The sequence below is a fragment of the Felis catus genome, chromosome D4 (genome assembly GCF_018350175.1).
Source record: "Felis catus isolate Fca126 chromosome D4, F.catus_Fca126_mat1.0, whole genome shotgun sequence".
NCBI classification, from domain to species: domain Eukaryota; kingdom Metazoa; phylum Chordata; class Mammalia; order Carnivora; family Felidae; genus Felis; species Felis catus.
This window is the reverse complement of record NC_058380.1, coordinates 69,240,857-69,312,945: the sequence shown is the minus strand read 5'-3', so window position 1 is coordinate 69,312,945 and position 72,089 is coordinate 69,240,857.

Sequence of the window (72,089 nt, the reverse complement as noted above, 5' to 3'; positions counted from 1 at the left end):
TTACTTCACTCACTCTTCTGCCGCTCCCTGGGTGCAGGCGATTACAATCTGCCTGTTGCACAACTTCAGAACATCTCTGGGTGAATCGTCAGAGGATGAAAAAAAAATCCAGCAGACCAAGGATTCAGTCACTACTACATGAATCAAAAAGCATACTACCATAGGAGAGTTACTCTAATCTCATCTGCAAATTGCTTCTGTCATCATCCAGAGATTTAGTAGAGGCATTTACTACTGGAGGGAAATGCTTTCTCCAAGGTGGTTCTATCAGCAAATTCTTGGATTGTCCTTTGGAATAAAGGATGTCAATAAGCGAAAGAGCCCTTCTCACTTATTTAGAAGTAGTTCAGTTCACATCCTGTTGATGAGAAGTGTTGTTTGTATGGCTTGTTCAGAGATTACCCCATGCACTTATGGTTCAGGTTCTTCTTAAGAGCACCTCAGAGTGTCATTTTATTTTTTAGAGGGTCACTTTATTGAACTAAAATGAAACAGTTCAATTTCCCCATGGAAATGTGTTTGTAATAAATCACAAGTTGTATATAGGTAGGACTAGAGTTTACTTCAGTTGAAAAATTTAATTGCTTTTTTGCCTTCAAAAGGTCTCCTGTAAAACTCTTAGGCTGGAGAGGTAAAGGAAGTTGGTGTCTGGGTCTGGTGGGTATCCTCTCCTTCTGTTGTCATCTGTTTCATGAATTTACAACTCTTTAGGCATTGGCTAAGGTCTTGCCCTATGCCATACTCTGTGGTGGATGCCTGGGGTCCACAGTGATGAATATAGTCCATGTTTGCTTCTTGAGACCTAGGAAAAGATAATTTTACGTAATACACTGGGCTAAATGCAGAGTTTGATATACCCACAACACAAGGCACTTTAGGGAGGGACAGTTCCTAGCTTGGAGAATCTGGGTAAGCTTCTTAGAGGAGATGATGATACTTGAAATGAGTCTTAAGCAGAACTTCCCTTAGATTTACAGAAGGAAGATGCTTGCCCTGAGTTCCAAGCTCTGGAGGGCCTCATTCTGGCTCTTTTTCAGCTCTCCATGGATACACTGAACCCAATTTTTTTCTGCTCAAATAACTCAGAGCCTGCTTCCAGATCCTGTCTAGGCCTCTTTGCCAGGTCTGTCTTCCTTGGGCTCACTGCATCAAGAGGTAAACTCCTCAGGTTGAAGGGTGGTCAAAGAGTGGTTGTTTGGGGATGGTGTAGATGGTGTTTGGACAACCACTTGTGCTCACGGGAGGGCCCTCAAACTGCAAATAATAACTGATTCAGGGAAGGAGGTGGGCTGGGGGCTTGGTCAAGAGTCTATTTTCCCTCGGTCTCCCAGTTCTAGTGCTGATCTCTGAGTAGTCCTAGAAGTCTACACTTGAACCTGACCTTCCAGAATGTTGAGGGTATATATTTCAAGGTAGGAAGAAGAGCATATTTTATTTAACAGGGGGCTGGCTTGACTTGTAACTTTCTAGTAGTTGAGATACCTGCTATTTGGACCTCTGTTTGAATTCTTGACCTGGGACCTGCAAATGTTAGGTGCTGGTCTGATCTTCATTTGAGTGTGGTATCTCTAGGCTCTGCATTGATTTAGGTTCTTAGGGATGAATGAGACCCTAAGCCTCAAAGGGCTCTGTTTATTGGGGCCACAAGCAAATGTCCAATCACAGTAATACATGTACTGAAAATTATAATAACCAATGCTGAAAGCGAGGTTTGTACAGGGCATATAGAGAAAAGAGAGATCTGCTCTACTAGAGGGATGGGAAAGAGGAACATTTTGATCTGAGCCTTAAAAGATAAATATATGAGTCTGGTGTGAGAGTGAGAGAATAAATTTTTTTTTTAATATATGAAATTTATTGTCAAATTGGTTTCCATACAACACCCAGTGCTCATCCCAAAAGGTGCCCTCCTCAATACCCATCACCCACCCTCCCCTCCCTCCCACCCCCCATCATCCCTCAGTTTGTTCTCAGTTTTTAAGAGTCTCTTATGCTTTGGCTCTCTCCCACTCTAACCTCTTTTTTTTTTTTTCCTTCCCCTCCCCCATGGGTTTCTGTTAAGTTTCTCAGGATCCACATAAGAGTGAAACCATATGGTATCTGTCTTTCTCTGTATGGCTTATTTCACTTAGCATCACACTCTCCAGTTCCATCCACGTTGCTACAAAAGGCCATATTTCATTTTTTCTCATTGCCACATAGTATTCCATTGTGTATATAAACCACAATTTCTTTATCCATTCATCAGTTGATGGACATGTAGGCTCTTTCCATAATTTGGCTATTGTTGAGAGTGCTGCTATAAACATTGGGGTACAAGTGCCCCTATGCATCAGTACTCCTGTATCCCTTGGATAAATTCCTAGCAGTTCTATTGCTGGGTCATAGGGTAGGTCTATTTTTAATTTTCTGAGGAACCTCCACACTGCTTTCCAGAGCGGCTGCACCAATTTGCATTCCCACCAACAGTGCAAGAGGGTTCCCGTTGAGAGAAGAAATTTTGGATAGAAGAAACAGAGACCTAATATAGCATGATGCTTTAGGGAGAAATATATAGTTCAGCTCAGTGAGAGTATAGAGTATAAGCAGGAAGAGGAAGGCAAGGGCTGGATCATGAGAGGTCTTATAAGTTAGGCTAAGGAGGCTTTTATTCTATAGGCCATTCTATAGGCCATGGGGAGGCTTTTATTCTATAGGCCAAGAGTCCTATACAGGGAGTGTGGTGATGAAAATTTCCCTTTTAGAAAGACCCCTCCAGCAACTAAGTGGAAGCGGATTATAGGGTCCAAACTTGGGTGTTAGCCTCTCTGTGCAAAGATGCCCAAAGCCTGTTCTTTTTCTATGCACAGATTTCATCCATCAGACTTTGTTGGGCACCCGCACGGTGGTTCGTATCCCAGCTATTCATTAGAATCACTTGGGAGGATCATTAAAAAAAACACCAATTCCCAGCTGTGGTCTCCAGCCAGTTAAATTAAAATATTTGGAGCTTGGTTATCTATAATTTTGAGATGCATCTCAGGTGATTCTGATGCACCCTAAGGACTGATAACCACTGTGAACTATTTCTGTGTATCCACAGATTGGTGAACTAATTATATTTAGGAGGTAAGCACTAACCCCATCATTCTCCCAATATGCAAATTCTTTGTTCCTTATTTCTTGCACTTTGGTGATTGGAGGGATATTACAAATATCCCTGACTTTATTGGAGGAAAACCAACTTCTGGTTTGAGGACTACATGGGATACACTCCATCACAGCCCAGAAGCTCTTTTCTTAATGGTTACTTCCTGTCTCTTACTTGCAAATGTCTCCTTGGGCTGGAGAAGCTGGGAGTGAAAATTACCTACTTGGTATCCTTTCGGGATTTTGCAATTTAACTGTTTCATGCCCACACAGATAGGTTCCCTTTAAAATTGGTTGCCTCCTTTCTCAAAGGACTGCTTTGCCCTTTGGGCTTAATGGAATGTCTTTGCGTGCCAAAGCCCATGGAAACACTGTGGTGGCCAACTGTCTTCCACCTACCTGTGCAGGAGTGAGTAATGTGTGAGGTTGGTCACTAGGGAGTGTCCCAATCCCATCTGAACTAAGCTGGAACTTAAAGGAAGTTGAATGGTTTCCCACACACAACCAGGGTGTCATGGGCTTGACTGCTGTGTCAGATGCTCCCATGGGCACTGTGGTCCTCTATAGAATACACTTGTATCATAATTGCCCTTTGGTCCTAAGTTGTGGAGGAAGGCTCTCCTAGACAAACTTCCTACTCTCTCCCACACCTGAGTAGAAATAAGTACTGTGGAAGGGAAACAGAGGAGCCAGAGTTTGGAGAAGATGAAGGTAGGGACTGAGCTCACCATATCTAATACTTTTGTGTATTATTAGAAAGGTAAATGATTGGAAGACATATCCAGGGAACTGGGCCCCCTCAAAGGAACAGGCAGTCCCATTAGTGCACAACACCATCTACTTTCCCTTCCTATCCTAAAGGATATTGACCAGTGAAGGACCAGGTCAGCATTTCTCATGTAGCTGGAGTAACAGAGGCCTCTGCAAGATCAGAGTTCAACTAAAGGATTTAATTAAGTAACCTAGAAAATCTCTTCCTGTTTCAAGATTCTAGAGCTCTCTGAGTATGCATCAGGCTCCTACACCTCCCCTCCCACTTTTATTGAATGTCACTGTGCCCAAGGAGGCTATGACATGTGCTCTTGTCTATTAATGCCAGGAGTCTTCTCCTTGTGTCCTCTCTGCTCTGTTGAATCTACTTCTTCCAACATGGGGATAGGCTAATTCCTTTTTTATTTCAAACATGTTTATTTCAAAACATGTAATTTTATGATTATAAACTAGTGAATATTGAATATGGAAAACAGTGGTTAACAAGGAAAGTATGAAGAAGAAAGTAAAAATCATCTATTAAACCCATCAACAGATAATTCCATTATTTACACTTCCTTCCAGTCATTCTATGCATATTTAAATATATACTAAAAATAAATATTCACATGAAATTTAAATTTACTATAATGTCCTGTACCATATTTTCCCATGTCATCAGTTATTTTTTTTTTAATGTTTATTTATTCATTTTGAGAGAGAGAGTGTGCACATGCAGAGAGAGAGGGAAAGAGAGAATCCCAACCAGGCCCCACACTGTCAGCACAGAGCCCAACTCAGAACTATCCCAGGACCATGATATCATGAGCTGAGCTGAAATCAAGAGTCGGATGATTGAGCCACCAGGTGCCCCTCATCAGTTATTTTTGAAGTGATTAAAATATATTAATTCCATAATTAATGCATGTTAACCATAGAAAAATAGGGAAATATATAAGATCGTGGTCTCAATAGCCAGTGGTAATTGCTGTTAGCTTTTTGGGCTCTATCCTTATATATGTATACATACATACATATATATATTATATATATATATATATATATACACACTATATATATACACATACTATATATATACACACACATACTGTATACATACTATATATAATATATATATATAATATGGTAGTATATATATAGTAATAAAACCATAGTAATAATTGCATATAGGAGAAATTAAAGCACTACAGAAAGTTATGCAATGATGAGTCTCCCTTTCCATTCCTCTAAGCTAGGCTTCCACCTCTGTAATTAACCATTGTTTATAGATTTTGATATCCTTTGAAGATATATCTATATCATCTATATCTGTATCTCTATGTCTATCTCTATATGAAGATATATCTATGTATATATATGTATACATATGTATACATATAGACACATATATATACATGTATATACATATATCTATGTATAAAATCTATGTAGATGATATATAATCATAGTATGTCTGTAACTAAGTCCTTTTGTTTCTATAAATGAAAGCATATTCTTCAGGCTGTATTCTACCTTTTTTTTTTCCTAAATATCTCAGAAATCTTTCCCTATCAGCATATATAGATATACCCCTTTCTTTTTAGTGCTTGTATGGTATAGCTATATCATAGTTAGGTCACTTAATCAGTCTGCTGTGTTTGAAATATGGGTTGTTTCAAGTTTTAGTTTTTGCTATTATCACAATGCAACAATAGAAATCCTGTACACATATTTGTATATGGGATTACTTTGAAAATGATCTTTTCAGGGTTTTTTTTTTTTTTTTACATCAGTGATACATGACCATTTTTTCTTGTATAAATCTACTTCTATAATGTCTTTTAAGTGATTACATTGTATCCCATTACACAGACATACCATAATTTATTTAACCAATTCCCTGTTGTTGGACATTTAGATGTACCTCTTCCTCCATCCTTGCCTTTCTTCCCTGTCTTTCTTCCTTAATTTATTTACTTTCCTTCCTCCTTCCCTATGTCCTTGCCTTGCCTTTGCCTTTGCCTTTGCCTTTGCCTTGCCTTCCCACATTTATTTCCACAAGTTCAATTTCTGAAACTAGATTTTCCAGGTCAGACTATTTTTAATTAAAAAAAATAATCAATTGCATTTGAGAAAAATCATACTAACTTAAATGTCTGCCATTGGTATCTACGGATACCAATTTCTCTATATCCTCACAGATCCAGGTTTATTGCTCTTTATTTTTATCATTTATTTATCTACATATCTATTTTTTTTTGACAGAGAGAACATGTGCACCTGTGAGCGAGTTGGCGGGGGGGTGGGGGGCGGAGAGGGAGACACACAGACATAGAGAGAGAGAGGGAGAGAGGGAGGGAGGGAGAGGATCTTAAGCAGGCTTCATGCTCAGCACACAGCCTGATGTGGGGCTCGATCCCACAACTCTGCTGGGATCATGACTTGAGCCAAAATCAAGAGTTCGATGCTTAACCTACTAAGCCACCCATGTGCCCCTAATGCTCTTTAATATTTTCTAATTTATAGCTGATAAAGTGTTATATTGTATTTGTTTAATTAATAGTGATAAGCTTTTTTTGTGTATTTCTTGTTTTAGTCTTGTTTGCTCTTCTCTGCCCATCTTAAAACTTAGAAGGTTTATTTTCCTACTGATTTGTAAGATTTATATTGTGTGGATATTTATGATGTCATTTATATTGTGGGTATTTTATCTGAGGCATCAATTATCATTTAAGTTTGTAGAGGTTGGGATGCACCAGAAATTTAAAAATTTTAGATCAGTTTTATTCTTCAGGTTGTGTTTTAAGTGCTGTATTTAGGGGTATCCTCCCCTCTCTAAAATAACACACATTAATATAGGTTTTATTCACATTTAAATCTTTTATCTATCCAATAATTATTTGTGTACATTTTCCCAATGTATTTTCCAATTAATGCCATTAAATTTTTTCCACTTTTGATTTTAAAGGCTACTTGATAGTCATGATCTAAAATAAACTTGAATTTGGTTTTGAACTGTCTTTTTCTTTCTATTAACCTGCTTTTTTTTTTTTTTTTCTGCATCAGTACCATCCATTTGTTTTCTCGGCGGACAATTTAATGTCTCATTGGGCAAGTTCCCTTCTCAGTTCTTTTCTGTATGTGGACCTAAGAGGTGAAATTATAATCCATGAGTGGGAGCTGCAGGAAGATAGCTTAGGCTCATTATGAAAATAACTGAATTGTTGAAAGAGAGAGTCTAGTTGTAAAGGGGAAAATAGGAGGGGTGATTGTAAAAAATTTAAAGAGCCATGAAAGACACACTAGCACCAAACTGTGACTTCTTGAATAATTAAAAGCACTGAAAGGATTTGAAAAGGAGTAATATTCTCCCTCTGTAAGAAAATGGTATGCAATTTAAAGGTTCTGCAGGGAATTGTCTCACACTGCTGGTGCTACCTGCTCCTCACCTTGGTAGACTGTGTGCCTCATAGAGTTATTGTGAAGATTAATGAAGAGTAATTACTTATGTGACCTTCTGGCTCATTACTAGTGCTCAGTATATGGTAATTATTAAAAATGAATAAGCAAATTCAGAGGGAAACAATTTTCCTTCCCTGGTGATGTAACAAGAGCATAGTAGGGGAGTTCTTTCTCAGACTTGGACATGCCCAGAAATCACCTGGGGTTCTTGTTAAAGCAGGTTTTTTTTTAAATATTTTTAATGTTTATTAATTTTTGAGAGAGAGAGAGAGAGAGAGAGAGAGAGAGGGAGAGAGAGACGCAATGAGAGAGAGAGAGACAATGAGAGCAGAGAAGGGGCAGAGAGAGAGGGAGACATAGAATCTGAAGCGGACTCCAGGCTCTGAGCTGTCTGCACAGAGCCTGAGGTGGGGCTTGAACCCATGAACCGTGAGATCATGACCTGAGCCAAAGTTGGACACTTAACTGACTGAGCCACCCTGGTGCTCCATTAAAGCAGTTTTTGATACAGTAGATCTAGGGTGGGGCCTGGGGTTCTGCATTTCGAACAAGCTCCCAGGTGATGCTGCTGCTGCTGGTCTGCAGACCACATTTTTAGTTACATGATTGTGGGGGAAATTTAAGAGTTTTAGTGGAGGTTGGGCTAGATGATATGGTGTGGGACCCCTGTAGTCTCCAGAGTTTTGTTTTGTTTTGTTTTGTTTTTCCTTCAGTCTCCAGATCTTTTGAATCTGTGCCTGGACAGATTATTGACAATTCCACAAATTGGAAGCGTACCAGTTGGGGGGGTGGGTAGGGTTAGGGTGGGTGGTACATATTTTAAAAGTTACACTGGTACTTTTTTTTAAATTGGTTGTGCTTATGCTACAGAATTTAAAAGTCACATAAGGGTACTCAGTGAAAAATAAATTTTCCTCTCACTCTTGTGTCCTAAGCCACCCTGATCCTTTCTATAGAAATACTATTACCTGTTTTTATGTGTGTGTATATTTTATGCATGTACAAACATGTGTTTTATTATTTTATTATTTTGTATACCTTGCTTTTTTCACCTGAAAATATATCATATAAATGATTTATATTAGTACAACTAAAGCAACTGCATATAGATATATTATAATTTAATATAGTTATATATGGTATAATTATGCTATGCTATCGATTGGTAATCATTTCCAAAATTTTGCTAGCACAAGAAAAACATTGCTGTGGAATGCTTCATTTCAAACATGTAGGATAAATTTTTAGAAGCAGAATGGCGGGATCACAAGACATAGATTTAAAGTTCTGGCAGATAGTACCACATTATTCTCCATAGGTGTTGTGGCAGTCTGAAGTCCCACGAGCCACATATGGGATGCTGTTTTTTCCCCTGACACTGGTCCATATCCTATGTTACCAAACACTTTGATCTTAGCCAAAATGATAGGTGATAAATGATAGCTCATTGTGGTTTTAATTTGCATTTTGTATTATGAGTGATACTGAGATATCTTAGTCATCGTTTAGGAGGCAGGCACGTTTCCTCTCCAAGAACTATTTGTTCATCTTCTTTCTTATTGATTGGTAGTTCTTTATAAATTAAAGGAAATTAGTCATGTGCCTGTGATGTGAGTTGCAAGCCTCTTCCCCACATTGTTTTACTTTTGTCTTAAAATGTCAGACCATCATTTTTATGTAGTTACATTTATCAGTGTTTTTGTGTGTGTATTCTGTTATACGTAGAATCACCTGGTCCCCCACTTTGAAATATAAAGAAGAGTTCCCTTCTGTTTACTTCCAGTATTTTTTCATTTTTATTTTTCATGGTGAAATCTTTGGCATATCTAGAATTTATCTTCATGTAAGATGTGAGGTATAAATCCAACTTTTCTTTCTGAATGGCTACCCAGTTGACAAAACATCATTTATTAAATAATTCTCCTCCTACCCATTGACTTAAAATGTTACCTGTTCCTACATATATTCTAGCATATAATTGTGTCTATTTCTGGACTTGCTACTCTGTTCCATAGGTCTAGCTGTTCTTGAGCATCTCTAACAGTATTTTAACTTCTAATAGCTTTTGAAACATTAAATACCTGGTAGGGCTGGTCTCCACTGATTATTCTTCTCTCTTTTTTCCCTTCAGACATTTTTTTTTTTTTTTGGATTACTTTTGTTTATTTCATATCTGAACCTTAGAATGTGCTTCTCTATGCTTGCCTGAAGAAAGAAAACCCCATTGGTATTTTTATTGGAAGTGTGCTAAATTTATAGATTGATTTAAGGTAACTGATTTTTTAATGATATGGAGTGTTCTTATCAAAGAACACAGCATGCCCTCCATTTGTTTGCTTCCTTTTGTCTCCGAGTAGCATTTTAAAGTTTTCTTTATGTAGATCTTGCTTATTCCTAGGTGTTTTATCTTTTTTGTTACTATTGTAAATGAGATTTTCCCTTTTATTATACCTTCTAATTGACTAGTGTTTGCATATATTAAAGCTATTAGTTTCAGTATATTAATTTTGTATCTATCAACCTTAATGAATTCTCTCCTTGTTTTTAAACATTTGCCATTTGCTTTTCTTGAATTTTCTAAGGAAATAATATTTTCAGGTATTCATAGCTTTATATATCTTTTCCAGTTTTTATGTTTCTTACTTCTTTGTGTTATCTATTTTGTTGGTTAGTAGCTTCAGAATAAGTGTAAGTATTATTGGTGGCAAAGAACTTTGTTGTCTTCTGACTTTAATAAAATGCTTTTTCTAGTGTTTTCCTGATAAGCATGATGGGTTTTGGTTGAAATATATATTTTCTAGTGTTGAATCAGCAGCCCTCTGTACTTACTTTTACGTATTTTTTTTTAAATCAGGAATGAGTTTTGAATTTTTCAACTTCTCCAGTGTTTATTGGGACCAGCATATGATTTTTCTCTTTGAGCTATTATTGTGATGAATTATATTAAACTGAATATTTGAAATCATCTTCTGATATCTATCTAGTATGCGAAGGGTTTCCTCTATAATCCTCAGTGTCATTTTCATTACACTACCAGCTAAAGGCCCAGGAGGCAGATTATTCAGGGTATTATGCATTTGTGGTTTTGTTTTGTTTTTTTTTCCTCTTTCTATTCTGAGATTCTCTAAAACCCCTAAATAGGGCCCTTAGTTCAAGCCACCTGAGTAGTTTTTCCATTCAAGTCTGATTTCTCCTTCTAGAGAAACTCATTTTCTGCAGCCCTTGGCAGCCCTTTCTAGCTTAATGCTCAGCTAGAAAGAGGTGGAGGGTGAAGAGCCATTTCTTGAATTTGTATTTCTGACAACCCAGCACTGCTGAGTTCCTTCCTGACTTTCCTTCATATCAGTCTTTTAGTTGCTTCGCCATTGAGCAGTCATTAGTAGACAGCCTCCCCACACTGCCCAGGGCATGACTGGCACCCATTGATTCACCGAACCACAGCCTGGAGGTGTGGGTTCAGCCAGGCTGGTCTGACATGCATCCTCAGCAATTTCCCCAAGCGCCAAGTCAGCCCAGGTGTTGGTCACATGAGGCCTGTGATCCTCTACTATGGAGTCGTGTCTCCTCAAGATCTCTATCTCCCCATCTCCTGCAGAACTTGGAGCCATGATGGTTTTCCAGAGGCAGCAAAGATTTCACTCTGGGGAATGTCATTCTTGCAGTGTGAGGAAGTGTCAATTCAGTATAATTCAGCAAATAGTCATTAGCTTCTTTTTAAAAAAATTTTTTTTAACGTTTATTTATTTTTGAGACAGAGAGAGAGCATGAACGGGGAAGGGTCAGAGAGAGGGAGACACAGAATCTGAAACAGGCTCCAGGCTCTGAGCTGTCAGCACAGAGCCCGACGCAGGGCTCAAACTCCTGGATCGCGAGATCATGACCTGAGCCGAAGTCGGCCGCTTAACCGACTGAGCCACCCAGGCGCCCCAGTCATTAGCTTCTGTATATCAGCTCCGTGTTGGGTGCAGAGGAGAGAACAGAAAGATGAATATGGCCACCATTACTTTTGAGGAGTTCTCAGTTAAAAGGGAGATGTGATTATATAACTGGAACAAACAAGTATGTGGTAAATACTATGGACTAACCTTCCTGCCAATCAGTCTCCCCCTTTAATCCTTTCTTCACCCACCTTCAAGAGACATCTTTCTAACAGAAACCGAATAATGCTAATGCTGTGAAATATCTCCTCTTTGCTCTCCGGATATAATTCAGAGTTAACCTGACACACAGGGCCCTTCAGAGTCTGGTTTCAATCACATGGACCTGCTTCATCTTCCTCTGTCCCTCTTTTATAAATAACAATACCCTATTTATTTTAACACAGCATGCTGTCTCTCACCTCTGTGTCTTTGGACAAGCTGTCTTCCGTGTATAGAATGCCCTCTCCTCTTTCTTTGCCTGATGATCTCCTACTCCTTTTTCAAGACTCAGATCAAATATCTTTCCTCTAATATCCCCTTCTTGCATTTGGTCCCTCTTTTCTCTCTCAGCCATGTTCACTTTTCTTCTTAACGCTTTCTACAACATCCTATAAACCTAGTCCAGTAGTTTCCAGAGCTGGATATGGGAAAAATGAAATAGAACTTCCATCTTTGTTTTTTGGTGTGCCATATGCCTAATATGTTGGTACAGTGGTACACATATATACTTCATGATTAATAAATATGCCTGTCTTGTGATTATGTGTTCACAAGTTGTTTTACTGATAGGGATTAATAATCTGAAAAGTTGGAGGGTCATTGCTCTAGTAGTTACATCCTGGAAGGCATGAACCCTATCTTATTTGTAAGAACTTAATAAAAATTAGTTGGATAAGTGAATGGCCTCTATATGAATAAAATTATAACAGATACTTTAAATGAGATAGAAACAAGATGCCAGGAGTTGAAACAGGATTATGCATTAGTTCAGGAGTCAGAGAACCTGGCTTCAAATTATTTTTTTTAGGAAGGATTCAAAATGCCTGCTGGACTGTCTTAGGTGTGTTACTCATTTTCTAAACCTGGGTCAGCAAACTTTTTCTGTAAAGAGGCAGGTAGTAAATATTCAGCTTTCCAGGCCGTATAGTTTCTGCAGTTGTTCAACTACTCAACTCTGCTGCAGCCAAAGACAATATGTAAACAGTTAGGTGTGCCTGTGTTCCAATAAAACTTTATTTACAAAAACAGGTGCCTGTCTGGTTGGCCTGGGGGCTATGTTGTGCCAACTTCTGTTCTAGATGATGATTCCTAGCTTGTGCAATCATTGTATTATATAAGGTACCTTTGCAACATAACTAGTCCATGAGTAGTTGTTAAAAAATTACTTAAAAATCTCAACAATTGTTCTTATTTGGTCTTATAAGGAAACAGATGTTTGAGTTTAGTCCTTAGATCTGAGTCTCACAGACAGAGGAAGCAGGTGGGGTTGGAGACTAGAAGGGGAATACTCGGTCTAGGAAAGAACGTATGTGAAGGTCTTGATGATCTGTTGAGGGGACCACGGAAACTGCTGCAGCATTCCTTGGGTAGCTGCATTGCAGGAATAGCAAGGGGTAAACTCTTTCTACCTTAATGGTGAAATGGAGACAATAGCAACCTTCCATCCCATAGTGAGAATCAGAGAAATTGCGTGTCAAACATCCAGTGCTAGACTGTGTCCTGTGACCTGCTGGCTGACATCTTTTGATACTGACCTTCACCTACTGTCTGATATCTAAACTATTGGCTACTCTGTTTTGCTGAGCTCGATTTTCTTCTAGTCTACATGTTTAGGGCAATTTGCTTCCCATTCTGAGTTTAACCTACTTCTTGCCCCACTTCACTGGCTAAAAATCAGTGGCCCTCTAATACCTGAAGCCTGGAAGAAAAGGGGCTTCTTGACTGGGATTTCTCAGGGTACAGTCTATGGAGCACCTGGACAGAATCACCTGGAAGTATCTGTTAAAAATGGATATTCCTGGCTCCCATCCAGAATTCTGGAGTTAGGATCTCTTCTGTGAGGCCCATTTTAAACTAGCTTTCAGGTGTTCTTACAAATTCCAGAGTCGAAGAGTTGCTGCTGTTCCAACTAAAGCACTGAAACAGTTTTTTTTTTTTTCAAGTCTCCCCCTTGAGTTGCCTTAAGCAGACTCTTATCTCTTAGAATCCACTGTAATCGCTCAAAGATGGACAATTAGGCCAACCACTAACTTGTCACAAAAATAATAAATTGTGCAATGAATAAGTTTACATTCCTGTGGGTCTCAAAATTGCAGGACTTTGCTGAGGTGCCCCTGATCAAGCAGCCCAGTGCCCAGGTAGAACCAGCACACAGAACTTCCCTGGTTAGAATGCTCTTGCAGGACTTCTCTCTTGGGATGAAGATTTCACCTTGGCTTTTCCTTGTTAGAATTGTCCCACCTGGGTTTCCTGATTCATATCCTCTCACAGGTCTTCCCCAGTAATCTCTCTAAATTGACAATGGGGTTATGGAGCCTCTGATGGATGACCTCATCTCAGGGGTTCTCTGCTTTGGTGATATTTCAGTCAAGCAAATATGCCTTCACTAAAATTCAATGGCATGTGAATTTTATCCAATATATAAAAAAAGTAATAGTCACCCATTGGAAAGATAATTTTGTCATTCTCAAGATCATAAGATTAGCTCCCAGATCTTTAATCAATAAATTGTTATTGATCGTGTTTTCATATGTGTCAAAACCTGCATAACAATTATCTACTTATCAGTGTGTGTGTGTGCATTTATTTATTTTAATGATTATGGATATTTGCAACAAATTTATGGATTAGTGACCTCATTAATTGTAAAATGTTTTTGGCCATGTAGAAAGAAGAGTTATTCTTTATGTCTTTCAAATGAGCAAACTGAAGCATAGAGAATGAAATGATGTTTCCAAGGCCACCTGACCTGCACATTGTTGAGCCAGGGCTCAGCTATAGATTCTTGAACTTGCAAAGCTCTCATCCTGCTTCTTAGTTTAACAATTCCACCCTGGGCTTTCTATCCAAATACAACAAAGGACATCTCCTATGAGAAGAAATCATGGAACACTTTGAAAACAAAAAGTGTTCAAATAATAAAATGGCTTGGGGTTCTGGCACCCCATGAAATGTCTCAGTTACAGCTGAGGCATCATTATGTCTTTTTGAGACACAGAAAAGCCAAAGAAACCACTAGATGGCAGTGTGTGAACATTAACAGAGAAAAGGATCCTTTTCTTGATTTTGAGTACCTTGGGACTGAGTGCCATGGTAAAAGCCTTGGCAAGGACATCCCATTGGAGCTAACCTTCCAAGGACAGTGAATTTGGAAATCATTGTGACTTTGAGCTCCAGCATGAGGCAGGATGGCTATGCTTTAGTTCTCTGAGAAGTTAGAGCATTGGTTCTCAGCCCCACTTGACAGAGTCATTTGGTATTCTAACTTCACTTGGTCTGGGGTGAGGTCCAGGCATCAGTATTTTTTGTTAAAGCTTTCCAGGAGCTCCAGTGCACTCCCAGTGTCAATAATCTGTGCTAGGTGGAGGCCATCAGCCCCCAGGGTTGCATGAACCCAATCAAAACAACACAACGTGAGTTCCTAAAGATGTTCCAGGCACTGAGGCTGCAGAAATGAATGAGACATTAAGACATGATCTCTGTACTCCAGAAGCCACAGTTTCAAGGGAGCTGAGATTTAAAATTCCAAACAGGGTCCTAGTTATGTTGTGAAGTATTCCTGTAGTGCAGTCCCTGATCTACCTTGCATGATTTCGAGTAAGTTGCGTGACCACTCCATGACATACTTTCTTCAGTGGGTTTTGATGGAATTCTTCACTGGAAAAACAAGGACGTTGAGCTAGATGTCTCCAATGATCCATTTAGCTGTGTGTGTTTCTAAGAGCAGCATCTTTCCTCAGTCAAGTTCCTTGTGTACCCAGGAGCAATCTGGCTGTTTGGGGAAGGGATGGACTCTCTTGGGCTGGCATTGGCTCAGCACTTCAGGCAGGACACAGGGGTCCTTGCTGCTGCTTTGAGGTCTGGCTCTCCTCATTTGCCAATGGTAGCATTTAGTTCGTTATAGAGAAAATTAGTTGTTGGTGGTTCAGCCTTTAAGAACATACGCAAATTCCATGTGCTTATTTTCCAGATATGTATTCCAGAGTAGCAGTGACTGGAGATAGAGGAGGGCATCTCCAGACCACAGATAACCCTCCTCCCCCTCAAGCCCCATCCCTACTTCCATTTCTCCATTCCTAGCTGCAACACAATGTTGGAATTTTTCCTAAGCTAGGATGACCTTTAGAAGGTTGTTTTCGTAATCTCTCCCTTTAATGGGGGCGTTGATGGGGCATATTCTGGAATAGGGAAGTATCAACAATGATATCTTGCGAGTCCTGATCTACAGTTTATGCTTAAGAAAGAACCTTAATAGCACAAACTAGATCTTACTCATTTCACTCATTTTAATACCTGCCACAAGTCCTGGTAGAGAGTAGGTGTGAGTAAATGTTTGTTGAATTAAGGTTTCTGTAGTTTGAGGTATTCAGCTATGTCAAGCCAATTTTAAATATTCAGGTTTCAGTATCAGAAATAGTTTTGATGCTACTTGTGTCTTATAGACATAGAAAATTATGAAATAGATTGTGTCTCCTTCTTTGCATTGGCTGCTAGGAAGCTCGGAGATAACATAGTGGCCCATCTGTAGCAAATAACTAAGAAAGATCTTATGCTAAATATGTCATTATATAATCAAATGATTATATGTGATTGTGTATAATCAATTAAATGATTATATGTGATAATTAAATGATTTTATGCTTGATTTTACTTTATTTTTCTCAGATTTTATATTTATTGTACTGAATTATTATTGCAAGCTGCTTCAAGTTCTCTTTGGAACAAGGAATGGAAAAACATTAAATCTGAGGCAATGTCTGGGACAGTTCCTAGTACATAGTAGGAGCTTATAATAGTTTTGAGTAAATGGTATTTTTATCTAAATCGTAAGATTGAATTTATGTTTAAACAAATCTATCAGTCAACCTGAAAGTTACAGTCTCTTAAAACACACTGGAATCAATGAAAAGATCTTCTGAGAAATAGACTCAGAGAGGCAGAGTGACCTGTCCAGGATGGCATAAAGATCCAGTGGCTTTCAGGTAAGCCCAGTTACGTTTTACTCTTGATCTACAGTACATTCTCTCATTCCAAAAACACTTCTTTTGATCTTCCAAGAGAGGGAACTGTCCTCAAATACTTTCAAAAATGAAATATAAAGAAAAGTACGCTTGCCCAGTTGCCCCTCAGGTAAAGTTGGTGATAAAATGAGAGCAGTGCCCCCTGTGTTTGATGGAATTGATTGTTCTGTTTATCATTTTCCCTTTGACCAAGTCAATGACAGCTCATTTGGTGACCTGTGATGTAATTTCCTTTCTTAAGGAGAAAAAGTTGGGGAATTCTGGTAGCCCCATTTAGCAATGTCCTGGGAGGTTGGAAAGGGATAGTTTTACTGACAGTATTCATCCTGCATAGAAGCCAGTGGGCCTGTCAGCTTAAAGCATGAGCCGCTTAAAGCAAGATGCATGAGCATCTTGTCAAACATCTTCGTCCAAAATGTGGTCAAAGAAGAAGTGAGGCAGCTGAATTTTGATGGAAATTTATCTTTCATGTATTTATTTAGTGTTCCTGTAGAGAGCAAAAGAAGTCATATTCCTGTTTAGTAGCCTGACTTGTCTACTTTTCTAGCATTTTCTAAACCACTCCTCTTCAACTCCACTATTTTACTTCTTTACATCCAAAGTGAAAGTCTCTGTCCAACAAGCATTTTTTTTAAATATTACATAACCAAGAGAAAAAGGTTTATCCTTTCTTATTCACTTCCCTTGTGTATTTTTATGGTTGTGGATAAATATATATAATTTGCTCTAAAGTCAAATTTACATGTTCTTCAGGCCAGTCTGTTTTCACTGGTATTCCATCCATGGAAGGCATTAGGTCTACTTATCAAAAACACTTTAAAAAAAAAAAAAAACACTTTTAGTTTTGGGATCATCATCTGTGGAAGTTTTATTTTTATTTAGTTCCATAAATGAACTTCAAGGCCCTTATTACTCTGTAACAAATGTCTTGCCTCCATGTCTTTCTTTATGTTTTTCCCTCTGACTAGCATACTTTTTCTTTTTGGACCAGCCTGGGAGCTCTAGCTCAGATGACATAAGGTCCATGAGAACTCCCATGAATAATACACTGCTGTCTTATCTGTGTTCCTGCAATGGACTCACCCTCATGATGGCATCACCACCTTATGTTACTCTAATGAGATTATCTGCTTTTTTGAATGGACTGTGGTCTTCGCAAGGGTAGCGGCCATCACTCCTTCATCTGTGAGTCTTCTGAGCCTACTGAGTGTCAAGGGTGTAGTAGGTGCGCATGTGCATATTTACTCATCCTATTGTTGATTCATTGTGGTCGCTGCTGCGGTCTTACTCAGATTTCTTGCCTTCCCTGCGAGGAGCGAACTCTGCAGAAATCCTGGCCAGAAAGCAATCTGATGTGCTAGTCAGAGCAGCTCACCTGTTGGCTCACTATATGAATGTGATGCGTTGATCATGCAGCCCAGAGGTCTGGGCTTTGTTCACAGGCACAGAAATGTCTTCTGAGTCATGCTCAGCCAGCTATTGCCTGAGTCTTAGTCCAGGGATGGAGAAGACCTGGCTCCTGCCTGAAGTCTCTTCTGGAGATTTCAGCTTCTGTTTTTAACTCCTGACCTTAGCTTTCTTTGGGGATATTTTGAGTTGGGTTTGGTTGAGATGAGATTGTTGAGGTAGATACCTTAAGGGAAGAATTTGTCCTTTGGGAGTCTGTATTTAAGCCAAGGTGAGATTATGAATGCTCAGCTGCAGCCCAGACCTACCAGGCAAGCCTAAGATCTTTCTCAGATCAGAAGTATAGTGGATTATGGAAACATAACTTGTCACCATGGAGGAGACAAATTGTGTTTGGGACTAAGTCCTAAGACAGGGGAATTGGAGAAGCAAGCTAGGGATAGTTACCATTTGCTTATTTTTCTTTCAAGAGAACAGAGAGGAATATTTTTGATTTAGTAAAAGTGAATGCCTTCCAATGACTCTATTTGGAAAAATGCCACTGGCATTTGAAGGTTGGCATTGGGCATCTATTGTTCTTAAAGTTTTGGGCTCTTTAAAATTCAGATACATCCCCTCACCACCTTTATACTAATCTTTCTATTTATTAGAGGAGTCATTAATCCCAGGGCCATCCCCTGGCTCCCTCTTGCTTGAATTTTCCCAGTGAAGTGGTTCTCCAGACTAAGTTTGGACACTTTCTTTGACAGGCAACCCCCAACCTCTCCCACCTCCCCTTTCCAGTCTAGGAAGCCCATTCTTTTTTACACAACACTGTTAGTTAAAAAACAAAACAAAACATTTTTTCCCTAATATTGAGCAGATTTTGGTCCCTGCTGTCGTTTCTACAGATTGTTTCAATTCTGCCTCTCAGGGCCACATATAACAAAAAAGTCCCTTTAGCCCCTATTCCCAAGGCTATGCTCTTTTCACTAAATAGTCCATTTCTTTAAGCTTTCCTTCCCATGACACCATTTCAGGACTTTTACCACTTGAGCCATTCTTCTTTGAACACTTTCCAGTTCGCCCTCTTGAAATACGTGTAACCCAGTTAGGGCAGGAGGGCTCATGTCACACTCAAAGAAGCCCTTGTCACCAACCAGAAGTGATTGAGAAGAAATTGAGATCTTTTTTTTTTTAATTTTTCTTTTCAACGTTTATTTGTTTTTGGGACAGAGAGAGACAGAGCATGAACAGGGGAGGGGCAGAGAGAGAGGGAGACACAGAATCGGAAACAGGCTCCAGGCTCTGAGCCATCAGCCCAGAGCCCGACGCGGGGCTCGAACTCACGGACTGCGAGATCGTGACCTGGCTGAAGTCGGACGCTTAACCGACTGCGCCACCCAGGCGCCCCGTGAAGAAATTGAGATCTTTAATGAAATTATTTGAAAACCCCAAAAGGGTTCATTTCCTGACTCACCATCAGATATGCAATTCACATTTTCCATCTTTTTCTATTTTTCTCTGCTTCCACTTTAGTCTTTTTTCTTCCTCTGTTGAAATTCTGAGAGCTTCCTAAACCAGCCCAACCAGACTCTCTTAATGTCTCCTGTTCTCTCCCATCTTAGGCTCAGTTCTTTGTTATTGGGGCAGAGGGAAGGTGAGGTGGGTAGGAGGGATTGCACACACATTTTTTAAAAAAAAAAACTTTGTTTTGTATGGATTTATAATTCATCAGAGTGAATGACTGGAAGTGAAGCCTGATCCATGCAAAGCAGAGCAAACCCATTTACCTCCCTTCTTCTTAGCATGACTTCTAGTAACAGAGTTTCAAATATCATTGACGATTGGTCAGACCAATTTCCTAGTGTCTCCTATTAAACTTTCCACAAACTCAAAAGCATTATGGAACTTATCCAGGATCTGGGGTTGAGGTGGGCACAGATTCTACGATTCGCAGATTCCATAGATTCCTGACTGAAGATTTTTGGAAAAGGTATCAGGGAAAACGGAAGAAAAGGTTAGATTCTTATTGTTCTCTTATGTTAAATCTGAGGTCCAGTTACTTGGAAGTTGAACGATAACTTTTTTGCTTAGTGTTTTTGTCTTTCTTGTGTGTGTGGTTGAAGGGCAGAAATAACTCTGGTGACTCCCAACAGACCTCCTCCAACCCCCCAAACTCAGTCCCAACCCACCTGGACTATTCCCACAAGTCAGTTTTGGGTTTGAGGTTGGCCCTTAAATCCATTCTGCATCCTAACCTACTGGGGGGTCTCCTGCCCCTGTTGCCCAGCGTGTGGGGCTGCCTTGGGGGTGCTGTTATAGGCCCTATGGTCTCCTTTACTTGTTTTGGGTGGTGGGCTGATCAGCAATTTCCTCAAATGGCCCTATGTGCCCTACATCTGGCAGTAATTCCTCTTATAATTTGATCAATTAATGGCACGATTTCTGTGATATTTTCTTTCTTTTTAAAATGTCTTTGGTCATTTTAAGCAGGAGTTTGGGAATGAGAAGGATTAAATCCACGGACACAAATGCATATCTTGAACTAGAACTCAAGAAAGCAAAATTTTAACCACCCTGGGTGAAGCAGGATGGAAGGGAGTCGTGTGCTGTGTTGGGGCTGGTTGTTTGATGGTCAGTGTTGGTTTCCGCACGTCCAGAGCATTTCCACACCCATTATTTAATTTGAGTTTTACAACAGATTTGATCGGAAGAGTTGTAATTATTACCTGTGCTGTGCTAATTCATAGCACAATATTCAAAGAAGTTTAGTAACTTACTTAAAAGTAGAGGACTCATGAACCCCCAGATCTTATGCCATCTAAGACCATCCTCTCTAGATAGCTAGGTATTGGATGCCATCATCTCTTTTGCAATACTCAGAAGTACCTGTAATAATATTTCCTTCTTGTGTTTTTGGAAACTCATTTGTTAACTTAAATAAATATATTTAACAAGGAAATTTTATATCACTACATTAAATTAAAAACAAACACCATTTTCTATAATTGGAAAGTAACTGTTAAAAGAAAAAAATGTGAATGAAGCAATGTCCTTATATTTTAGCTAAATTTTGATTCCCGTTGAAGTCTCTAAGCCTAAGTTCTGCTCTCTCTTTTAAAAAGGGAAATTTTAGCATATTTTTAGAGAGGTGTTGAAGTCCTATGGCATCAAACTGAGACTTTCTCCTATATGTCATCCGAAGGACTAAAACAGAATTGGAAAAGGAATAACTTTTCCAACATGCAAATCAGTTTTACTCAATATTGTGTCCATGTAGAATTCTTTCACACATAATTTAAAAATTCTTATGTTGTTTCTCTGGGAAACACTACAAAATCCAATAGTTACATAATTAAGGAGTAAACATTGACTGTAAGTTGGGTAGTTCTGGTGGACTACATAGATATCAGTAGTAGTTGGGCTAGCTAGTTCTGTTCCATAAATCAATATGTATCTGTTCAGCTATTCAGTGACATTTAATGAATACCTACTATGTGCTGGCCATGCAAAGATGAATACGACACTTCCTGAAGGGAGTTTGTGGTCTCATTAATATTATCAATGGTGTGAACTTCTAAGATGCCCACTGTGAGGTATATATCGTCAACCTTGCTTGAGGGTGAAGGAGGGAAATGCTCCAAATATGTGGTGCTACCCTAGCTGGCTATTAAAGGATAAGGGTTTACAATTGTGGATCTCCCAGGATGAGTACAGCTTCTACAAAGTAACAATGGTAGGAAAAGGCACGGTTCTCTTGAGGAACAACTAGTTTTTTGATTTGGCTAAAGTGTAGAGCCAAAAGGGAGAGAGATGGTTAGGGTAGGGAGGTGTCAGAAAAGGAGGCAGAGGTGGTAGACCCACGCCAGTTTGAGAAGAGCTTTGAATCCCTTGCCAGGGAGTTTGGACGGATCCTGTAGACAGTAGGGAGCCATCCAGAATATGTAAGCGGGGGAATGACATGCTCAGACATGCCTTTTAGAGAGGTCACTCTGGTAATAGTGAGAAGAGATGAGAGGAGAGAGTAAGATGTCAACACAGATGTCTCCTTGGGATGCCAATATTAGCTTAAGTTATTCCATGCAAATTCTATTCATTAGCTCTCCTTGCCCATGTAAAGAGTTTTGGTAGCCGCCACTCTGGCCAGAGTGGATGAGGTCTGAATGGAGAGTCTTTGCTTTGGCCTTGGTGGAGTTGCTGTGGGATTTTTACTGTTGTAAAACTGCTTTATTTTTTTTTATTTTTAAAAAATTTTTTAAAATGTTTATATATTTTTGAGACAGAGAGAGACAGAGCATGAGCAGGGGAGGGGCAGAGAGAGAGGGAGACACAGAATCCGAAGCAGCTCCAGGCTCTGAGTTGTCAGCACAGAGCCTGACGCGGGGCTCGAACTCACAGACCGCGAGATCATCACCTGAGCCGAAGTCGGATGCTCAACCGACTGAGCCACCCAGGCGCCCCTAAAACTGCTTTATAAAAGTGGTCTAGTCCATGTGGGCTGTTTCAAGGCAACTTAGAAAAAAACAACAACATCCATTTCACAAACAAACATTAATAAGGAATTTAGCCTCCTTTTGACTGAATAACTTGAATGATTAGGGACTGTGTGCGTATGTGTGTGTGTTTACGTGTTTGCAATTCCCTCAACTCGCTGATGCTTAGATGCTTTGAGGATAGGTGGTACTATTTCCCCCATACCATTTACCCTGTGATTTAACAATTTAGCTTTCCTTTAGTATATTACATTATTCCTTTCCTTGTATTTTATTTTTTTAATGTTTATTTTTTTTAATTTTTTTACATTTATTTATTTTTGAGAAGCAGTGAGACAAAGCGTGAGTGGGGGAGGGGCAGAGAGAGAGGGAGACACAGAATCCGAAGCAGGCTCCAGGCTCTGAGCCGTCAGCACAGAGCCTGACATGGGGCTTGAACTCACGGATTGTGAGATCACGACCTGAGCCGAAGCCGGACACTCAACTGACTGAGCCACCCAGGTGCCCCTAATGTTTATTTATTTTTGAGAAAGAGAACATAAGTAGGGGAGAGGCAGAGAGAGAGGGAAACACAGAATCTGAAGCAGGCTCCAGGCTCTGAGCCATCAGCACAGAGCCCCACATAGGGCTTGAGCACAGGAACCATGAGATCATGACCTGAGCTGAAGTTGGACGCTTAACTGACTGAGCCGCCCAGGTGCCCCCCGCTTTCTGTGTATTTTATTAAAAAAAATTTTTTTTTTAACCTTTATTTATTTTTGAGACAGAGAAAGACAGAGCATGAATGGGGGAGGGTCAGAGAGAGGGAGACACAGAATCTGAAACAGGCTCCAGGCTCTGAGCTGTCAGCACAGAGCCTGACGCGGGGCTCGAACTCACGGACTGCGAGATCACGACCTGAGCCGAAGTCGGTCGCTTAACCGACTGAGCCACCCAGGCGCCCCCTGTGTATTTTAAAAAGAAATATAATTTTAACTGAATAGATTGCAAAGTAAACTCATTCTAAAGTCTACTACATTCTAGAGTCTTTGTAACATAGAGTGCTATACATTGGTAATGAGTGGTACATTGTAAAGTGAACCGGGCACTTAATTAGAAATCAGAATTCAAGACTTGGCTTGGCCAATTGTTACACATGTCACCTGGGACAATTCATTTTATCTGTCTGAGACTCATTTTCCCCATCAGTGAAATGGATGGGGTTGACAGAGATTGCCCAGAATGATAGTTCTTGGCCTCATAAGGAGTCTTTTGAGGCTCTTTCTTCCTAGTCACCCCATCCCCATACAATTCTAATGCTACACATATACTGTATATCTGTTTATGTACTGTGACCCTTTGGAAGGCAACAAACCATTGTAATATCTAAAAAAAATTTTTTTTCCAGAACCAGGTTTTGGTTTCTTGGTTGCTGTATTGTCTGGTTGAAAATGTATGGTCCAGAAGACTCTGCTGATAGGGATTGTGCTGCTATGCTACAGTCATGTTTAGCAAGAAAGAGGGATGAATGATTGTCTGCCACAGTCATGGGAAAGGGGAGCATCAGGGTGTGAGCTTTGTATTGAGCTAGATGGTCTGTGTAACTTTTACCACTTGAACATTCTGAGACTGTGTGTTTAGTATGTATACAAACTATATCTATCAAGCTGAAAGTAATTATTGTTTTTAATAGTTAATCTATTGGGTGTTAATTACATGTTGATATGACTCCCAAATCTGCAAAAAATCTCAAACGTAATCAATTAAACAGTAGTAAGAAGATAGGTTGTATTTGTGGAATATTTTATTTGTAATCCTTAATACCTTCTGGGTAATTAAGATGTTCTAAGATATGCTTATATGCCATTTGATGCATTAGAAATTATTCACTTTTAATCTTACAGATTTCTAAGATAAGTATTGGAGGCAGAAGTATCTGTTTCACAATAGAATACCTATCAGATGGTTTGTCCAAAGAACTTCCAGTGCCTACATAAGCCCCTGAGCTTGATTGAGCGGGGCGGGGGAGGGGGGGCTGCTTTGTAATGCGAATGCTTGGGAATAACCCCCACATCTTTCTGTTGGAAAACGTTTTGTATTCAAATCCTACCTTGAGTCAGGAATTGTAATGGTGGGGTGCGTTCTTGAGGGGCTTGCATTTGTGTGGAGGCTGTCAGCAGAAGTAACTAGTGCAATCGAGCCACATCAACCTGGCTGTAAAATGAGGTCACATCCCTTTAACACCTGTTGCTATTGGTTTGAACCTTTGTCAGCTTTGATGGCCAACACGTCTCTCTTCCTTGAAACAGTCTCAGTTGGTTCTCACAACTCTTTTGGACACTTAGACCTATTATGACCTTTTTGCTCTTTGCTGTGGAACTTCTATTGTTGCCACTCACTGCTCTGTTGGGCATGGCCATCTCAGCTCTTCACTGGTCTCAGGAGAGGGTCCTACTCTCCTCTTTATCATTTCACCCATGTATGCAGTAATTTCTTCTCCTAATTTATTACCACACATTTGAACCTAGGTTGTAAATTTTGAATACAATTTTATTGAATGTTGGGGATTCTAGGAGATAAGTACAAGCAGAAAATACACAAAAATTGTTGCTATGTCTGCTTTCAAGGACCATAGGTCTAGACTCACCCCCATAGGCCTCTGAATGGTCATAGCCCATCCTACCTAACTCAGAGAGACCCTTTTACTTTCTCTGTGGGAGTCTCTCTGGCCTACAGTATATTTCCTTCCCCAGATTCTAGACTTCAATTTATGAAGGCCCAGAGTGAGAAAAGAGTTTTATTCCCCTGTCCCCCTCTCACCAGTATTGCCTCCTTAGTCCTCATATCTTGTCCTTCTTTAGAGGATAATGTGCCACCAGGACATCCAGTCTTTTACAGAGGAACTCTGCCCTTGGGCTTGTGGTCCTCAAAAGACCATCATATCAAAATGCAACATTTCATCATTATTTCACAATGCCTAGGCTATTGTTTATTTATTTTATTTTATTTTTTATTTTATTTATTTTAATTCACATCCAAGTTAGTTAGCATATAGTACAATAATGATTTCAGGAGTAGATTCCTTAATGCCCTTTACCCATTTAGCCCATTCCATCTCCTACAGCCCCTCCAGTAACCTTCTGTTTGTTCTCCACATTTTATGTTTTTGTCCATGTTTTTATATTATTTTTGCTTCCCTTCCCTTATGTTCATCTGTTTTGTATCTTAAAGTCCTCATATGAGTGAAGTCATATGATATTTGTCTTTCCCTGACTAATTTCACTTAGCATAATACCCTCTAGTTCCATCCATGTAGTTGCAAATGGCAAGATTTCATTCTTTTTGATTTAGGCTATTGTTTATCTTGAATAACATCACATTCAAGTTCAAGATTACTTAAACATAGCCAACTAATCTCAACTGTGGCTTAAAATAAAGACAATGTCTTCCCCATTTTTCCTGCAGTTTTTTAGGTCTGTATACCCAATCTCATGTGAAAAAATTCCAGAAGACACACGCACACACACACTCACACACATTCTCTCTCTCTCTCTCTCCAAGAATAAGCAATAATATACAATCATAGGAAAGATTAAAACTAAAGAAATGTTTTCTCTAAAGAAGCTATGGAGTCTGCAGAGATACAGCTATGTTAAAATAAACATCTAACTTATATACCAAAGAGAATTCTTTACTTCTTAGTGTAAACATTTACATTCAGATTAATGGTGACTTCATTTTTCCTTAAATATAATAGCAGGGTATATTGCTTTACATCTGGGTAATTAAAGGGCCCACTGGATTCATTTGTAAAGAACAAACGACAAAGGGGAGTGTGACCCAAAGGTAAATTCAATCCTTTAGCTCCTAAAAGATAAAAACTACTGAGAACTTTTAGGAGATTTTGTTTTTTCAGCAGCAAGACCTATAAAAAAATCCTAGTGTTCAGTTCAGCAAGAGAATCCCATTACCTTAGAGCAGGTGTTGACAAACATTTTCTGCAAAGGGCCAGATAGTAAATATTTTAGGTTTTGCAGGTCATATAGTCCCTGCCAAAATGACTCAGCTTGCCATGGTGGTGCAAAAGTGACCACAGATGAATAAATGGCCATAGAAAAATAAATGAACATGGCTATATTCTAAAAAAAAAATTATTTAGAAACACTGAAATTTGAATTTTTTATAGTTCTCACATAGTACAAAATAGTATTATTATTTCCATTTTTAAAACTATTTAAAAATGTAAAAACCAGTTTTAACTTGCAGGTCATACATCAGTAGGTGGCCAGTCAGATTTGGTCCTCAGGCTCTGGTTTGCTGACCCGTGCACTGGGGCCCTGTATCCCATTATGAAATGATATATTCACACTACAGTAAATATTAAATGGAGGAAAACACAGAGCACTTTGGGACCATGCAGAACGAATAAACCCAACTTGGAAGAATCTCCAACTTTTTTAGACTATGTGTGTGAATCTAAACACATCTAGTTCCTTCCAATAGCATCCCGGAATCTTTTGTGATTTCAGTGTGTTTCCCCTTGGAAAAAGACAACTTCCTACACACCCAAAGGAGAAAAAAAAAGATGTTGGAAGGCTTCTGGATATCTGAACTCAAATGTAAAATATAATTTTGGTGAACTAGGCAGAAATAAGGCAGAATGGGTGTCTCCATATAGTTTAAATTGTATTTAACAGAGACCTGTGTTTCAGTCTTGCTGTTTTGAGAAGTGTGACCAGTTGTCCTAATGTCTAGTGGGAACTTCTGGGGCTGAGCCCACAGAAACCTAGTTGAGTTAGTGCATGTGTGTGCAAAAGGACATTCTGAATATGATAACCTGTGTGTATGTGTGTGTGTGCGTGCACGCTCACGTACATATATGTGCATGCCCTGGTGAGACAACAAACTCTCGTTAATCATTGACTTTTGGCTAAATATTTTTCCTTCACTTTCATCTGTTGAAGCTCATTTCTTCCTGAAAGTTTAAATCAAATGCCATGTCCTTTGAGAAACCAGCCCCAGTGTCCAGCTACCTTCCTCCTTTCCCATTCCTTTGTCAGAATTAACACTTTCTTTGTTCTCTCCTACAAGTCCAACTTGGATGACAGATGAATCTCACAAGATTGTCAGCTCTTGAGGCAAGAATAATTTATCTTTTCTCCTTTATAGTCTCTTTGCATCATCATGTCCTTGGTACAGGGCGGGCACTAAAAAACAATTTGCTGAATGTAGCAAAATGACCTGAACTCATTAGTGACCATGACTAAATGATAATGCTTTAATTTTAAGTATCTAAGCTGTGTCCAAGATGGTTCCTTTGACATTTGCACATTTCCCTGTTTGAGGGGTGGGTTCCCCTTGAGTTCATAAAGTCTCATCCTTCCCATTTGAGAGCTTAAAGAGAACCCTGGTTCCTGGTTGTGCTAACTGTTCTTCCCTTTGGTAGACAGTCCCCAGGCTTGTGTTTTTAGCAGTAACTCATGTGTACACCTACCTACCCGCCTAGCTTGACATATGACTCACCGGGGCTCAGGCCAAGGTGCTGTCAGGCTAAGGGCCCATTTCTGTAAATACAGATTCAAGTTTGGGATGGGAAATGGGGACGTAGAAAGCCTTCCAATGCAGGCTTTGGAGGCTGGCTGGCTGGATGAACTGGGGGCAAGACCCTGAATCAGATATCATCAGAGATCATCTGGTCCAACCTTTTCATTTTTCAAGTGAGAAGGCCAAGGCCCAGGGGGAAGTACCTGGCTCAAGTCCATGTGCTTATTACTATAAGAGCCGGCTTCCAACTAGCCCCTTTGTTCCCAGTCTAAGATTCTTTAAAATTATCCAATTAATTGATTAACTAACTAACCAACCAAAGATCACTGAGGCCATCCATGCATCCGGGCTTCTGCTGGCCACTGGGGGACCCAGATGACTCAGGCATGCTCCCTGTCTTCTTAGATCCTACAATCTAGGATCCTGAGGCAGAGTGTAGCAGTAATGGTGCTAGCTTGATTTAGGTGTGAGCTGCATTTCTGTCCCTTTCTGATTGTGGAACTAGAAAAAGGAAATGCATATGTCCACCTCATAAAGCTGTTGTGAAGATTTAATAAGACAATTCATGTAAAACCCTAAACATGATGCATACTACCTGGAAAATGCTCAGTAATTTTCAGCTGTTAGTATTCTAATGGAGACATTTAGCCCGTAGACAAATCAGCTGCCTCAGTAAGCATATTTGAAAATTGCAGGAGTTCAGGCAAAATATTTGGAGAATATTTGACCTCAAAAAAAAAAATAGTGCAAGATTAGTGCCCTTGCCTCAGATAAGGTTGATTCTAATGTTTCTACTGAAAAGGCCATTTTCTGCCTCTATGTAGAACTGGGGGCGAGGATACAAGAGAGATTGCCAGGATCAGATGAAAAAGAATTTCATCCATGTGAGATAGTTGTGTTCATTGTTTCCCTGGCAGGTTTAGGCTGTGTGTAAATCCTGCCACATTTGCTTCTTACTTTTCACACTGAGACATCATTTCTTTCATAAATAGAGACTGGATTCACGTGACCCAGCTCACTGCTGTCCCAGCCCTGCCCCGGATTGGCCACCTCTGGGGCTCCCCCAGTGCTGGGCAACGGCTCCAGGCTGCTCACTGTTGACTGGCTGGCAGAAGCGGGTCACTGCCTCGGAGGCGCTTTTCCGATCTCGTTTGTGGCCGGAGTCCCATGGGGTGCAACTCACCCTGGTTTCATGTGGTGTTGCAATCGAAACTATTGAATCTCAAAATGGAATATAATTAAGGCTGGGTTAATAAAGCATGTTCCACTCGTAGCCAGTAAAGGGTGTCATGTTTCTCCTTGCAGCTTTAGGCAAGGAAACTTAATCTCCAGCTTTGTCAGGGCAGACTGAATCAGAGGTGTGTCATCGAGCGGAAAGCCTCTTGTTTTACTTGTTGCAGTCACTACATGGCCAGCCTCATCTGGGTAGATTTGTACTGAGCACACAGAACCCAGCCCATGGCGGGTGTCCTGAAGGAGAGGCCCTTGGATAGGAGGAATTAGGGGACTTTTGCTCTATGCTGGGCCCTGGAAAAGATCCAGCAGAAGGCACGTCTGAAGCACAGGAGTCTTTAGGGGAACAAAAATGGAGGATAGTGTTTTATAACACCAGGTCTCCAGAGAAGCTTCTAGTGAAGGCTTCTCGGCCTTGGTCCCATCTTTCTTGCTGATTTGAGTCCTTTTCCTTTCCTTGTCTCCTCTAGCAACATTCTACTCCTCATTCTTCAGGACTTAGTACCACAGGCCTCCCTGATGTCCCCAGCAGGGATTATAATGCTAATTCATGCTTCCTTAGCATCAGAGACTACTGTAATCAGCAATATTTAGCAATTATAGCCATTTACTTTGTTTATTATGATCTAGGTTCCATGCTGAGCACTTGTGTCTGTTATCTAGTCCAATTCTCTTAACAGCTCCTACATTATAGATGAGGAAACTGAGGCTTAGAGAGGGTAATAAGAACATTTCCCAGGCATATAGAGTGAATTCATTCATTCAGAAGATATTTTTTTTTAACACCTATTATATGCAGACACTGTTTTAGGTCCTGAGACACATTTCTGAATAAGCAGCCAAAAAATCCCTGTCCTCATAAAATTTATATTCTAGTGTTGTGTGTGTGTGTGTGTGTGTGTGTGTGTGTGTGTATGCACACAAGCAAGGTAAATTATATAATATGTTAGAAGGAGATAAGTGCTATGGAAAAAATGCAAATGTAAGGCTGAGCAGGAATTTGAGCCCAGATCTCCCTTAGGCCTGGCATGTTCTTAACCATTTACTTATGTTGCCTGTAGTGCTGGGATCTTCTTGGAATTATCTCTTTACTTCTCAGACTCTTCTAGACTGTAAGTTTCTCTGGGGCAGGACTTTTCCTTAATTGGCTCCCTCCCCTGGCACATAGCTTAGCGCCTGGCATGGAGTCAGCATTCAATGAATGTTTGCCCAGCATGTGAACAAGTGAGTGACCATATGATGACACAAGAGCCTACCGGAAGCACTAATTTCCCAGGAGGCTGGCCAGTCCTGGAGGCTGAGCTCTGCCACAAATGGGTCCTTTTACAAGTGTTGGATCCCATAAAATCTGCAGAATGGGAAAAAAATAATGACTGTTTTTGACTTCCTTACAGATATGTCATGAGGATTAATGAGACAGTGTGTGCTAAAAGACTTTAGTTTCTTTGAAGACAGAGACATATTTTTCTCAGTAGTATGCTCATGGTTCAAAATTCCAGTAAGGATCTGGCATGGTGTTTTCATGGTATTTCCTAGAGAAATAAAGTTTGTTTAAGTGACAAGGGTTCTAAGCAGGTTTTACAAGCTGCCTCTTTTAGGTTGTGGGCCTGTGTCAGGGTTTGCTACCATTCAGAGCAATTGTGAAAACACATTTTCCCCCTTTGCCAAAGTGGGCTCTCAATCAGTTCAAACCCAAGTTTACATGGATGCTTGTCTCTCATTGTGGAAGTAAATATTCTGATTTTTATTTGACTGAAATCCCATTTGTTGGTTCTAAAAGAGCAGTTATCAGAATGCTTGTTGGCCAAATGCCAAATACAAGCCACCAAGAAAAGTGTGCTTAGATCCATGTTCCCGGGGAGAGAAGGGCTTTGCCATTGGCTGGTGGAATAGAAAATGGGAAATCTCATGTCAAAATAGCATGAAGGCTAAAAAAGAAGGCTTGGTTGTATTCTCTTTTGTTGCTGACAAGTCAGCTTCCAAACCTGTTCTGTGTCACTCCCACACACAGAATGCAAGAGGAGGCCCTCTTGGTATTTTCCTGTTCACCTGACGCTGTGTCCTTAAGCATAATGAACTCGGTTAACTGAAAGCATTGCCAAGATTCTATTTGACATTGGCAAATAGGTCATCACTGTAGCGTTTGCTTGATATGGACAATATGCATTCTCAGGAGTGGAGAGCTGTTTCCTGGTAGGGAAAATACCCTAGTATTACTCAGCAAAGGGAGGTGATAATAGTTTGGATTTCGCCAGTGTCTCTTGTCTAAGAGTTCAAAGGTCTCTCATCTACTTTATCTTGGTTATCTCTAGAACTCTGTTGTGAAAGCAAAAGCAGGTGTTATCATCCCTATTGGTGAAAGGAAAGCCGAGGCACATTTTGGTGAGTTGACCCACTTGATGTTGATGTTGCTTGGCTCAAGTTGAAATCTCCTACCTGATACAATACTCGTTAACCAATTTAGAGTAGGCACTGCAGACCTATTATCTACCAAGCAGGCTCATGCTAGGTGCTACATATGTAGTAGATAATGTATTTCACCCAACATATAATCCTATAAGAAAAGCATTATTATTGCCATTTACTAGTTTAAAGAGATTATATTCAAATTGGCTTGCCATGTAACTACTTACACAATGTTGTATCCAAATTCAGTGTCTTTGTTTACATCAAAATACCTCCTTTTACCTGGGGAAGGACAGAATTGGTTCTGATTCTGTCATTGTGCCCAAGCTTGTGTTGAGATGTGGGTACGTCAGGTAATTAATTTGTCATTTGCTTGTGTCAGTGTTTAAAATACATTTGCTCATTATTTGTTTTAGGGGGAGAGGAGAGAAACTGATTTCCTGTTAAGTTGAATTCCTTTTTCCTTATGTTTAAATGTAAAACGAGGAATTCATTACATGCATTGACGCTAATGTAATGTTTTAATGTCTTTGGCCTAGCCGTCCAGTTCACAGTTTTCCCATCACTCATAATTGGCTGTGTAAGTCACTCACACTCAGAAGGATCAAGGTAACTTCCAAGAATATAGTTGCACAGTCCCAATTAAAAAGGAGTTTAAAAATTGCTTTTCCTGGTTTGCTTTTGGCAAAAGTTTCCTGCTTTTCTGTTTCTCCTTTTCATTCTGTCTTCAGCTTTTTTTGCATGATTTTCTGAACCAGACCTCTTCTTGGGAAGCCCATTAGAGGGATTAAAATTTAAACATTACACAAAGTCACTTGTTGCCAGTAAAGGGCATGACCACAGGTATTTTTTGGTTGCAGATTTTCTTCTGGCTTCCAGGAACTCTCAGCTGGCTGGTCTCAAGCTTGATGGCCGGACTGTTGTTATGCTGAACAACCTCCATAATAAAGCTAGCCAATAAAGATAGGGTGACCCTGGTGAGCAGTGGTTATAAATTTCCAATTGAGGGTGTTCTTTTTCAATGAGGGTAGAACTAAGTTCATTTGTATCAGTCTGTGTAACCTGGAAACCTGAGGTAAAGGCCACTATATTTTGACTTATCCCGTGATGTTTAAAATTTTGTGGTGGAGACTTCTGGTGGTATTTACTCTCATCTTCTCTCCTTCATGAGCAACACAGAGGACCTCACACCCCAGTTTTCTTGCAGTTAGAGGGATTACTGACTAGTTCTAGCCAATGGGCACTGAGTGTAAGTGATACATGTCATTTCTGGCCAAGGGGTTTAAAAGTGAATTCTCCCTCCCTCCCCTGGCAGTGCTGAACCCTGAAGCCCTGAGTTCACATAGTAGTGTTATAACATGATGGCCTGCTCTACTGCTAGGCTGGGTCCCTGAACGACTAGATGGAGATGGAGTCTCTGCCAACCTGCATTAGACATGTGCCATGACCAAGAAGGAATCTTTTGTGGTGTTCTGTCCCTGAGATTTGGGAGATCTATTTGGCATCCTAACACCATACGGTTGGTGTCCTGGGAACTACCTGGCTGGCCCATTCCTTTCTCTGACTGGATGTTGTATCCCTTTTATGACTTAATCCCATGTTCCTCTGTTCTCTGTTTGTAACCTAAGGCGTTTCATGGCCAGTCTCAGTTTGGCTCAGTTCTCACTGAACTCTCCAGACGGATGCTCTGCGAATTCTGGGCTGATGAGTGCTGCCAACAACCCATATAATATTCGTCTCCCTTGCTGATCTTCCAGTTTGGGGCTTTGAGGATAGGAAGTAGAGGGGGAAGTAAAGGTTAAAAAGAGGAGTGGGAAGGAGAGGACAGAATAGGACACTGTGGGAATGACAAATGTTCTAAAGTAATTGTCTTCCACTCTTGGTCTTAGCAAACATGGCCATTCGTAGGATCAATCAACCATATCTTCATTGATTCACTCCTGTCTCCCTGCTAATGTCATTTGTTCATTCCATATACAATTAAGATCTGTTCTGGGCCAGATCCTGGGCTATAGAGAAAAGGAAGGGCACATGCATTGGCCACCAATAGTTGATATTCTGATAGGGGTAGCGTTCACCGAGAAGGACATTTGCAGTTCATGGGAGCCAAGAAAGCAATGTAGAACTTGCAAAGGCCAATCGACTGGGAATGAGGGGCTGTGGGGTGGGGTGGAAGTTGCTGCTAGGGTAGTAATGTCACTGGGGACTGACCCAAGGCCTCAAGGTCCAAGAACATTATCTAGTCACTGTCCCTAGACCTTAGCAAGTTCATTCTGATGCTGAGTGATCTCTTACCTCTCATAGTCATATAGAAGCTAAATGTCAACAACTGAATTTATAAGATAGAAAAAATAACTTCCAGATGCTGTGTCAGGGAAGTAACAATAGAAATACATCACTGATAATAATTGCTGTCTCTTGAAGGCTAGTACATGTGATGCACTGTGCACTTCTTGTGCATTATGCCATCTAATCTAAAATCTCACAACCACCTCGGGATGTTGGTGTTTACCTCCGTGTTACAATTTCAGAGATGAGGAAACTGGGCCTCCAAGAGCTTCTGTTAGTTGTCTAAGGACTTTAAGAAAATGGTGATGTTGGGTTTCCTGCAGATTTTGATATCATAGGCCATGCTTCTTCTCACTCTCGTTCTGCTAGTCTAGCAAGGAGAGGAAATGAATCCTCAAAGTACATTGGTGAACATGGAAGCAAAGCAGGTGGAGTTGAATGATTTGGAGCCATGGTAACCCCTGCTCCACAGTAGAGCTTCCTCTCCAGTGACCAGAAGGCTGTTGTCACCTAGGATCAGTGTTGGCTACCTGGGCAGTGATGCACAAGCTCTGACGAATTCTTCTTTTAGGGTTGTCTTTGCTAGACTCATACATGTTCTTCAGATATGAGTACTGGTTCAGATTCAGAGTGTCAGAATGTTAACTTACAATACTGACATGGAACTATAGCAATTATACTTTCACAGACTTGAGGGTGAATGATACGGCATGGGATGCTTTGAATTACAAAAGAATACAGACCCCCTCCTTCTCTTAACCAGCTTCTCTTCCACAATGATTACTTACATGGATTGGTGTATATCTTTCCTCATCATTGCATGGTTGTGTTCTGTTCCCCCAGCTTTGAGTTGGAAGGTAAGTTAAATTGACTTGGGAAGATGGCAGTCTCTTCATGCTGTAGGGACTTTTCCTGATTCTTCCCCCACCCCCCACCCCCCCACCCCTGCCCCCCAAGGATAGGGCTCTGAATAATGAGCTCCTCTACATAGACTGCAGAGCACAGAGCCAAAGCAGAGGCCAGGGCACTACAAGGAGGGACTCAGAGGGGCTTTGCAGCCATACTGTCCCTGGGGGTCCTGGGCCATCCTATACCTGAGATGAGCCATATGGCTGGACTTGCAAAATTGAGCAAGAATTTTCCAGGGTAAGAACATGGGGAAGAGGTTTCTCAGGGGAGGGAATGGCATGCACAGAGGATGGCACCCTGAGAGACTCAAATGATCAGGGAAATAGTTAGCAGATTCATGTGGCTGGAAGTCAGGATTCTGGGGGAGAGCAGAAGCTGCCAGAGGCCAAAGGCTCCGTCCTCTCTGTGGGAGCCAGCAAGGGCTGAACCCAAGTGAACGTTCAGTCATAATTTGTTGCAAAAATTTTTGGTGGTAGGATGAATGAAGGAAAGCAAGCAAGCATGGAAAGTCTTAATGACCTGAATAGCTCACTTTAATCAGTTCTCTGTTAGATTGTAATGGGGCTGGGGCTACTGATGCCAGCTCTTTGCTTTTCATCTGTTGACTTAGACATATCCTTAATAGAGAAGGACCTTGTCCTTCACTTTCTCTCCTTTTTGTAGTTCTTTCTGTTTATAATTCCAACATAATCCACCCTTCTTTTTTCCTCTTGGTTTCTTTGTCTCTCTGGTTTTAATGGAAGAAGATCTAGCTTTGGGGTTGGAAGCCTAGGGCTCTAATCCAACCTTCCACTATTTCCTGGTGAGGTGAACTTTTGCAACTCACTTGATCCATTGATGCTTTGATTTCATCATCTATAAAATGGGAATCATAATGCTTATCTCACAGGGATACTATGAGACTCAAATGTACCATGCTAGTGTTTCTCACTGTATATTCTATAGATTTTTGTTAGGTGTTATTAGAAGGTGAGAGAAACATCTATCCTGTGGCTACATGAGTGTAGGAAAGTTTAGGTTGGGCATGATATATGAAGTTCTCAAACCTTCAATATGTTAAAATATCTTATGATCACCCAAAAGGGAGAGTTGTGGGTAGAGTGTATAAGATGCAGGATTTTGGTGGCAGGCACTGTTTATTGCCTACCTATAAGAACCCCCTCTTCTTGTGGCATCACATATGCCCAGCCACTTGGCAGCTAATCTCTGGCATTTCAGGGCTTGGTGTTGTAGCTTAGGTAGCTTGGTTTATGTGGACTGCATGACAGGAAGTGCTGTTTGAGGGGGGCCTTGTGGTCTGAGTAGGAGCTTCCATGAAGCCCAGAAGCGGAGGTAGGGCCCTCTACACAGAATGCACAAGACCCAAAACAGCTCATCATGTCATGGCTTGTGTGTGAGTGGGGCCCCAGCTTTCTTAGACCTTTGTCTTAGGTCTGAGTAATGGGGCTCTGTGAAAGTACAGGGTTAGAGGGAAATGACATAAATCATTAGCTTCCCATTCTCCATTGACAGCGTTATTTGCTCACAAGATCATGCCCTGTGACCTCCCTCTGTTATAATTGTGTGCTGTGTTTGGGGAAATGGGGCATTCCCCAGGCCGACCTTAAGGCACACCCTAATCCTCTTTGCCCAAATGACACAGGGAGCAGCCGGGAGGAGAAGCTCTCCAACAATAGCGGAGGCGTTCTTTGGACTTGACTCTTTCACTCAGACACTCCTAGGTACCTCCCCTGGGACGTGGCACGAGTATCTCCTAGTTAGTGTCTCCCTGGGAGCTCAAGCCTGATGTTAGCCACCACGTCCACTGCCTTCAATCCCTGTAGCTAAAACCTGACTGCCTTGCAGAAAAAATACCAACACAGTAAGCAAGTGGGGATGACAAGTGTCCCTGTGAAGACAAGATTATGCCAAATAGTTCCCACAGGCTGCTGGCTCCTGGGGTGAAAAGGAAAGGTGAACTTGGGCACTGTGGAGCAAATGAAAGGTGATTCACTCTGCTTCTGTGGGGTGTACCCTTGAATTCCAGTCATCAGATCTTTTTCGGAGGGAATTTGTCCTGGATCACCCCAATCTGGGTCAGGTGCCCTCCCCTAGGTTTAACCCATATTGTAGCACATGCTGTTGTCACCCCTTCCTCCATTCTTCAGGTCCCTTTACACTAGGGCCTCAGTTTCCATTTACCACCCCAAAGAAGTGCCAGATGAATGAAGGGTGGCATTTACCTAAAACAGTTCAGCAGAATTTAGGCTCAACTTGCTAGGTTTGGCATCATCATCGCCACTTATTACTTTACCTTGTTGTTCGTGTCTGTCAGGCCCTACATTGGAGAAGGTATACTACAAAGGCATTTCACTTACCAGGTTCCCACGTGGTCCTCACAATAATCCTCAGGCCAAGAAGAGGCCATCATTCTGTTTTTAGACAAGGTACCTGAGGCCTATGGGGCCTGGCCACCTGCTCTGCTCAGCATTACAGGTGCGTGGACCGCTGAAACTTGCCTTCTCCCTTTCCTAAGGCCGGTTCAGTTGGCTCCATTTTGCTGCCGCACCCAAGCCCAGGGTAGTTACTGCACATTTATTCATTTAACAATAAATGTGACTAATTCCTAATTTTCCCTTTCTTGATGGTTATTATTCTTTAACAGGCAAATAAGCTGCTTTACAGAAATGCACCAAAAGGAAAGTTATTGCTATCCTTTAAACTAAAGAGGAAGTGATTATTATAGTAAAGGTGGTGATGTGGTCAGGCTCTCTTCCATTCCCTCAGTGATGCTTGATGCCTCACTGTTCTTATGTCTTCAAATGTTCTTCCCAAGTCTTCCCGCATTAGGTAATGCTGCTGACAGCCTTGGAATCTCAGCGGGAGGATATGGTATGAAAATAACATTTAAAAGTATTTCCTTCTCGAAATTCAGAAGATTGGGAGGAAGGAAAGATCAAATACTTGAGTAAACATGGCAGAGCAAAATAGTTATAACACATTATAATTCCGGGATTTTTTTTTTCTTTCAGCATTTGTCAGATTCCTTATTTCATGCTCATGCTTGTTACTGAACATTATTGCTCTGAATGTCCTGATCACATGCTGAAACCGTCCTGACCACCCAGCATGAAATTTTTACCTGGGATTCAAGACATGAGGTGAAGCCCCTTTCAGAGTTCCTTGCCAATTTCTGCACTGGCTTTGGGGTGACAGATATGGAAGCAGCAGTTAATAAGCCATTTCCCATTTTCACTCCCCTCAAGGACTAGCCTCACCTTTATCTCAAGGGGTCGAGAAGCTTTAGAGATGGCCTCTGATGCTATTTTTTATGTGCTGTTTTCTGGGTGAAACCAGGGGTAAGCACTTTCTAAATCCCATAGAAGCTGTAGGGTCCCCTGTTCCTCCTCAGGGCTCTGGACTGTCAGCTCCTAAGTGAGAGCTCAAAGGAATATGCAGGTTGAGGTCATTTCTGCTTTCAAGCCTGATTTCTGTTGAAGGAGAGGAGAAAGAAGTCCTCTTGGGCCCAAGCTGACAGCCAAGCTGGGGAACAATGAGGCCCCTCTCCCCTCAGGCAGCCTCTTGTGGATGGAGGGCCTGAGCCCCACCGCGGAGCCGGCAGTCACTCCCCAGACCTCCCTGGCAGTTCAAGGCATCCGTCAGCAGCCAAGCACAGAGTGCAGTGGGAACCCTCCCAGCAGCTTTGATCCTAAACCATGTGTGTTCTTGGACTGGCTTGCAGTGGAAGGAGCAGAATAAAAGTAGCGAGGCCCAAAGCATCCAGGGGGAATGGGAATCCTTTATCTCTTGGAGCCAAGGGTGAGAAATCTCAAGGCCGAGAGAAGCCTTGATGGCTGTCCAGTCTGGCCTCCCCTAGCCTGCCACGTGGCATCTGGCTTACATACCTCTAGTGCTCTGCTTGATCCTTCCAGGCTTACCCATCCCAGCCTATCAGCAGCCTGATTCTCTGAAAGCTCTCCATTCAATTCAATGAAATCCAACAGACTTGTACTGACTATCTACTCTGGGCCAGGCAATGTGCTAAGCACTGAGAACATGACACTGAACTTCCAAGACATCTACCCATTGGTGTCCCGAATGCAACCATCCTACTTCCTCCTCCCTTCTATAGCTATGCTAATATTTGAAAACAGGGATCATGCCCATTGGCCCAGGTCATCTTTGCTGGAGACTTAACATCCTATGTCTGGTGCTCTGTTCATGTTCCTCTTTGTCCATATTGCTTCCAGAAGGCAACACACATGAGCAGCCCGATATGAAAGAGGTGTTATTGAACTTCATAGTGTAACTTTACAGTGAGACCGTGCCTTGGCCTAACATAGCTCAGAATGTGGATCACAGTATTGATTAGAGATGGAACTGGATTTGGGGTACATGTGGAAAATATCAGAAAGAAATTTTTGGGATGCTTGGGTGACTCGGTTAAGTGTCCACCTTTGGCTCAGGTCATGATCTCATGGATTGTGAGTTTGAGCCCCGGGTTGAGCTCTGTGCTGATGGCTAAGAGCCTGGAGCCTGCTTCGGATTCTATGTCTCCCTGTCTCTCTGCCCCTCTCCTGCTTGCACGCGCTCTTTCTCTCAAATAAACAAACAAACATTAAAAGAAAACAAAACAATTTTTACCCCCTCCCACCAGTCTGACACCTCACAATTCCCAACTCCTTTGAGACCTTTTATGATTCATGTAGTAGAAAAGTCAGTGATCAGTCTCCAAGGGAATTTTTGAGCATGCTCTGGGTTCCTACTGGGACTTTCTCCCCAGGCTAGGATCATGAGTTACAGATCTTTGCTTTAGGCCCCAAATGCCTCATCCACAATGTTCTCCAATTTACCTTGCCCTAGTATCTGGTCTGTCTTCCTAACAAGCACCTCCTAAGTGCATGCAGGGTTGGGACTGCAGGGAGGGGTGAATGGAGTGGCATTTGTTCCATCTCTCTCTCCAGATAGAGGATTCCTGAGCGCCTGAACACTCCTACCCTTCCTGGCTGCAGCTGTACCAAGCATTCAGTGGACTAATAGCTCTGTTCTTTGGCTTCCTTGCCTCTATAGAGGGAGAGGATTCTTTCTGAGACTTTTCTCTGCCTTGGGTGGTCTGGCAAGGAGTGGGATGGTATACGTAGTGTGGTGGGGTGTTGTTGTCAAGGTTCCATATCTAATTCCTCCCAAGCATAAAATACAGTGCTCAGCACACAGTAGGTGCTCAGTAGATCTTAGCTAAACAAATGAATGAGGAATGAACAAGTATTAAGCAACTGATATTGACCCTGAGGAAGCTGGTATTCTATCTTAGGTCTCTCTGGTCACTCCATTTTTTTAAAAATCAATATCCTGCTTTGATATTTTTTTAAAAAATTGAAGTATTGTCGACACACAATGTCACATTAGTTTCAGATGTACAATATAGTGATTTGACACGTTCCCTGGTCACCTCTCATCTTCTGGTCTGGACCAAGTGTTAGAGGAGAGCCTTTCTTCCTCAACAGGGAAGGGAATGTGAAGATATTTATCGGACATTTGCTGTGTGCCAGGCACTTTACATATATTACTGTAGGCAGTCCTCGTATAAACCCTGTGAAGGAGGTATAAGGAATTTTACAGATGAGGAAACTAAGGTTCTTCTTGATAAATCACTTGCCCAAGGACATAAGCTGGTGGGTGGCATGGAGGGATTTGGAACAGTTCAGTCCACCTGGCTCCGAAGACTTGGTCATCTGTATACTGCACCAAGTTGGCCTCTTGACAGGGTTATGGTGAGAACTGACTCAAGCTTCAGTGCCGGGCCTACAGTTCTCCCCAGGGACACACACCTGAGCAGCTTCTTGGTGCCTGGTCCTTAGCACCCACTTAGTACAAGGTCATCTGCCTGGGCTGTCTTAAAAGTGTGGAGACCTGAGGGCTGTTGCTTATCATGGTCTAGGCAGCAGATCAACCTTGGCCAGTCATATTCTGGTCCTCTGGGTGTTCAGTTTGGTTTTCTAGGCTGGTGACTGTGTGAATGAGAATGGGCATCAGGTCCTTGGCGTGGAGACCTATCTATCCTTCTGTGACTGTAGAAGGCAGGTAAAAACATCTTCTGAATGCTCCTGAGGACATCTGTCTTCCACAACTGAGTGACCTGGGGACACTCCTTGCCCTTCTCATTTCTCACTTTAGAGCGGTTTGAAGATCAAAGAATTCTGGAAACACTTTAGGCACATATTGTCCCAGTTTACCTGTGTGTACTCAGGCATCTTTGTGCTGAAATTCCTGGCTTTTCTGGGAGGTGCTCAGCATTGAATCCTGGATATGGCCTGTAGAACCCAAGTAGACTTGGGTTCAGATGCTCCAGAGAGATGCTAGTACCAGTGTTTGCCAGCTGCCTCAATTTCCTCTTCTGAAAAGTAGGAGTTAAGATACCAGATTTATAGTTTTGGATCACATTAAGTAGTTAATAAATGTGATTATTAATGTTGTTGAATTGGAGCTGGAAGGTCCTTTAGATGTCAGTTTATGATCTGACTAAAGTGTTTTCCAGCTCATCTTGATGTACTATTTCTTTTCTTTAAATATGTATTTGTTCCTTAAATTTATTTTAGAGAGAGAGTACATGAGGTGGGAGAGAGGCAGAGGAAGGGGGAGAGAGAATCTCAGGGAGGCTCCATGCTCAGCAAAGAGCCCAACACGGGGCTGGAGCTCATGACCCTGGAATCATGACTTGAGTTGAAATTAAGAGTCGGACGCTCAACTGACTGAGCCACCCAGGCACCCCTATAGCATTTCTTTATAATAGAGTTAAAGAAACACTTCTGAGTCTAATATCTCACTTAATCTTTTCAATAATCTCATAAGGTGAGTGTTATTGGTATTATTGTTAATTGTATATCTTATGGGAAAATAAAATCTTAACAGAGGTTCAGTGAGTTACTCACCATCTTCCCTGTGGTGCAGAAGAGCAGAGTGGTAAGGAATGGTAAGACTCTGCAGTCACTTCTGCTTACCTTGAACAAGTTGTTATCTCTGTGCCTCAGTTTATTCACCTGTAAAATGGGATAATTCTCCCCGTGAAGCATTTGGAATAGGTGCAAAGTGAGCACTCAGTCAAGCCTAACTTGGAAGGACAGATAGTTGGTAAGTAGAAGGCTGGGACTCAAAGCCAGATTTAAGTCCACACACCATGCACTTTCTGCTGTCCCAGACCATCCCTCACCCAAATGCTAGTTTCATAATGAAAAACTCTGGCATATTCCAGACACTGTGGGCCTCCTGTTATTCTCCTTTCTACCCTAGTTCTCTACTCCCCCCACTTTATTTGTTTTTAACAGATGAGGAAACCCAGAAAGGTTAAGTAACTAAGTCTTAAGCTAGTTTGTGGCAACCCAGGATTACCATCTAGGGCTCCTGACTGCTAGACTGTTACTCCTTTGGTGAACCCAATATCTAAAAATTAAGAAAGGCATGAGATACACCCACACTCAGAGAAAAACAGCATATCTTGAATTTCATCCTGGCCTCCAGCTAACACTCACAACTCTTGTGATCAGTAATTCATTCCAACAGTTCTGATTTCTCCAAGTGCGGTTCAACATATATTAATAGTGGCAAGTAGACAGAGTCTGAAGTCTCCATGGGAGAAGCACTTTTTTAGAAGTTCTGCATGACTGAGCTGCTGCATATGCTCCTCCTAGATGGTGCCCAGAATTCCGGATTACATTCGTTCAGTTTCACATCCTCTTCTCTGCCTCCCAAAGGGTAGGACAAGTGCACGCTGGGGTGGAGAGATCCACGTGTCAGATAGAGTCCCAATGGCTCCCTGGAGGGTGTGCTGAAGAGGGCTGGCTCATGTGCTGGAATTCTCGAATAAAAACAAACAAACAAAAGCTATCATCACATTGGTGTAGAGTTCTTGCTTCTCAAGAATTGGATTTCCTGGAGCCTGTCTCCTCCTGCTACAGCACACAGTGTTCCCATGAGTAGGAATTCCAAGTGCCAAGAGAAGCCATATGGATAAGCTTGGGAACTAACTTTGGCAATTAATATGGCCCCCTAGTACTTAACCTCAGCCTACCTTTGTGATTTTCCTTGGATGATGTCCCTTTATGCACCCGGTTTTCCAGCCAAAGCGAATTGCGCATCCCATCTGGGTTCCAGTGGCCTCCCTGCCTTTGCTCAAACAGGTCTCTTTCCCTGGAATATTTCTCTGGAATACTTGAACTTTTCATCTCCACTAGTCTGCTCCTATGTGCTCTTCAAAGATGCAACTCACATGCTACCTCCTGACATCATATCTGATCTCTGGAAGTGATGCTCCTTCTTATGGCCCCTCAAAGGCCTGTCTCATTATTCACTGAACAAATATTAATTGAGTTCTTCCTATGAATGAGGCACTATTATAGATATTTGGGGTACCTAAGTGGACAAAGATCCCTGACTTTGGAGAGTTTACTTTCTGGTGTCTCCCATAGTTTATTACTAATGCTGGACATGTCTAGTTCTCCTGACACATATCATGCTACTCAAGGTCAGACTGATGTTATGTCTGATACCTCTATTCATCCTTTCAGTGGCTTCTGATTGCTCTTGGTATAAGGACATTAATGCTGAGCATCCCCTATTGGATCTTCTATGGATCTAATCTCCCTTCATATCATTTTCCTCCTAGCATTCTCTGTTCAGCTTTCTTTCCTCTACTTATCCTGCTACAATGCCTTTGCATATGCTTTCCTTCTGCAAGGAATGCTGTCCCTGCCTGTCTCCACTTGGTTACCTTCAAATTTCAGCTGGAGCATTACTTCCTTGACCTCCCTGACTAAATTAAATACCTTGACACTTCATGATATCATAGCTGCCATGTCACTTGTCACAGTTGCCAATTTACTTGTGTCTGTGTCTGTTTTCCAATCCAGATGGTAAGTAAATCAAGGGCAGGAGTGGTGTCTATTTTTATCATTTGAAGCCCTAGCACATAGTAGGGAACCAATAAATATTTGTTGAATGAATCAATGAAGAAATGTCTCCTAGCCGTCATGTATGTCAGATTATCCTCAATGGGCTTTGTTTCATGCATTCTGGTCTTGCTTATACATTTTTAGTTGTCTGGACATCTGTCCTAATTTGAATTTCAGAAAATACAGGCACCTGACTGTAGCAATGTTCTGTGCATAGAGAAGGCACTCAATCAATTTCTCATTTGCTAACTGAATAAATAAATGAATTCAAAGTTTGGTAGAATGGGCAATTTGGTGGAAGTGAGAATCACGTATCAGAGGAAATTTTGTTCTAACCAAAGCTGACAGTGGTATGTCTCTAATAATACTAATGTACACATTTCAGAAAGGCTCATCAAAGGAGGCTTAGGCTGCTGGTGGTCTGTTCATGTTGTGTCAGCAAAGGATAAGGTGATTCTTCCTTGAATTGTCACTCAAGGTATACAGAGTTTTGTCTAAGGACCTTGTGGGCAGTGTAGAAGACTAGTCAAAATGGAAAACAAGGTTTTCTTTTAAGTGAAAGAAAAAAGTAGCATTGGGTAGTGATTCTTTCGTCTTTTGCTATTTGCTCTATTTTAAAAAAGAAATATTACCTTGAGTTTACTGAATAAAGAAAATCAACTGTTAGTTTACAAAGCGAGTTTACATATACTAGTTTATTTTAATTGTTATATTACTCCAGAGAGGAGAGTGGTATCATTTTTCCTGCCTTTTTTTTTTTTTTTTTTTTTTTTTTTTTACAGATGAGGAAATTGAGGCTTGCATTTCTATGCCCAAGGACACATGGCTATTATATCAACCAAGATTGTCTAGATTATACTGCAGTAGTAAGAATCACCAAATTCTCTGTGCACAACAAAGTTTTATTTCTTGGTCATGTGATTTGTCCATGGTGCATTTACTAGAGGACTCTGCACCATGCCTCATTCAAACATACAGTGTTTTCTGCTACCTGTGAGCTTTTCCACATGCTGTTCCCTTTATCTGTCATTCTAGTCTTCCTTCTCTATCTGGTAAGTTTCTGCTTGTTCTTCAAGACTTAGATCAAACTTCACCTTTTCTTAAAAACCTTTCCCCAATTTGGCGGAAGATGGTTCTGAGCCTGATGTCCACAGATTCTCTGAATTTACACCATCAGACTACCCTGGAGTTGATGGTTTTCTTGATTGTACCCCAAGCAGACTTTGTGCTTCTTGGAGGAAAGGACTGTACCTTGGTTATTTCTGGGTTCTCAGTGCCATTCATGGACTCTGACTCCAAACAAGTGCTAATTGCCCAGAGAAGAATGACCGAAGCATGGTTGAGAGTTTATCTTGGGAAAAAGCTGAGAATGATGGGTTGTCCACCACATTCATTCAAATGTGGCACTGTGGTTCCAGTATGGTGTTTAATTTTGAGAAACTGGACCCTGTGAGGCAAGTCAGGTTGATTTATCTACAAATCGTATTCCAGAGTAGGTGAGGCATATTAAGTATATTAAGATTGATCACTTGAACCCTGATGAAAACTTACCAAGTATAACAACTGTTTTTCAGACTAATTCATACAAAGCTTCTTGCCCCTGGCAATAGTGGATCATCAGAACTAACCACATCTCAAGACCATTCCATCTAAATAAATCTCAGTAAAATTTAGCCTGTCAATTTTCTCAAAAGTTAGTTGTATCTTTTTTGTTGCTTTTGGATGGCCAGCTAAATTGTTATTTTTCTTTCCTGTCATAGCTCTGGATTTTGACAGGTCATTGTTTATACTTTGGCAAGTCTCATTGGTAATATACCTGTCGAATGATTAATTACAAAGGTTTAAAATATGAACTCTCAGTGAATGGGGAGCAGGGATTGTTTTATGAAATTCTCATTGCTTCTCATTAGCATCATATCCAGAATTAGAGCAGTTGTTACAAAAACAATAGACATATGTTCCAGGCTCTCTCCAAAACTTGTGTGGGCATTTGGAGTTTAGAGAGGCCTCTGTGTGATTTAAGTGGGGAACTGCAGATATGGTGGAGCTGGACACTCTTGTGTGGACACACCCAGAATACGAAATGTGTTCAGAGAAGCAGGCCTTCCCTTTTGAACCACAGACTGAATAGAGCTGTAGGGTACTAGAATATCCACAGTGTTTAGAGGTCCTGTCATTCTGTCTCAGGTTGCTGGAGTAGGACAAAGAGTCTGGTCTTGGGGTTAGAGCACCAGAGTCCACATACCGTTGCTGATTTGTCTTGTTCAAAGATAGATCATGCAAGAGGCACCTTTGCTTTCCTGTTGGCCAACAGCTTGAAGGAATGGTTTTCAACTGAAGTGAATTTTGCCGTGCAAATGTTCCTGCTGTGTCGTCCTCTGTGATTCCGGGCTGGTTGCTTACACCCACTGAAAATTCGGCTCCTCATTTGGTAAAAGGAAGCGGATAACGTTTACCTTACCGGGAGCAGCGTTTGGAAAGCATCTGGTTGTAGCGGTGCTCGCTGGTGGTCAGCTCCCTTGCAGTTAGTTCTTCTCCAGCGTTTGGCTTTTTGATTACAAAACCACAGGCTTATGAAAATCAGTGTTTAAACACATTTGAGAATCTTTTGAAAGAAACTGGTAATGGAGTATGAGGGCAAAATCACTCTCAAAAACTTGCAAAATTAAATACCCCTTTCTTAAAAATGGAGTTTGAAAAAAAGCAGTGATAGCTTTGTTATGAGAAATTTGTGAAGATTCAAAGCTTGATAGCTTTTTAGAAGCTAGCTCTTGTAAGAGGCTCATCTCTGCCAGAATTGCCCAGTGAACAGAGACAGTGTTCAAAATATGAATTCCTGGCCCCAGTCTGAGATTTACCAAGTCAGATTCCTCAGGGGATACATCTCCTCAGGTTGTGTGTGTGTGTGTTGGGGGAGGGGGTGAACTTTAACATGCTCCCAAGGACTTTGGATGTGGCTTTGAGTCTCAGAATTACTCGTGGGGGGGAGATCATGGTATGGATGGGGATCTCAGGTCTGCCTCAAGCCAGTACCTTTGCTGATTTTCTTGTAGAAGGCTTCTCATGCTGGCATCTCTCAGGCACCATTGTACATCTTTTAGAACCGTATGATCCTTATATAAAATTACTCCAATGAGGGGAAGTGAGCTGCACGATTATCCCAGGGGCCCAATGTTGGCTGTGTCTGAATTAAACCTCTTCATTTTTTTAAACTGCTTGTGTGCTTGTCTACCCTCCAGGGAACTCTCACTATGGGGAGTAAAAACCACTAACTAACAAGTACAAACTTTCTGGGAAACAAGTTGGCTTTGCAGGATAAAAGGCCTTAAAACTAATCATATCCTTTGAGTCCTTTTTTTCCAGTTTTTTTTTTTCCAATCTGATCTAACAAAAACCAATAATCAGAACTGTGTATGGGCGCCTGGGTGGCTCAGTCCATTGAGCGTCCGACTCTTGGATTTTGGCTCAGGCCATGATCTCAGGGTTGTGGGATCGAGCCCTGAGTCTGGGCTCTGCACTGAGTGTGGAGCCTGCTTCGGATTTTCTCTGTCTCTCTGTCTCTCTCCCTCTCCCCTCTGTCTCTCTCTCTGCCCACCCCCTGCTTATGCACCATCTCTCTCTCTCTCTCTCTCTCTCTCTCTCTCTCTCTCTCTCTCTCTCTCTCTCAAAAAGAAAAAGAAAAAGAAACTCTGTATACTTATTTTTTTTTTTTACAAAATTATTCTTGACAGTGTTTGTTAAAATTGTTTTTTTAAAGCAACATAAATATTAAAAAATAGGGGAATGATTCAATGTTAGTAATATCAATAGGATGAAGTCCTATGGTATCTACAATGTTTAATGATGTAGGAATATAATTACTGGGTGCTCACTTTGTTCCAGGAGTTTCTTGTCTTCTTTTTCAAATTTTCTATGATGAACATTTATTAACTTTATGATCATAGAAGTCCCATAAATTTTTATCTTTTGAAGTTTTTCTGTTTTCTACAAAAAGCGTATTAACTAAATCTTGAGGGTTAACCAGGTGACCGTGACTGATGTTTGACTGAGAGACCAATTCTGTTAAGAAATTTAGCACCTACCATTTACAAGTCATCTGACAATTTGCTAAATGCAAATGAGAAAGCTTTTTATTATTTCATAGGTCTGACCTCTGCCTGGCAATGCTTTAGCGGTTCTGATTACTTTATTAATTTTGAAACTAGAGACTTATTTTTCAGTTGTAAATTCAAATTATGCTCCTTTTTACTTCCCTTCAGTCTCCTTCACCTAATCTGTCTCTATCAATAATGCTTTAATTTCTTTTACCTGCATGTAACAACATGTTTTCAAGAGCTAACCAATTTATTAGCTGGAGGGAATTTCCACACCAGAGAGAATCTCTTCGGGGGTCCAGTTCCTACAACCATACATTCTCACAAATGTAGAGAGTTTGTGCTGATGGCTTTACCCAACACACAGACCAGGGTTGGAGTTTTTCCAGGGGAGTTTGATGGAGAGAGGCGAGGGAGTATAAGGGACAAGGGGGCAATTATGAAATACATCATAGAAATTCACCTGGGGGTGAAAAAAGTGAGAATATGATGGAGGTGAAGGATGGTGACAAATTTGTGGATCCAGTGGATTAGAGTTCTAAATTAGTCCAAAGAATTATCGATGTGGATGTGGTAGAGGATGTGAACTGGTAGGATAGAAGGTGGGCATCTAAGAGTAGAGTGTTTAGAAGAGAAATTTCAGCCTGGTATGATATTGGTTGATAAGGTGTAATTAAGGATGACAGTGAGAAGTCAGGCAATGGATGAGTGATCTACATGGATGATGAAGTCACCAGGACAGATGCTAAGGGAAGTGGTGGGAAAAAAAGAGTAACCATGTTCTAAACTCTGGTGAATGAGGACACCGACAGTGAGGGGGTTCTAATGGCACACCCTTCGGTGAAGCTGGGATTTTGTCTGTTTTGGAGTGGGAATTCAGGAGTAGGGAGGAGAAATGATGTGGAAACCACAAAGTGGATCAAGGAGGACATTACTCCATGAGATAAAACATAACTTGGGGCACGTGGGTGTCTTAGTCGGTTAAGTGTCTGACTCTTGATTTCGTCTCAGGTCATGATCCCAGAGTTGTGGGTTCAAGCCCCGCGCTGGGCAAGTTTTCTCCTTAGGTCTCATTTATACTTATCTTTCCAGTCTACTTAGTTTACAGCTGGACATTTTTTGTGTACATGTCTGTGTGTCTGTTTCTCCCCCGGATTCTACATTCCCCTATGCACAAGACCCCTATGTCTGCCTAGCATAAATGCTTAACGAAGGTCAGATATAGAAGTCATTTGACTGAAATTTGCTTGGGGAGCTTTTAGGATTTTGGTTCTCCACAAATTGGTGTACCAATTTTCTTTAGAGACCTATGCCCTGGGAACCTCAAATGGCCTCATCAAAAATGTCTGGACTTTGAGTCTTACACTAAATTTGACTTGGAATTCCTCATGTGGACACCTACCTTTCTATGAACATTTTCTTTTCCTAAAACAACTTCTCTCATGTACCTTCTACCAATACCTGGTTTCTGGTATTCTTCAGGGAAAGGTTCAGGCTTCCTGTTCTGTACCAGCTCACCCTCCACTTGTGTAGGCTCACTCATCTTCTGAAATGCACACGCAAGTGATGTGTAACAGGCTTCTGTCTGATGGAATCTGATTTTGAGTCCTGGCTCTGTCAGGACCTAGCTGTGAGATTTATAGAAACTCATTAATACATGAAGAAATTACAGATCAAAAACGTTGAATAACTGGCTCAAGACCTTATAACTCAGTAAGTATTAAATCGCCGGGTATTGGGATTATAGAATTTGGGCTTTCTCCATTATCCCAAATACTTCTCAAATGTTTTCTTTCAACTGGTTTTTCTTGGTGGGAAGGGAAATTTTCTCTTAATTTTAACAAAGTAAGTGTGGGCTTCAGTTCATTATTTCCATTTTTTTCAACTCAAATGGAACTTGGGTAAGAATGACAGTTGAAATCAACCCCTGTGCATCAGTAACCTGCACATCTTCCTGTTAATAGAACGTGACTTTAAATTATATGACTGTTGTTTTATCTTGGGCCAGCCCCTCACATTATTTCCATCATAAACAATGTTCCAAATAATCAGTATTTGTGAGGAAACACCTTTCCTGTATGGCTTGGTCATGAGATGATGGGTGATTAGGATAACTGTGACTTCACCACAATCATGAGTTAGGCAACTAGAAGGTCATATGTGGGGCATAGGGTGACCTGTCTAGTACAAACCATTTTCCATAAGCTACTCCTCCGTAGAAACTAGGGATTTTCAAGTAGTAAACCTACACTGTATGTCACAGCACTACCCAGTGGGGCAGAAAAAGGGAGGTAGCTCATTTAAAGCAGAAAGGGCATGAATCTTGGAATAAAAAACAAGGGTTGGAATCCCGGCCCTGAAAGTGTCTGCCTATGGAGCATTGGGCAGATCACCTCATCACCCGTAGCTTCAGAATCCTCTTCAATAAAACATGGTTCTGATATTCCTTTCATAGGTCAACAGTGGAAAACATATGGAAGCGCTCATATGTAGACTCCAAAAATATTACTTGTATAAAAAAATTTTTTAGGACTTAAAATTTGTCTCAGCAGTGGCTTTGTGCAGATACCATTTTGAATTATAACTTACTTTCTGATACAATATATTTAATATATGAAGAAAAGACTGATCTGGCTAGTTGAATGAAGATGTTTTCCCTCCTATTTTAATAACGTGTTTTTGTAGGGTTCTAGATGTTGAGTTCAGTTTTTCAACAAAGGAAAACAATCATGTTCCTAACATGGTTTTGTGTATCTTAACACAGCAGGCAAGAACAGGCCTTTGGAGTAAGTAAGTGTTCTTAAGAAATTAGAGAATAATTACACATTGTTTTCTTACTGTTACTCATATAACAATAACAACTCCTTACAAGAGGCATAAAGGACTCTCAGGTCCATTAACTACTTAGAATGAAATCTGAAACACTCCTGAGAGGCATGAGGATTAGTGTTTAGTATTGGCCTAAACTTTGACCTGAGATGTGAAGTACTAACCTCTAATTAAAATGTATTTTAAAATGTATTCTCTTTTCACCAATTCATTTTAAAATCCAATTTTTGGCCTATTTTGTAGACAAAATGGATCACATTTATTTGTATCTTCATTATAATTCTGTTTCTCCTTGCTAATTTTCAACTTGCCCTCTGCATATGTATTTATAAATCTCATCCATCAACTCGAAATAATAGTGTGTATGCTGCTTGGAGTGGGCGGTGTGTTTAGATGGAGAGCTAACAAGTGCCCTGTCATCCTCTGCAATGCCACCAAACAACTGTCAAAATAACAGTATTGCTCAGCCTGGGACATCCAAAGGCAAGTTCTTGTTTTGTGAAAGGGGAGCTACAACAAAAAGAAAACAAGCTATGGCGTTCACCTGTTCCAAGCTGCGCCCATCCTGTTTATTATTTGCAGAGTGCACGTGTTATTTCAGCCATGTTGTCCTTTTGAATGTGCTGCTGCAGTGATGCTGTGGCCATCAAAATCCTTGCCATTGCTTCGGGACTGATAATGTCCCAGGAGTGGGCTTCCTGGCTGTTGCTGGTGACATATATCTAGGAGATGAAGAGCCTCCTGATTAGCGGTGTGTGTGCATGTGTGCGTGTGTGTATGCATGTGTGTGGTTGGTGGGTTACAGGGAGGGGAGGCCATGGCATTAGTTATTTATAGTTTCAGGTAATCAGTTTCACAGTCTCGTTGTTGGAGGAGTATTTAAATGCCACCAAGACCAATCAACCTGTATTCATTTATTTTAGCCTCAAAATATTATATAAACTATATGTTGACTTTAAAAAATATATATATACACATATACATATATAAACAATATACACATATAAACAAAACAGAAACAACTATAATTTCGCCACTCAGGAATAAGTATAGTTAGGAATTAGGTACATAACTGTTCAGTCTCTTCTCTGAATGAGATTGTACTATACTTTTTTTTACTTAGCAAAATATTCTGAACTTTTTTCCATATATTTTTATTAAAAAAAATTTTTTTTTAACATTTATTTATTTTTGAGACAGCATGAACGGGGGAGGGTCAGAGAGAGGGAGACACAGAATCCGAAACAGGCTCCAGGCTCCGAGCTGTCAGCACAGAGCCCGACGCAGGGCTCGAACTCACGGACCTCGAGATCGTGACCTGAGCTGAAGTCGGCCGCTCAACTGACTGAGCCACCCAGGCACCCGCATATATTTTTATTTTTTATTAAATTTTTTTTTGAGAGAGAGAGAGCACACATGAGTGAATGTGAGTGGGGGAGGGGCAGAGGGAGAGAATCCCAATCAGGCTTCACACCCAGCGTAGAGCCCCACGCAGGGCTTGATCTCACGACCATGAGGTCCTGACTGTGAGATCGTGACCTGAGCCAAAATCAAGAGTCAGATGCTTAACTTACTGAGCCATGCAGGAACCCTGAACATTTATTCCACATAAATAAATACATAGCTACATCTGACTTTTATAGTGTTCCATTGTGTGAGTTTACCATAGATTTTGTAACTGATTCCCTATTGTTGGATTTTAGTTTATTTCTTTCTTTCCTATTATAAATGGTGTTAAGGAGCATCCTTATACATACATCTTTCTCCACCCGACTGATGTGTGAAAACTTCCAGTATTGGGAAACAGCCCCCTGCCCCTGACCAACCTACAGCAAATCTCACTAGGGCATGGTTTCTGGAAATGAGACCCTTAATCTGTATGATATAGGGTCTCTGTAACATGGTTCCTGTCATATGTGTTGTCATGGCTCTTCTGTTCCCTTTATATTCTCTAAAGTCACCAACCACATGGTTCCAGTTATGGCTTCCTCCATCAGACTGCGGTTACTTAGTCCTCCCAGGCTGCAGGATCATTTGTGATGTTAACAATGCCACACAGTATCAAAGGTCTTCCACCAATCTCTAATTGACAGCTTGCCATCTTTTTCCCAACCACAAATTTATTGCTTTTATCAATGATTATGTCCATGTAAGCGAAAATGAAAAGCAATGCAAAAAAAAGCTTACTTATAAACACAAACTTAACTATGTAAGAAAAAGCACTAAGCCACTGATAGGTAGATGCTCCCAGCAGGTGGCAAGCTGAACATAGCCTTTGAGAACTTCTCTGAACATTCAGAAGATGCCTTGCCAAGGAAGTCAGGGGGCAGGATCTTGAGTGAGAGCTAGAAAATGTAAGGAGTTCCCATAGCTGCGCTATCTGGCAGGGCTATGGTATAGGTAAGATTCTGGACATTTGGCCGGAAAGTGGTCAGAGCAGTGAACTACTCTGTATTTCCTGTGTCTGAGTTCACCCTGGACACCTTCCAGCTTGGAAGAGTTGGCCCACATAGACACTTCTCTGGGACAAAAGGAGTGACCTTGGCTGAATCAAGTAGTAAGGCATGGAGAGGAGAGCAGGAACTTCCTCAATCAGCATGTAGCACAGGCAAACTAAATACAGAGACAATTTGGTAAACCCTCCTGATTATCTGCTTATCTTCATCTTTGGTTTCGTCATCCATTTTTTAAAAGAAATCTTAAGATGTGGTAAAATTTACAATTTAGTTGTAGTAACAACCAACAGGAAAAGTAAATCTACAAAGTCCAGATCTGTTGTTAAATAGCTTTTGAATTCCACTGTGGGTCAAAACTTTTGTCAGTGTGCACATGTGTGGGCACACATACATAGAAGCATTAAAAAAGGCCACGATAGATAAACGATAACCATTACAGAGTGCACTCATTTCAAGATTGACAGTAGAGTTCCCTTTGATACAGCCTGCTTGATAGCTCGTGTTGGCTGAAAACATATAACAGCACATAGAGCATATTAAGAAAATACATACACCCAGGGCGCTTTTAGATAGTTACACATTTATTTTTAGAAAATATGTCAGAGACAAAAGGTTTTATTACATTGGCACCGTTTAGGAATAGCATAAAATGGACTGGTGTGTGTTATGTTAAAACTATTCTCCTGCAACTAATTGGTCCTAGTTCTCTCTTCTTGGGGCTACTCAGAATATGTCTCCATGATTGATTGTCAAGGATTAGAAATCGTTCCTAGGTCTTCTCATGTACCAGGCAATAGCTGCATTTTAGTTTCAGTCAATAATGTATTTCAAATGTCATATGTAAATGTGTAGTTCTCTATATCCTGGTTTTGAGAAGGGCAGCATAGAGGGGACTGACATTCTGAAATGGTTCGTGTGGGGGTGGGAGGTGGTATAAAAAGAACAATGAAGAAGGAAGGTATTTGACAAGAGGAAAGCTGGGACCCTCAATCAGCTGTTTTTTTCATTTCATCTGCTTCGGGAATGGTCCAAAGAAGAAGAAGGAGGAAGCCAAGCCATCTGTCATTTGGTGGCATTTTGGTGCCCATACTTGGGCAGCCCAGCCTTTCTCGTTACAGGATTTCACACGCAGGTATGTTAGGAAGCCCACAAGCCAAACTCAATAGCTAGAATGAGAGATTCATCATTAACAATGATGGTATCTCTGGATCATTCATTTTATAGATGAGAAATCTGAGCCCCAGAGAGGAGATGGGATGTGCTTGAGGCCATTCGGTGAAGTAAGTGTAGAACTGAGAGTAGCACTCACTTCCCGCGTTTACCAAGTTGATGCCCCTCTCAAGGTAACATGGTTGGGAACAATGTTAAATGAAGCAATTCATGTTAGCAGCTGCCTTTTTTGACTAGTGTAATTCCAAAAATCATCCTAAACAAGAAACAGCTTAGATAATTGTACAGAAGATGTATGGTACATTGAAATTCCATTATTCTAAAAAACTCCACATTGTTTTTTTGTGGCTTTGCCATTTAAATTTATGGTTTGTTACTGGTCTGGCAGGCAGCATGATGTATGGTTGTTTTACTAGGTTGTTAAATATGTCTTTTACTTCCTTCTGAAGAGATTTTTCTGCTATTTCTCTGTGTATTTTTTTTTCCGTCATTTGTTACCAAAAGCAGGTACACAAAATCATAGAATTGCAAGCAAACCTTCTGGTCCCATCGACATTTGAGTAACAATGCCTTTACATTCCTGTAAGTCATGGCTTACCAGGGGATTTCACGCTGCTCCTATTATGCTGTAGGAAATGGTTCTTATGATCCCCACTTCAGGGCTATGGAAACTACAGCTCAGGAAGGGAATTCTGTGCAAGTCAAGTTTCAGAGAGGCAGCAATAGGACTGGGGACTCCCACCTTCCTCCACCTACTATGTTCTCATCCGGAGCCCCCATTTTGGGTCCATCCAGGTTTTCCTTTGTCTCCTTCAGTTTGGCAAACCTAATCACTTCACCTTCCCCTGCACTCAACAATAGTTGTCCAGATATGTTGAGACTTTAGGTTTTCTCCAGGTTTGATCACCCTCATTTCATATTTTCATAAGATAAATGCAGGTAATTAGGGCCTTTGTATTCTGTGGTTTGTATCATCTGTTAGAAGAGTGTATTTTGTTGGTTATTTGTTCCTTATTTACTTTTGAGAGAGAATGAGGAGGGGAGGGCCAGAAAGAGAGAGGGAGAGAGAGGATCTGAAGCGGGCTCTGCGCTGACAGCAGAGAGCGCCATGTGGGACTCAAACTCATGGACCATGATGTCATGACCTGTGTCAAAGTTGGATGCTTAGCTGACTGAGCAACCCAGGGCCCCCTTGTTGGTTATTTGTACTTTCCCCCTTAGTATTTGAGTTGAATTTTTCTCCTATTTTATTCCCATTTTATTACACTTTTATTATTCTGTCACTTAAGAAATAAAACTATGTTTGAGTCAGTGTTTAAGACATGATATCTGAGATTGAAAGACATGATTTAGTTCCCAGTTCTTCTTCCCTACAGATTTGTGACATTGGTTAAGCCTAGTCCCCATCTGGGCTTCAATTTATTCACCTGTAATATTAGGGTGTCAGACTAGATGACGTGTAAGGGCTCTTCCTGGTCTGAAATGCTCTCCTTGCATTTTGGTCTAGGAATGTTTAGCAGGATTTGATTATCTTGTTTTAGATAAGGGACTGTGGGAACCAGGAGGGTCTGGCCAAGATGATCTCAGTTTGGGATAGTTTTTATATGGTGTCCGGGTTTCTCAGAAATTGTCCAGGCAAAACCCTCTCCACTCAAGATTTCTGTAGACATTGTGTCAGGTGCTATGGCTCTTACATTGCTCAGTGTATGATTTGACAGGCTGGGAATATGGATGCTTTCAGTGTATCAAACAACCCTTAGCAAACTGTCAACAGGTAGACTTGCAGACTCTATCTGGTTGTTTCTTAAAATCAACAACAACAACAACAACAACAACAACAACAAAACATAAAAACATGCCTCATGGCTTCATAGATGGTGAACTCTGAGGAAAGCTTCATATCTTTGGATGGTCTTGAGGTCCAGAGAATGAGTGTGAGAGCTCTGATGGCTTGATTCCATCCCCATTTGAAACCTGCCATTTTAGCATAAGTTTATGGAATTAATGCCAAGACTCTGTAAACCACATGGGTGTCTCCCCCTGTGTTAATGTCAGAGGCAGAATTCCAATTAAGTTCCTGTTAATCCAAGAAGTGCCATTGCTCTTCTCAGACATTCTTGCTTCACACCAGGCTCCATTTGAGGGAAGCCACTTCACCTCAGGTGCCATAGAGTCGTTTTGTCATTGTCCCACAGAACAATATCCAAATGCCATAGCATGGCATTCAAGGCTGTTCAAACTTTAGTTACAACCTGTTTGCTTTAAACTTGTTTAAGCCTGTTTGGCTTATGCTTGTAAGTCTTCCAGCCTGTTCTTGATCTGCTGTGATTTACTCTGGTATCCAAATGACACTTGACTCTGTGTCCAGTAATTAATCCCACCCTAACATCTCATACTCAACATGAGTACTCAATATCCCCAGTTTGGACTGTTTATTACCTTTGTCTCAAGGACTTGATGGGGTTTACTTCATGTTCTTTAGCTTCTCTCCTGGAGAAAGATACCGTGTCAGCCTCTTGGAACTTACTCTCTGGTTCCAGGTTGCTCATCTGGCACTGTGTGGCTGGCCTTCCATTTTACCTGTTGGGACAGGTCAGGAGAAGGGAATTCAGGACAAATACGGTGTATTCCCTGAGTGGCTCTACTGTGCCATGCCTTGGGTTAAGCTGGGAATGTGCAGATGGATTAGATACTCTCCTGCCCTAAAGGAACCAATAATCTAGTGGAGAAGAAAATTGTCTAAATAAATAAAGGTAGTACTGTATTGTGGGTACACTGAAAGAAATTCATAGGGAGTGAGAGAAGGGCATAGAGAGGAGACAATTCATTTGTACCAGGGTTGTGGGGATTGTTGGGGAAGGCTTCAGAGATAAGTTGCTGAGTCTTCACATCCTGTGTGAAGAAAGTATGTCTCCTACAGAACCAAATTTCCTCCCTGAGACTGGGAAATAGATTCTCTGAAAAGGAGAAGTCAATGGTTTTTTAATTATGCCTTTGCAGACAGAGTAATGTGAAAAAGATATCAGAGCGTTGTGGGTGGAAATCTTTGACATTTGGGATCCAGAGCGCTCCGTGGTCAGGCAGCCTGGCTGAGGATCTAATTTGGTCTTCAGAGAGGGGAAATTCCCAGCAGCGGCTGTAGTGGAAATGCTAAATGTAGAAGGCCAACAGAACAGACTCTTATTTTATGTGGCTGAAATGAGGGGGGAAATGGTTCTTGATATGACCTTTCTTCCATGGAGGGTTGCCTTTCGGACTTGGAAAAACTGGCTCAGAAACAAAATGCCAGTTGAACTGATGTGTCCAGAACATCAGTGGATAGTAGTTTCCCCAAGACCATTCTTCTTCATGTGTGTTATATGAGAGAGGCATGGTCATGCTTCCAGCGCTCGGCAATGATGCACACGATGATCTGGGTGTGAGATGAGTGGGGACCGTTTGGTACCCTTCAGCTGGTTGCAGAGCTGGGAAGGAGAGGCACAGAGCAGAGAAGAGAGGGATGGGGCTGCGTGCTGGTCCTGTCCCACCCCTACAGATGCAGAGGATGTTGAATTCCCTGGATCATTGAGAGAGGTGTTTCACCGGACACATTTTTCCATGGTGACATTGACAGTAGTGCCCAGTGTCCCTGCAGGAAGTGGAGTGGTGAGAGGAATGGAAAAAACAATGTTTTCAGCAGGACCATTACATTATGGAAACCCTGACACTGATTTGCAAATGTCTCTTTTCTCTGACTACCTGGGGCTTTTATTAACATTGGACACCATGGTATTTATGATTCAGAGTTGATGAAATAACTCTACCTTCAATTAAAATACACATGGGTTAACCTCAGGATCACACTGTTGAGTGGAAAAACAAAGCCAGGGAAGAATACAGACAGTATGATTTCATTTATACAAAACTCAAAAAATATACAACTAAATTACACACACACACACACACACACACACACACACACACACACGTGTGTAGTATAAAGATGAAAACATGTATATTTGTATGCAATTAAGCAAGGAAATGAAAAACACAAAATTTGAGAAGTTAATTACTAATTTTGAGAGGGAGGGAATGTTTGAGATAGGTTGGGACACCCACAGGGGATTTCAAAGTAATGATAATGTTCTTTTTTTTTAACTTTTTTTAAATGTTTTTATTTTATTTTTGAGAGAGAGAGAGACACAGTGAGAGTGGGGGTGGGGCAGAGAGAGATGGAGACAGAATCTGAAGCAGGCTCCAGGCTCTGAGCTGTCAGTGCAGAGCCTGACGTGGGGCTTGAACTCACAGACTGCAAGATCATGACCTGAGCCGAAGTCAGACGCCCAAATGACTGAGCCACCCACGTGCCCCGATAATGTTCTTTTTTAAACAATGGGCAGTGAGAACAGAGGTATTCATTTTATGGTAATCATTTATATGTTATAAGTATTTTATGAATATTACTTATATCTACCATGTTTAATAAAACAAACTGAACTCTTCTAACTAGCAGGGGTAGGATTTGTGTAGGGAGGGAAGCATATGTCTGATGCTTATACATTTGAAGGAAGGACGTTTGATTGATTCCCACCTTACTGTCAGTCACTATGACTCTGGTCTCCTTATATGAGCAACTGATTTACATTTTGTGATTAAACTCAAGTGTGCAAATTGTCCCCACCTGCCACTGTTGAATTAAATGGTTATTTCTCTTCCTGACATGGGAAATAGGAATGAAATAATGTAAAGTGAAAAAAAATTAAGACATTCTGCTATTCATATTCATTCTGATATTGTTAAAACATTTTGTTTACGTGCATACATTAAAAAGATTTGAGAAGTGTCTATTACAGTATTTAAAAGGTGTTATCTCTTGAATCATTTGTTTTCAGAAGAGAATATCGGTTTTACAAGCCACTGTCCTGTTGGTTTATTTCATTTCCCCCCATTTCTGGCAAGGTTGATTCATCCTCTGTTACTCTGTGGTGCCCTGTGAGAGCACCGCTTTCTTCTCTTTGTGTCTTAGTTGTCTCTGGAAGACTCTCCTTTCTGTTTTCCAAAAAATGATGAAAATTTAATTCGGTCACTGGAGCATTTTGGTAAATCCAGAAGCCAGGAGACCAGCCAGGAGTTAGGGAAAACACAGGAAATATGTGGCCGGATGGGTCTACAACTGGGCAGAGGATTTTCACGGAAAGTCCAAGCTGTGTGGTCCCAGCAGGCACAGCACAAGCCAATAGGATCTCATCCCCTGCTTCTTTTCTCTTTCCTTTTCAATCGACTTCACTGTCCTAGGTTAGGTTTCCTGGAAGGCAGACTGAGACTTCGGTTAGTGTACAAGAGGTGTACTGAAGAGTGTTCTTGGGACCAACGTTTGGGGAAGGGAAGGGAAGAAGAGAAGGGGGAAAGAGTGGAGGAAAGAGGAGGGGAGGAAAGGAAGAACTAGGGAGAACTGGGTCTAGGGAGAACTCAGGCTGGGATGCACGCTCAGTAGAAGCCTCAGCAGACCTGCAGAGAGTTGTCAAGATGAGAGAATAATCCTTCAGAGCTGTTCCAAGTTAGGGTGATAGGGCTGGACCTTTATACTGTACATCACTCAGACGCTGGAAGCTGGCCACCTCAGGGAAAGGGCATGACTGTGGGTGAGGGGATATCTTTTCAGCTGAGTTGTCCCAAAAAGGAGCTGATAGTATTCCCAGAAATTTCTCTCTCTCTCTCTGTCTCTCTCTCTCTCTCTTGAGCATGCTTGAGAGAGCGAGTGTGAGCAGGGGAGGTGGAGATGGACGGGGAGACAGAATCTTGAGCAGGCTCCACACCCAATGTGGAGCCCGACATGGGGCTGGGTCTTACTACTGCGAGATCATGACCTGAGCTGAGATCAAGAATCAAATGCCCAACTGACTGAACCACCCAGGCGCCCCTCAAGTCCTTCACTCTTAAAGTGGGATCTGGGTGGCACATTACCTCCATTCTACAGTCAGATTATTATTTTTTTTAAATGAATTTAAGAATGTCACTTCCTTCTGAAAACCCTTCTGTGGCTCTCCACTGCCTATAGGAAAAGGATCAAACCCTTACTTTGGCATTCAAGGCCTTTTGCTATCTGATCCCCATTTTCATTCTTTCTTTCTGGCAATGTTTCTCACATTTGTCCATGACCTAATAAAACACACTATATTCCAGCTATACCCAAACATTTTCCATGACAGAGGTACACCTTTCTATCCTGTTTACTCTGTTTGGAATATCTTACTCTCTCAAGCTTCCACTCAGACTTCAAAACAAAGCTCAAATAATGATGACACCCAGTGATGTATGAAAGCACTGAATCACTATATTGTACACCTGAAACTAATATAACACTGTATGTTAACTAACTGGAATTAAAATAAAAAAGATGAAACAAAACCAAGCTCAGGTGTCCCCTCGTCTGTAATGTCTCTAGGCACAGTATATCCTTTCTGTGGGTTCTCCCGTCCCATTTTTCTTGCATTCTTCTTACTCCTCTCATATTATTTTCCCTTTCCTTCTCTTCGCTCTTTACTCCTAACCAAATCTCCTCCACCCCCATTTTCTCTGATTCTCTTTTTTCTCTTTGTGGCACATTTTCCTTTCAGGCAGTCTCCCATGAAAAGCTGGAGGCTGGGGCTCTGCTTGTGTTGGCTGTTGTGAGGAAACTCTGTGCTGGTGGCAGATGAGTGGACACTGCTCCCACAGCTCTTTCTGCTGTATTCTGCCGCTGATCCTGACATGCTCTAATTGCTTGACTAAGAGCTGGCACGTCAACATCAGCGTCCCAGGACTTCCTGCTTATCAGGCAAGTTATGCAGCCTCTCTTGGAAGTACTATCAGAGTTGCTCCAAACAGCTTCCACCCCAAGTAAGAGGTGACTTCCTTGTAGCTATTGGCGTATGTGTCTGACTCCTCCAGTAGACTGAGAGCAGTTTAAGGCCAGAGGCTCTGTCTGCCATCTGGGTGGACCCTATGCCTAGCACAGACCAGCTGTAAGGGAGGGCTTCATTCAGTGTCTTGTTGAATGAATAAATATTGCTACATGTTTTGTTTTTCATTTGAGAAAAGGGTTGAGGGCAAAATGAAAGTGAATTCCTCTGTAAGAGAATCAGCAAAGTAATGATAATAAGTGACCACATTCCTTCCTAATATGCTCAGCTTTTCATTGCTGAGTTGGTGCCACTCATGAATTAATTTGTAATGGATTATTAATTGCAGCTGTGAAGACTTCCGCTTATTTCCATCTGTCCCTTTACACATCAGTAGTACACACTGATTGAGGTCCTACCATGTGCCATGCTCTGCATTCATTTTTTTCTAATCCTCAGAATAATTTCATGAGATACGTATTGATATACCCATTTTGCTGGTGGAGCAAGCAAGGCTTAGAAGGGTTAAACTAAGTTATCTTAGGTGATACACTTTCACATGACAGACAGGATTTGAACCTGAGCAGCCTCATTCCAGAGCTCTCCCTCTTCCTATTACTCCCTACTGCTGAAATTCAGTGTACTGATACTTTCTACACATACAGGTGATGGGAGATACTTACCTATTAGAAGTGGAGGACATTTTTGGAAGCAGTTATATTATCTTTTGAAAGAAAGGCCACGTAATTCATCTGTTAAAACACGAAGTATCACTAGTTTCATGTTGACATTCTGTCTAGAAGTGGCAACTTCAACTGTGTTTTCTGTATAATTTCTTCAACTAGGGAACAGAGAGAGAGTGGGTGAGCGATTGTGAAAAAGAATAGTCTTGAAGTACTCTGAAACATGAGAACATGATGAAACAGTCCTATGTTATCACTCTTTGTTATTATTACCAGGAAAATCCATTCAATAGTGGTGCTGCTAACTCATTATAGCGATTTCTCCATGCCAGGCACTATGCCAATTACTTTCTATGTATCATCCCATTTAATCCCCACAACAACGTTGTGAGGTAGATGTGATTATCGTAGATACTGTGTGACCCAGCACTCTTGATCTTATATATTTCCATGAGAGAAATCAAACATACTTGCATAAGAGTATTAGCTTCATTCATAATAGCAAAACTGAAAACATTCCCAATATCCATTGATAGGAGAGTAGATAAATAAACTATGGCATATTGGAATATTACTGAGCAATAAAAAGGTAGGAGCCCTTATATGTGCAGCAACGTGGATGAATCTCCAAATCATGCTGAATGAAGAGTGTATACTTTCATAAGAGTACATACTCTGTTATTCCATTAAATGGAGCTCTAGAACAGGCTTGTGTTGGTAGAAAAACATAAGAACGGTGGTTACCTTTGGGACTGATGACTTGAAAAGCATAAGGAGATTTTCTGGGGCGATAGAAATGTTCTATGTCATGATAGGGGCTTAAGCTACACAGGGAAATGCATTTGTCAAAACTCATTGAAAACTGCATTTAAGGTTTGCACATTTCATTGTATGTAAATTTTACCTAAGAATTGCAAACAGATATTGAACTCTGGTTAATTATATGCCCGTTGAAGTGTTTAGAAGTAAAATGTACTTACCTGTACTTTTCTTAAAAAGTCTGTAACTTTTCTTAAAATGCATCAGAAATAAAAGACTTGATGGATAGACAGGCATAGGTGGTTAGGTATGTAAGGAAGCTAGTGTAGTAAAAGCCAGTGGAGAATCTGAGTAGTGGATATCATGGGTATGTGTGATGGATCTCTTTCAAGTTTCATGTACAGTTCAAAAATTTCACTAAAAATATTGGGAAGTGAATAGACACACAAAGAGGGGATGTAATTAGAACAGGATAAACTGAAGTGCCCTTATTTAGTCCTTGTTCTGATGCAAAATAAGCTCTTTCACCAAAAAAAGCTCGGAGGAATCTCTTTTGCCTATACCCTGGAGTCACCTTTATCCGGTTTGAGCCTATTACTTCTTGGTCCTACCTGATGCGCCAATTCATTTCCTGCCACTCTTGGACAGATCTTACCCACTATGACTTCTTGAAGCGAAGTGGCTTATTCCTCCCTGCCTTCTCCATGTACTTTTAGGCTTCTGTACCTTTGCTTTATCTGATTTCCTGTGCATGAAAAGTCTCCATCCCTGTAAAATCTTTCCTTAGCCTCGTGGGTCCACTCATGTGTTCCTTATTGCCAATTTCCTATTACGGCACTGATCACATGAAGGTTGTTTCCTTCTTTCTCCCCCTCAGGACTTAAAGGCCCTCTAGGACAAGCAGAGACAGTATTGTACCTAAGTCTTCTGTGCTCAGGGCCTGGCACAGAGCATGGTGCAGAAAACACACTCAAGAAATATTGGCACAGGCAGCAAGGATAAGAGATGTTGGGTAGATGAATTAGAAAAGAACTGACATTGAGAAGTCTCAGATCCTTTTCTCGTTCTTTCTTTGCTCTGTTGTGTGTAACTGAGGCCCAACCCCTGCAAACTACATTTCTCAAGAACCCTTACCATCTGGTTTCTGGTTAGATCAGCCACTAAGAGGCACTGGTGAGAGACTGGAGGGAGGGGAAGGGGGGAAGCCAGGGTGTGTCTCTCCCCCCTTCTCTGCTTCTGGAAGTGTCACGAACAGGAAGTAGCCAAGTCTCCTGCATCAGGAGCTCTCGCTGCCATCAGATAACGTCTCCATATCATGGTCCCCACTTTCGCCAAGCAGCTCTGCCTTTTTTGCAACCTTTTTTTTTTTTTTTTTTTTTTTTGCCTCCATCTCCTTCCTTTGTTTCTCTAGCTCTTGGGATGGTGGTGGGCTTTTAGCTATTGATAATCTTTAGCTTGACTTTTTATCCTGTACTTGGCTTTTAGGCTCTTCTGAAAACTGTGACTGATTTCTTGTAGAGCTACACTAGGCTTTATTTTCCTGACTAGATCCTGACAGATGTAGTCCCTTATTTTGTACCTCAGTTTCTGTAATTTCAAAACGAGGTGAGTGAGATACAAGATCACCAATTTTCTCGTTGCTAAAATTCAGATTAAGGGGAAGAGAGTGTTTAGAATGCCATCAACTGTTGGCCCAGTTTGAATTTCAAAAAGAGAGAGAGAGAAAGAACTCCTAACACTTCCACCTGGTACCTTCTATGCTTCCTAATGCAGTAATCACTTTGTTCAGCCAGGGCTCATCACCAGGGGAGAGACGTGAGAGTCCTGCCTGGCTTGGTGACTGAAATGCTGCCAAGAGGCAGTGATCACATAGTGGCCAGAGTCAATGAGAAGCAGAGCCTGGTGTGGCAATGAGAAGGGATCAGTGCTCACCCCCCACCAGCTCTGGTACTTCTTTGAAGACAACCTGGGACCCTGGGCTTAGTGTGGGGCTGGAAGGAAACCCAGAAAGGATGAGCCACTTCTCTGCTAGTTCATGTTCATCAGTCATCAGCTAACATTTTATCTTCCCATCTACTAATTCCCACCTTATCAGGCTGTATATTGCATCATGCATTATTTTATATGTGAAAAAAAAGACGAAAGCAGATAATATCAAATCCCTTTTTTCCATGCACTCACAATCAAGTGGGGGATATTATAGACACATGTGTGACTTTCATTCATAAAAATAATTCTAACACAGCACGGTTTGTAGTATATACTATGATGAGTGCAAATAACATATTTGGGAAAACCATGAGCAAGAAAGATTACAAGAGGAGTGTTTTGGAAAGAATTGATGGAAGGGTGTTATTTTGAACTAGGCCCTGGCAAACAATGGCCAGATTTAAGCATGAGGGAAAAGACATTGTTGGCAGAGGTAAGAGCCTGAGCAGAGGTAGAGGGCAAGAAAGTGCAGGACCCGTGAGGAATACCTGAAATGATGGCAGTGGTTGGGAACAGAAGGGAAGAAGGCAGGGGTCATGTTCTGAATCAATATGGTATAAGAAGTGTGGAATGTATTCTTATGCAACTAGGAGTCACTAAAGGTTTCTGAGCAGGGATATCAGATCAGATCTGAATGGGCAAAGAGAAGGAATGAAAAGAGCCCATTTAGGAAGCAATTGCAGTAGCCAATTCTACAAACTGCTTAGCTGCCCCCTCAGAGGCCATGGCCTCCTTCGGGCAATCAAGGCAGAACAAACTATTTGAGCATCATCTTAGGAATGTTTACAGACCTCAAGAAGATTGGGAAGAATGACCAATATCTGGGCTTACATTTGCCAGGGCTCATGGAGTGGCTGTGGGGGTCAAGCAATTGGAGAAGTCATGAGAGTGCAGCTGAAATCCGGGACCATGAAGCCTGGTAAAACCAGAGAGGGGTTGGCTAGAGGTCGTATAGAAGAAGCAGCTGTCCCAATGCAAGCAGCCCTCAGCTATAGCATCTGTGAGGGGGTAAGGACAGACTATGTGATTAGTGACACCGAAGAGGAGTTCATAGGCGCCCAGTAATCACTTCTTATACTCTTATCTCCTGCATCAGTAATGGGAATTGGTCTTCACTATTTTGTCCTTCCAAACACACATGGAGGCCAAGGGGATAACATGAAGTCTAGAATAGATAGGTAGAGTGAGTCGCAGATCTATACTTACTAATCCTGTCACCTCTGAAGCAGCTCTTAACCACACTGTGCCCCCTTCTGCTACTCCTAGAAAAGCAATCTGGTCAGTGGTTGACACAGAGGGTCTGGAGCTGGTGCAGCCTTGTGTAGGGCCTTATGCAAGTGACTTAACTTTTCAGTGTCTCAGTTTCCTCCTTGGTTAAGCAGATATACTAGCTTTGCCCACCACTAGGAGTTAGGAGAATTAAATGAGGTAATGCAAGCTAAACTTTTAGCACAAGGCATGAAATATAGAAACTAATTAATAATTTAATGTAATTGCCATATTGTATTGTTAATGCATAGTCATAATTATTACTAACAACTGTAAAATGGGGGTAAAAATCTGTAGCTCTGAGAGCTTCTGTGACGATACAATAATGCGCACAAAAGTGTTTTAAAACTGGAAAACATTGTACAGATGTAAGATATTAATTATGACGATAACAATGACCCATTCAAAACTGAGATGCTCCCCAGGCACGCATATATAGCCAGTGTTGCGTGATTGCTGAGGGAGCAGCTCATTCCTCTGAGATGGTTGGCCTGATCTATCTGTTCTGGCTTCTCTCACTGCCTGGAATTAGCTGATAAATGCTCTTCCTCCCCTGCTGCCCCAAGTGGGGCATTTGGTCTGCTCTCTTGGCAGTTGATGACAAAGATGATGTTGCAATAAGCATGCAATGGATGAAGCCATCGCTCACTGTGAAGGCAATCTTGGGTAGTCACAGAAGCCGTCACTACCCGGCCTCTTATGATGGAGAATACAAAGTCCATTTGCATTTAGAGTCTTAGCATCCACAGACCCATTAAGAAACTTGCCCAAGGTCATGCAGCTGAGAGGTGAAGGCGTTGGTTTTGGAGTCCTGTACTATCTGATTCAAAGCTTTTGTTCTTTTTGTTTTGCATTCTTTGTGCCTCTCATTGCTTTCTTTGGGGCTGAAGGAAAGGGGTTAGTTAATATGTTGGGATGGGGTAAGTTGGCAGAAATATGGTGATAAGCTTGACAGCCCCTTGGCTACTGATATTAGAGCCGGTCAGTGAAGGAATTGGTAACAGACCTATCCTAAGAGCAGTCCTAAGTATTATCTATTTGGAAAAAAAAAAAAAAAAAGTCGGTTACCATTCCCGGCAGTCATAGCAAAATCTGATGTTCAGCTCTAGTAATCTATCCAAGTAATGATGAGCCCCAGGCCAGAATGACCCAAAGAAAAATGATCTTTCCCCTCCCAATTGTTTTTACTTCCAATTTTAATAAGAAGTACAAAATTCCTTCTATTCACTATTCTAAAGCTCAGAGTCATCCTGATTCTTCCTTTTACTTCTTCTTCCATTGCCAGTCAATTGTTAACTCTGTTGATTTTTCCTTCTTAAAGTCTCTGTCTTGCAGTCCTTCTATCCCCATCTTGGTCAGGGTCCCTCAGGTCTTCTCAGAATATGGTGGCAGCTCCCTAACCAGCCTTCCTGCTCCATCTCTCTGTGTCCCATTCACCCTGTGCATAGGCACCAGTGTGAGTTTTCAGAAGCAAAGCTCTTTTCACATCATATCCCTTCTCAAAGTACTTGACAATGTGTCCACAGTGTATGGAATGAGGCCCCAGTTCATGAGCATGGTGTTCCAGAACCTTCAAGTCAGGCACCTTTGTCGTCACTCATGCTGGCCAGCAACAGCCTCCTCACTTTCTCATATATACCCTTCTAGGCTGGGCTTAAAAATCACCTTTGTCACAAATCTTTTCTTGGCTCTCTTAATCAGGAAGAGTCAGTCCTTTCTTTGCATTCCCACAGTCCTGGTGTGGGAGTACTTATTTCATGCTGTTTTATTTTCTGACTTACCCAAGTGTCCATCTTCCTGCCAAGATAACAGGCTGCATATGAGCACTGCCCAGGCTGTGTGCACCTCAGTATCCCCGAGAGCATCCATTGTTGACCCCAGTGGTAGGCCACTGAAGAGACTGAAGGGTAAGTTAACACTTACCTTTGCCCCTGTCTGACTGTAAGTTGACATGGTCGTCTTTCCATGGTCAAAGGGCACATGAAAAGATGCTCAACGTCACTAATCATCAAGGAAATGAAAATGAAAACCATAACGAGTTATCATCATGCACCTATCAGGATGGCTAGAATCAGAGAGACAATAATAACAAGTCCTGGTGAGGATGTGGAGAAAAAGGAACCCTTGTGCACTGCTATGGAAAACAGTATGGAGGTTCCTTAAAAAATTAAGAATAGAATTATCATATGGTCCAATAATTCCTCTACTGGATATTTACCAAAAGAAAAGGAAAACACTACTTGAAAAATATGTATGTGCCCCTATGTTTACTGCAGCATTATTTACAATAGCCGAGATAAATGGAAGCAACACAAGTGTCCATCCGTAGATGAATCGATAAAGAAGATATGATATATGTATACAATGGAATATTCCTCAGCCATAAAAAAATAATTTTTTCCATCTGCAATAACATAGATGGATCTAGAGGATATAATGCTAAGTGCAATAAGTCAGACAGAGAAAGACAAAACCATATGATTTCACTCCTATGTGGAGTTTAATAAATAAAGGAACAAAGAAAATAGAGACAAACAAACAAAATCCAAACTCTTAAATTCAGAGAATAGACTGGTGGCTGCCAGAGGGGAGGTCGGTGGTGGGGGGTGGGGATAAGTGAAATAGATAAAGGGGATTAAGAATACACCTATCATGATGAACACCAAGTAATCTATAGAATTGCTTAAAATCATTATATTGTGCACATGAAAGTAATATAACACTGTATGTTAATTATACTTTAATTATAAAAAAAAGCAGCACTTTAATTTCAGAGTTAAGAAGATACCTTTTATTTACTGTTTTCCTGAGATTTTTCTCTAAAGATCAACATTTTCCTCTTTTTATTCCACCTCTCAGTATCGAGAGGATTAGTTCCTGTGCACTAATGTCGTTACGGCGAAGAATTTCCCATCAATAGAAGCAAACTCTTCTACCTTGCAATATTTGGGGATTGAAAGGTAACCAAGCCAGCTGTGGTTTGAACATGTGGCCAGAAACCAAGTACCTTAAATGTCATTTAAGTTTTAATTTTTCCAGGAATTTCCTAATTTTCCATTCAAGAAATTACTCCCCTGCTTCCCAATGCCTGGTCTGGAAGGGATCACTTTACTGTAATATGGTATTTATAAACACATTAAGGTATTTCATTGCAAAAGAATTTTCAAATTGCAGAATCTAAGAAAAGTCTTTTGAGATCTTTAAGGCATTTAATGCCTCTTGCTCTCCATGTAAGATTACAGGTACTATGATAAAATCAATGTAATTGCTCAACCCTCCTGTTTCAGTTGCTTATAAATTTTCAAGATTCAGTCAGCAATCCTCGAATGTGCTGACAGATTCTTCAGGTTTTGGTTTCTGCGGTTAGAAAACATCTAGGAAGCTGTAAATAATTGTCTCCCTGCCTTTGCTGAAACTGTTTCCCTCCTCCTGAAAAATCTTCCCCTTTCCTCATTGTCATATCTATCCTGCCTCCTCTAATCCTTCCTGATACTGCTTCAAGGCCTCACTCCTGGGGAAAATCCCTCCTTTTTATTGTATTCGTAATGAGGTAGAGATATTTGGAGAACCCTAGGCATTCCCCGCCCCATTCCAACATGGCCAGCTGTGACCCCATTCTTCTCTGACCTCCTGCCCATTGCATTTTCTGTACCTTTCTCAGCATATTGGATGGACACATGTCTGCCTTGAGTGCTATAGTTTCCCTTGCCTTGTTCCTTTCTTCCTTCTTAGCATCTTAATCTATACTCTGTTCACTTCTGCATTCCATCAGCACAGCCTCACACAGTGAGGAGTGCAAAGGGTCCGTGTGCATAGATGGATGCATGCATGCTTATAGACACACACTGTCTATGAGTTTTGAAGTGACTCTTCCTTTGCTCACATGCTTGCCTTTGCAGTATGCACCAGGTGCCACAGAGATGAAACATTTTGGTATCGAGTCTTGTTCTTCAATTTAGCTTCTGAACCGCCAGTTTGGCTCTTCTTCCTAACTTCTCAGTTCTTTCTCCCTGATTCATCTCACTGCTTAGTCCCCCATTAAAACTTCCCCCCAATACTCACAACTGATTTTTCCTGGATAATAATTCAGCTTGTCTCTTGACCATGACTTCTTCTAACCGTGGCTTCTCTGTTATGACCACAGACTCTTGGCTTACCTTGGAAAGACACTTAGGAGCTCAATCCATTCTCCAGAACTCTCCTTCCCATTTCCCACTGATGGGCCTGTCTTGCTTTTATTAACAGGACACTTTTTACCTTATTGACAGTAACTCAGGAAAGAACTAAATGCCGGAAACATTATAATCCCTCTCAAGAGACACAGATTTAGAGAAAGGTACATGGCAGCCCCAGTTTATTTATCCATCAGGTTTCATGGAAACTTCGTTTTAGGGTGTAGAACAAGTACCTGTGCTTTGTAGGCTCATTTCCTAAATATTCATAGTTTTGGGAACCCCAGATCCATTTTTGTACAGTAACATCTGTCTCACATTGATAATTTTGTTGATGATATAATTTAAAAGACATCACTATAATAATCTAGATTACTGAATGTCAGAGTTCAAAGGCCCTTAAAGACCAGCTAACTAGTCTGGTGTTTTCCTAAGTGAGGGATTGTATCCCTGGTGGCACCTGGGTCATTTTGGTCAGGCATACAGTGCTAAGTACTAGGACTCTTGTTGTGAGAGGCATTCCCTTTTTTAATTCTTCAGCCTTCTGATTAGCCAAGAAGGCTACAATTTTGAGCCAAAATGTCCTTATCACCCCTCCATTTCTTACTGATCATCTTTATTCATTTGTTTATAAATGAAGCAAAAGCAAAGCCAAGACAAAAAAAAAAAGCAACTCTTCTGTAGATAACCCTATGAAATTAATTTCATAATGCCTCTATTGTCACTGTGTTTATTTTTCATGGTTCACATCTACACATGGCAGGGATATTTATTTTCTTTTTTTTAATTTATTCATTTTTGAAAGAGAGAGAGAGAGAGAGAGAGAGAGAGCGAGAGCGAGCAGGGGGAGGGCAGAAAGGGAGGGAGAGAGAGAATCCCAAACAGTCTCCACGCTGTCAGTGCAGGGCCTGACGTGGGGCTCGAACTCAAAAATTGTGAGATCATGGCCTACTCTGAAATCAAGAGTCGGACCTTAACCGACTGAGTCATCTAGGGTCCTCGAAGGGTATTTATTTTCTATTTAAGACGGTACTATAAGGTTTTCATGTGTAAACACTTATATAAGTAAAAATATGAATTAATTAAAAGGAAAATGATAAATAACATTTGTTGAGACCCAAAGATTCTCAGGATCTGGGAAATCCATGGTGAAAAATAAAGAGGCAGTCCTTAATCTCTTCATAATTAAGTCAGTTTTATTGAACCTCATAGTCTTTGTGTCTCACCTTTGTGTCTCTAATTTGAAGCTTCCAGAGTTATTTCTACCAAGTATCTGACATAATTTTCCTCGTGGCAAGGAACTCCTCAAGAACACTGTATGTGATGCAGTGGGATGCCATTGAGGTGGGGGTGTGTCAAGGCATTCCAGGTTGGGGTCACTCCTGCAGGCAACAGGCCTCATACAAGATTCTCTCCATCTTATAAGGCAATTTAACGCATGACTAATCAGGGAAAGAGTTAATGAACCAAATGCTTCCGTGGCTTCTGTCAGAAGATGGCTGGATGTTGCTCTTGAAACCTCTCAGGATGTCATGTAATCCCCTTCCCCCAGCAGAAGGTGGACTGTTGCCACATCTGAAAAGTGATTGGTGATGTTGTCTTCAGGAGACACTTCCCCTCAGTTGTCATCTTAGCCTTCACTTCTCCAAATCAAGTGGGGGGGGGGGGAAGATATTGGGGTCTGGTGAACATCTGGGTAGCATATTGGTCAAAGGAATCTGTTTCTCTTTTCCTCTTATAGCAAGGAAACTATCCTCCATTCCTAGGAAAAATGATTAATGATAGCACACAGAAGCCAAAAGCATATGAGGTTTTACTTTACTTTCTTTTGTTTCCTCCTACCTGTGGACAGATAGGCTTTTCCTGTGCGTTTTGCCTTGAGTCATTCAAAATTCCAGGAATCTCCCCAGCTCTGTTTCTTGAAGGGGCTGTGGATTTTGCTGATTACTTCTTTTTTGGTGTTCTTGAGCAATTACCTGCTGTATGTGGCCCAGAAATTTCTGAAGCGTGAGATCCTGCTGCCTTTGTCTTCCACTTCAGTTTCTCTCAATCTCTGTCAGGTGAAGGCAAACTATAGCCCAGACAGACAGGAAGGCGCGTTCACAAGTGTGTGGTGACCTGAAAGAGTTGACTGACTCATG